The following is a 71,688-nucleotide window of genomic DNA, read 5'->3' as shown; positions in this document are numbered from 1 at the left end:
TATTATTATTTGTCAATATCTCAGCAGTTGGATCAGAGCCTATCAAGCTTATAGGTCGAAAAGATGACCATTCATTTGGTGGTTTATTAGGTTTTAAAATTAACGTTATTGATGCAAGTCTCAGGGATGGAGGCAAAATATCTTTAGTGTATGATTCGTCTTACATTGCCAATAGAGGGGCCAAAAGTTTGTCTCCAAATTTTTTGTAAAATTCAATGGGGAAGCCATCTGGTCCTGGAGCCTTACCACTGCATGTTTTGGATCGCCTCAAAGATTTCTTTTGTAGTTAAATCACATTCCAGTTCCTGTTGTTGATTTTTTGATAATGTTTGGAATTTCAACTTATTTAAAAATGAGTTTTGATTTTGCCAATTATTTAAACATTCAGAAGTATATAGTAGCTCATAAAAGCTCCTAAATGTGTTATTAATCTCTGCTGGATTTGTACTGATGTCACCTCCAGATGTTTTGATGCTGTTGGTGGCTCTGTCCGATTGTAGTTTCCTAATTCGCCACGCCAATAGTTTTCCACATTTTTCCCCTTGATCATAATAAGATTGTTTTAGCCACATTAAATGTTTCGCAACTTTGTCCGTGGACAATTTATTGTATTTTACTCTTAGAATTTGTGCCAGATTATTGTGCCTCATGAGTGAAAATCTGTCAGCCCCTGTATTTGCCTCCCTGTCTGTCAGCAAACTCCGCCAGTCTGCTCATCTGCCTTCCTGTTCTCCTCCCCTCCATTCATCCCCTCTGCCACATAACATTAAAACCCAGTTCGCCACTCCATTTTGTGTCCGCGCTTGGATTCTGCAAACCTCCTCCGGTTTCACAACAGAATAATCTGGCCATTAATGGATCCAGCGGACACCGACCCGATTTCCTCCTTGGCTCCCTGTCATCCACCTGCTATTCCTCCCTCTCATACGGACTTATTACGCCACGCGCAAATGATCCAAAATCTGGATTCAACGCCATCCTCGCTCAACTGTCTCAGCTCACCCAGCAATTCTCCCTCCAAGCTGTCGGCGCAGCGCAACCCGCGACGCAAGTCGCGGCAGCCCCGCCCTCCTCTGCTTCTCCAGCGAACCCCATGGAGGCGGTTCGGAAAAAACATTTCCCAGATCCCAAACCATACGCCGGGGACCTGGGTAAGTGCAGGGGTTTCTTTCTTCAATGTGTGTTGATTTTTGAACAAAAAACCCTCACTTATGCCAGTGACAGAGCCAAAGTGTCATACATCATCGGTCTCCTCGACGGGAAGACGTTGCAGTAGGCGGAGTCCTCATTTGATCGACACGGCTTTAGTCAACTCTCCTATGCTGCTTTTGTGGAAGAACTGAGACGTGTATTTGACCACCCAGTGAGAGGAAGTGACCCCATCAGGCAAATTATGACCATCAGACAAGAAGCCAGGAGCGTAGCTGAGTACTCTGTGGACTTCCAGACTGTGGCTGCAGAACTAGGCTGAAATGGATAGGCCCTACAGGCGATGTTCCTCAACGGCCTTAATGGGCAGTTAAAAGATGAGCTGGCAACTAGAGATCCTCTCACAACTCTGAACGAGTTAATCTCCCTAGCCATTAGGTTGGACAGCCGGCTGAGAGATCGAGCAAGAGAACGAGGACCCAGTCTCCGGTCCATGCCCTCTCCAAATCCTCCATCTCCACTCCCATTTATTCAAAGTGCTAGCCCTCCGCCTGAGGAGCCCATGCAACTGGGTCGAGCTCGCCTCTCTGCAGAGGAACGTCAGCGACGGATCTCCACCGGTGCATGCCTCTACTGTGGGACCTCTGGACATGTCATTGCCACCTGTCCTATCCGGCCAAAAGACGGAGGCCGTCAGTAGCAGTGGGAGTATTGACGGCCACAACACCTTCTGCTAACATTCCCCACTCTAGAACCATTCTCACAGCTACGTTGTGTGTTGGTCGGTGCTCTTTTCCAGTCCAGGCGTTAGTGGACTCAGGAGCAGAGGCAAATTTCCTCAACCACACAATGGCATCCCAGGTTGGTCTTTCACTAGAGACTCTCCCTTCTCCCATTGTTACCTGGGCTTTGGATGGACGGGTCCTGTACCGGATTACTGAACGCTCTGCCCCAGTCAAGCTCTCCATCTCCGGTAACCACCATGAACAGCTCCAGTTTCTGATTGTCACCTCCCCCGATTCTCCAGTTATCCTTGGGCATCCGTGGTTGTCTCTGCATAACCCCCACATTGACTGGACGTCTGGAAGCATTCTGAATTGGGGCCGTTCCTGCCATTCCTCTTGCCTCCGCTCTGCTGTTCCCCCAGGACCTCCAACTTCTCCCCCTCCTGCTCCACCTGATCTGTCAGCAATTCCAGAGGTGTACCATGACCTCAGTGAGGTTTTCAGAAAGGACTTGGCTCTCTCACTTCCGCCGCATCGCCCATATGATTGTGCAATCAATCTTCTGCCTGGTGCTCTCTTGCCTACCAGCCGTCTTTATAATCTGCAGAGACCCGAGACTGAAGCCATGGAGGGCTACCTAACCGATTCTTTAGCTGCTGGGATTATTAGACCTTCTTCCTCACCCGTGGGGGCTGGTTTCTTCCTCGTTTTCAAGAAGGATGGCTCTCTTCGCCCCTGTGTGGACTACCGAGGGTTGAATAATATCACAGTCAAAAATAAATATCCTCTACCCCTAATGGAGTCTGCTTTTAACACCCTTCAGGAGGCTACAGTGTTTTCCAAACTAGATCTGGGAAACGCCTACCATCTTGTAAGAATGAGGGAGGGGGATGAGTGGAAGACGGCCTTCAACACCCCATTGTTGCATTTTGAATATTTGGTTATGCCATTTGGCCTTTGCAATGCCCCTGCAGTCTTCCAAGCCCTTGTCAACGAGGTTGTACGGGATTTTCTTAACCGGTTTGTGTTGGTTTATTTGGATGACATCCTCATTATCTCCCCCACTGTTACAGAGCATATACAACACGTCCGGCAGGTGCTACAACGACTTCTGGAGAACAGATTATTTGTCAAAGCAGAGAAATGTGAGTTCCACAATGGTTCCATTTCCTTCCTTGGTTATATTATTGAGCGTGTTAGAGCCATTTTAAACATTCGAAGGCGTTGGTACTGATATGTAGGTCAACTTTGGAGCCCAGCTGTTCTATTGGCTGAAGAGGTATAACGTAGGTGAGTAGGTTGGTTTTGGGCATTAGCAAAGCTGGAGAGCTAGAGAGCGCACTAGTTTTTGACCGTACTAAAAGTTCCCCTGTTTATATGTTTTTGTAGTTACATTTTTGTAACAAGCTTTTTTGGGAATTAAACATTCAAAACGAAAATATTGGACTGTGGAAGTTCATTAACGAAAGACGCATCAACTATAAGTTCTGACTCTACAGCTTAAGTGTGTATTTCAGAAATTAGACGGATCCACACTTACAGAGCACAAACAGATCAAAGCAGACCCAGAGAAAGTTAGAGCGGTAATGGAATGGCCAACACCTACCTCTGTGAAGCAGCTCCAGCGTTTCCTGGGGTTGCAAACTTTTACCGCCGTTTCATCCGCAATTACAGTCGCACCCGACTAACCTCTCCTTCTGTTCCGTTCCAGTGGTCGGAGGAAGTGGCCACGACCTTCAACACCCTAAAGGAACGCTTCACCTCAGCCCCAGTACTCAGGCACCCTGACCCCAATCTCCAATTCATCGTGGAGGTGGACGCCTCAGACACAGGGATTGGTGCTGTGCTGTCACAGCGATCTCCGTAAACTCAGAAGTTACACCCTTGTGCTTTCTTTTCTCGGAGATTAAGCTCAGCTGAGCGTAACTACCATTTGGGAGACAGGGAGCTGTTGGCAGTGAAGCAGGCACTAGAACACTTGAGACATTGGCTGGAGGGAACCAAGTTGCCTTTTGTCATCTGGACCGACCATAAAAACCTGGTGTATTTGCACTCAGCCAAACAACTAAATCCCTGTCAGAGGCGCTGGTCTCTGTTCTTCACCCGTTTCAATTTCATCCTGTCCTATAGACCTGGCTCTAAGAATCGGAAACCTGACTCTCTTTCCCGGCAGTTCGCTCCTGATGAGATGCCCTCTCCTGAGCCCATCCTCCCTTCTTCCTGTGTTCTGGCTGCAGTCTCATGGGAGGTGGAATCCAAAGTGCGGGAGGCCCAACAACATCACCCGGACCCAGGTACAGGTCCTCCTAATCGCCTTTTTGTAGCTGATGCTGTCCGATCACAGGTCATCCAGTGGGGGCATTGCTCACGCCGGACCTGCCATCCTGGTGGAGCTCGTACTGTTTCCCTGTTAAAACTTCCATTCTGGTGGCCAACCATGACTTAGGACGTGCAGGAGTACGTTGCTGCATGTCCAACCTGTGCACGCAACAAAGCTTCACACCAACCCCCTGCTGGTCTGCTTTGTCCCCTGCCTGTGCCTTCCCGGCCCTGGTCCCATGTGGCTCTGGATATTGTTACTGGTCTACCCTCTTTTCGAGGTAACATCACTATCCTCACGGTAGTAGACCGTTTTTCCAAAGCAGTCCACTACATTGCTCTTCCTCAGCTCCCTTCTGCCACTGAGACTGCCAAGCTCCTCGTCCAACATGTTTTTCGCCTCCATGGGCTTCCCACAGACATAGTGTCTGACAGAGGGCCACAGTTTACCTCTCAAGTCTGGAAGGCTTTCTGCCGCTCCATTGGTGCCACTGTAAGTTTGTCTTCAGGTTTTCATCCCCAAACCAATGGCCAGGCTGAGAGGGCAAACCAAGATCTCGAGACGGCTTTGCGGTGTGTGGCAGAAGCAAACCCCTCGTCATGGAGTGACCATCTAGACTGGGTGGAGTATTCCCACAATTCACCAGTCAGTTCTGCAACCAGTCTGTCCCCTTTTGAATGCTCCCTAGGGTTCCAGCCACCACTGTTTCCTGCCCAAGAGGAGGAAGTTGCAGTTCCGTCTGTTCAGGCTAACATCCGGAGGTGTCGTCGGGTTTGGAGCATGGCCCGTCGTGCCCTGCTTCGTGCTAAGGATCGCAGCTGTCGCATAGCTGATGCTAAGAGGTCCTCTGCTCCAACCTACCATCCTGGCCAGAAGGTTTGGCTCTCTTCAATCAACATCCCTCTGCGTACGGAGTCCAGGAAGTTATCTCCTCGCTATCTTGGCCCGTTTGAGGTCCTGGCGGTGATTAATCTTTCTGCAGTTAAGTTGAAGCTGCCTCCGTTTTAGAAGGTCCATCCAGTTTTCCATGTGTCCCATTATCAAACCGGTCTGTTCGAGTGAGCTGGTCCCTCCGGCCGTCCCCCCTCCTCCCGCCCGGTTGGTGGCGGGTCGCCCTGCCTACTCTGTCCGGCACCTGCTGGATGTGCGTCGGCGTGGTCGGGGGCTCCAGTTTCTAGTCACTGGGAGGGTTACGGCCCTGAGGAACATGCCTGGGTGCCCCGCTCCTTTATTCTGGACGCCTCTGTCATCCGGGATCTGCGCCGTCGTCGTCCTGAGCGGTTTCAGTCGTCCGGTGGCTCCCGTTGAGGGGGGGGGGGTACTGTTGTGGTTCCGTGGGCGTCCCTCCGCAGTAACTACTCCTCACCTGCTCCTTATCATCTCGTCACCTGCAGCTCATATCAGAGATTATTTATTCAGAGAAGGAGCCGTCGGCAAACGCCAGATTATTGTGCCTCATGAGTGAAAATCTGCCAGCCCGTGTATTTGCCTCCCTGTCTGTCAGCAAACTCCGCCAGTCTGCTCATCTGCCTTCCTGCCTGTCTGCTCACCTGCCTGCCTGTTCTCCTCCCCTCCATTCATCCCCTCTACCACATAATATTAAAACCCAGTTCGCCACTCCATTTTTGTGTCTGCGCTTGGATTCTGCAAAGCTCCTCCGGTTTCACAACAACAGTAGCTTTGTTTTTAGTCTGGCTTTTTTGTAATTCCAAATGAATTGATTAAACAAATTATTAATGCATTGAAAAAAGGTGTCTGGTATAGGAAGTGGTAAAGCCTGAAAAAGATATAAAAACTTAGGTAAAACAAGCATTTTGATTATATTTATAATCCACGGGCAATCAGTGATATGGGCATTTGAGTCCATCTGTTCAACATCTCACGCACTTTGTCCACCAAGGGATCATAGTTTAAAGAAATCAAATGTGTCAAATCAGGGCAAATTTTAATCCCTAAATATGTAAATCCTTCATTTGCCATTGCAAATGGTGAATCCAGAGTTGGGTTCGTTCTTTCATTTTTATCTAGAAGCATTAATGCGGATTTAGCATTGTTTATTTTATACCCTGATATAATTCCGAATGATTCAATTAGATTAATTAATTGGGGAATGGAATCTTTCAGGTTTGTCAAAAATAGAATTATGTCATCGGCATATAAGGCTATACGATGTTCGGTTTCACAGATTTTTACACCTGTAATTTTGTTATGAGACCTTATGGCCATAGCCAGAGGCTCAATAGCCAAAACAAACAGTAGAGGTGACAGTGGACATCCTTGTCTAGTTGAGGAGTAAATGGTTTGGAGATATTATTATTTGTCAATATCTCAGCAGTTGGATCAGAGCCTATCAAGCTTATAGGTCGAAAAGATGACCATTCATTTGGTGGTTTATTAGGTTTTAAAAAATTAACGTTATTGATGCAAGTCTCAGGGATGGAGGCAAAATATCTTTAGTGTATGATTCGTCTTACATTGCCAATAGAGGGGCCAAAAGTTTGTCTCCAAATTTTTTGTAAAATTCAATGGGGAAGCCATCTGGTCCTGGAGCCTTACCACTGCATGTTTTGGATCGCCTCAAAGATTTCTTTTGTAGTTAAATCACATTCCAGTTCCTGTTGTTGATTTTTTGATAATGTTTGGAATTTCAACTTATTTAAAAATGAGTTTTGATTTTGCCAATTATTTAAACATTCAGAAGTATATAGTAGCTCATAAAAGCTCCTAAATGTGTTATTAATCTCTGCTGGATTTGTACTGATGTCACCTCCAGATGTTTTGATGCTGTTGGTGGCTCTGTCCGATTGTAGTTTCCTAATTCGCCACGCCAATAGTTTTCCACATTTTTCCCCTTGATCATAATAAGATTGTTTTAGCCACATTAAATGTTTCGCAACTTTGTCCGTGGACAATTTATTGTATTTTACTCTTAGAATTTGTATTTCTTTGGCCTTATCTTGACTATAATTACAGTATAATTCTTGTTCCAGCAATCTAATTTGTCGCTCAACTGTTTCCATTTCTATTTGTTGTCTTTTTTTTTTGGATTTTGTGAAGCTGATAATTTCTCCTCGAATGTATGCTTTAAACGCCTCCCATCGAGTACATGCGTCAGTTTGGTCACGGTTAAATTCAAAGTAAGTATTTATGCATTTTTCCATGAATAGGGTAAATTGTGTGTCCTGTAACAGCTCAACAGGAAATTTCCATCGATTACAGTTATAAATTAAAGAATCTACATGGAGTTCCATTGATACAGCAGCATGATCACTTATGACAATGCTATCATACCAGGACTTATTAATCGCTGTCATAAGTCCACAAGATATCAGAAAATAGTCGATTCGAGAGTGTGTGCCATGGGTACTAGAAAAACAGGAGAATTCAGTTGTATCTGGATGTTGTTTTCTCCATATCTCAACCAAATCCAAGTCCCTACATGTTTGCAAAAGTATTTTTCTGGTCTGTACATGGGTTGAATCAAGTTTAGTGGAGCGATCCTTTGCTGGTTCTAACATACAGTTAAAATCCCCACCAATAATATACATACCTTCCAAAGCAGATAGAGTAAGGAAAAAATGTTGAAAAATGCTGGATTGTCAATATTTGGGCCATAGATGCTAACTAGATTTAATCTATGTGTTGTTATGCTACCTTGGACAATAGCATATCGTCCATATTTGTCATAAATTACATTCATAATTTGAAAGGGCAGTGACTTATGGATAAGAATAGCCACTCCTCTAGCATAATTAGTATATGGTGCACAAAAAATCTTTCCAGGCCAATATTTTTTTAATCTGTCAACTTCTGCTGCTCTCAAGTGTATCTCCTGTAAGGATTGATTCTATTGAAAACTTGTTTAGTTTTGGTCATTTCTCTTAACCCCCTAACATTCCAGATGGTGATTTTTATTTTAGACATAGTTAAGTTTAAGTTTTACGGACAGGAAAAGAAAAAACATTTTCCGAATCTCTGCTAATATACAAACTTTAAGGAACACTGCTGATGTAATACAAAAAAAAAAATGAACGGAAAAAAATGAGAGGAAAACAGAAAACAAAACACACACACATTGCCAGGCGTAGAACGCCGCCCCCTCCCCACTCTCCCCGCACTTCCCAGCATGAAGCGCTTTGAACTTGAATATTGTCCCCGTGTGACCCCAGTTTCCTCGGAGAACTTGTGTATCACTGATCCACATTAACATGAGGAGCAGTTAATCCACCCGAGTCTAAACGTCCGTCTCCCTCCATCATCAGCCATGCACGTTACGTTACAGTTAGTTAACTCTCCCGAACATGTATATTTTAAATGAGTCTTTGGCAGCACCTCGTTTCTGGCTCCGTTAACAATTCATTTCAATTCAATTCAATTTTATTTGTATAGTCCAAAATCACAACAACAGTCGTCTCGATGGACTTCGAAGTAAAACATGAACTCAAAAGGATCACGAATACAAAGAGTTCAATAGGAAAATACTAAAATGAACTAACAAACTGTCTAAGCTATACAGGCATCCCTGCCCTTAGACCCCCCTTCGCGGTAAGGAAAAACTCCTAAAAAAAACTGATTCCGGAAAAAACGAAGAAACCTCAGGGGTGCCCACATGAAGGAGGGATCCTCCCCCAGGATGGACAAGCGATTTACCAGAACTCTTAGAGAAAATTATCATTAGTTCATAACAATTATCATCAGTTACCTGCGACCGCCGTGTAGAGCGCTTTTTATTTCTTTTGCTGGAGTTCACCGTGAAACTCTTCGGCCTCTCACGGAGATGAAAAGAGGTGGATCTTCCCGTGATGGACCACTCTCTTGCAGGGGTTCACGTGAAATCCACGGAATATTCCCATGTCAGTGAAAAGCTTTCTGGCCGTGTTGAACTCCCGCCGTTTGCGCATCGTTTCCGCGGAGAAATCCTGCACAAAGGCGAGGTTATTTCCATCATGCTGGATCTTCTTTTGTGATGAGAGACGGTAAACCATCTCCCAATCTTGAAACTTCCGAAATCGGATAAGGACAGCTCGGTGTCGGTTCGGTCCACCCGCCGCCAAGGTGCGGTGCGCCCTCTCCAGAACCAGCAACCTGTCCGGACCGAGTCCCAGCCATTTCGGTAGCATTTCCTGGATAAAATCGATTAGCGGCTGCGTTCCCTCGGAACCTTCTTTGAGACTAAACAAACGTAGATTCTTTCGCCTGCTACGGTTTTCTAGGTCGTCCGTCTTCATCTGCATGTCTGTCAGCTGTTTCGTGGCGGAGGCCAATCCCGCTGGCACCTTCTCGAGTTCCTCCTCCACCGCCGCCACTCTGTCTTCTGCTTCTTTTATGCGTTTAGTGTGCACCGAAACATCTCGCTTCACCTCAGCCACTTTCCCTTCCAAGGCCATTATAGCATTGGTAACTTCTCCAAGGATGCTGTTGATACCGTCCAGCTTGAGTCCAAACTCCGAGCGGAGTGACTTGAGCTCCGTTAACACATCTGCTCTGTTAGCCATTTTGCTGCTTTCGGCGTTCTTTGGCAATGCAGGTTTTTTTGCGGTCACGTGATCCTCGCGAGGAAACAGCTTTTTAACATAGTCCCTGATCTGGAAGAAACGGAAGAGATGTTGATTCGGGAGGTCATATTTCTTTGACAATTGTTCAAATGAGGAATAGACATTGTTTGTGTATAAGTCAGAGATTGATTTAATCCCATTCCTGTGCCATAGTTTAAATGACAGATCTGTTTGTTGGACGGATCGAATCTGCAGTTTTTGTAGACTGATGTGAGGACAGTAGAATTTATAAGGCTGAACTGTTTCCTGAATTGACTCCAGATTTTCAAAGAAGTGGACACCACTGGGCAGGTAACGCCGGGCCCAAAAGCCCGCAGAGGTCCAAGAGGACGGTTTGAGGAAGTGGGAACCGGCTCATAAGCCACTCGTCCTCGTTTGCCAGCAAGTCTCCTTGCTGTCTAAAGATGCGTTCACTCCGTATTCTTCCATTTGCCACATCTTCTAAGAGCGCCAGATCAGCCATTGTGCGTCATTCCGCATTGTGATGGGGCATTTTATTTCCCTCCATTTAATTACATCTGACAAGCTACAGATGTCGGTAATAATCGACGTGGAAATGGGAAATTGTTCTGCGTAAATGTAATTTCTTGTTGCTTTCTGAATGGTTGAGACATATGCCATACATTGTTTTATCAAAAATAAAACAAACTAAAGGCATATGCATGAATACCATAATTCTGTAGCTTATGAAGAAATGTTTTAATATGAAAATAACTTTCCCCAGTGGACAATTAATGCATCTGTCCGTCCGTCCGCACGCCCGCACCTATATCTGCTCCTCCAGACGGACACACTGACGAGAATATCAGTTTTGTACATTATTTCGTTCTGTTAACTATATTATTTATGAGGATGAATTGCACAACATGCCAATATTGCAGAACATATTTCATTTTTCTTTCTGCAAATAAGTGTTCATTTGAATTTCTGTTGTAATTTTCGTTTGATTTTTTTTTGTTTGTTTCACTGCTGATCGATCAAACGGGTGTTGGTGTAGCTGTTAATTGTCAGACTTGCTTTGTGAAGTCTTCATGTTATTTCTGAGAGGCAGTATTGTCATTTTCACTTTCACGTGTTTCTTCCATCTGCCGATGGTGTCGCCGTTTCTCATTTCACCCGTTTTTGTGCGTACGCCTGGGTCAGAGCGTGAAGGACCGCACATTTTCCCGTCAAGTTTGCTTTTTATAAATCTCAATTATTGCGTAGAGAGTGGCGTACGCCTTCTTTTGTGCGTACGCAACGTTTATAAATGAGGCCCCAGCTGCCTTACCACTTTGGAGTGAATTGATGGCCTCAGAGACTTCTGCCGTAGTGATGGGTTTACCTAAAATTTCAGCATCCTCATCAGTGACACGTGGAAAAGTAATTCTATAAAGCACAAGATCTGGAGAGTGTGGACACTCAGATGTATAAAGAGTAGAGTATAACTTCCCAAATGTCTCGTTTACACTAACTGGGTCTGTGATCGTCACACCCGCTGGAGATAATATTGCTGGAATAAGCCTAGAAGATGCCTCAGCCCTTGCCTGGTATGGAAGAAGCTTTCCCGCCTTGTCACCTGATTCGTAGAAACGTTGTCTGGATTTAAGTAGCAGCATTCTGACCTCCTTGGTAGAGATAAGATCAAGCTCTGTCTGTAGTGCGAGTCGTTTCTTATACAAGTCTGGATCAAAACTAGCAGCTAATAATTGGTCTGTGTCCTTGATGTCGTTCAAAAGTAAATTTGTACGTCATTAAGTTCAAAAAATAGAGTGAGTTGTGATTGTATAAACTCTTTATAGGATTCCTCTGCTAGGAGGACAGCATTGAACCTCCACTGGTTAAACAGGCGAGGCCAAGAGAGTATGGCCAGGTCAAGAGAAACCGGAGAATGGTCTGATATGGCAATACCGTGATAGTCGACAGAAACCAGATTAGACAGAAGTCGTACATCTAAAAGAAAAAAGTCAATACGAGAAAAGGTGCGATGAACATGAGAGAAGAATGAGAACGATTTTCCCCCTGGGAATTTATGCCTCCATGGGTCAGTAATACCGAACTGTTGAGAGAGAGTCGATAGCATTTTGGCTGCTCTAGTAGGAGGGGCAGAAGTGTTAGAAGATCGATCAAGCTGCGGATCCTGCACAAAATTAAAGTCACCACCCATGATTATATAGTGATTTTGGAGATCTGAAAAGGATGAAAAAATTTCGTCGTCCCAGTTAGGGCCGTAAACACAGATGAATAGAAAGGATGTTAGTTGAATCTTCCCAGAAACGATTACATATCTGCCATTCGGGTAAATAAATAATAAAAGGAAAATCCTTACGACAAATAATGGCTGCACCACGGGCCCTGGAATTAAATGTGGAGTGAAAGACTTCCCCCACCCAATGTTTTTTAAGTCGCACAACTTCCTTATTGAGCATGTGAGTTTCCTGGAGAAACTACATATCTCCCCTAAGGCGATTTAAATGGGTCATTACTCGCCCCAGTTTTGTAGCATTCCCCAGCGCCTTCACATTCCACGAAATAAGTCTGAATCTGTTATTCATGTTTAAAGAAGACATACCTCAAACATGATCTTTAAGTGCTGGGCGTGGACGTGGTAGGTCAGAAGAGCACGGCTGGTCTCTGTAAGGAAATTGAAGCTGCATTTTTTGACTCAAAATGAAAATGAAAAAGCAATCCACCAAAATTATTTTTCATTTTTGCATTTAATTTTTCGCATTAAGATCCAGGAATCCAGGTTTGAGCAGTCCAGGTCCAGCGGTTTGTGAACAGGACCCGGTTTTAGGTGATCTTAATGCGAAACATGCAGTGGAATGTTTCTTTAGTGCCCTCGCGAATCAGAAGCTGTGAATCGCAACCAAACTTCAGCGGCCGGACACACAGATCAATCAATCAATCAATCAATCAATCAATTTATTATTTGTATAGCACCTTTTAAGCAGAAGCAACCAAAGTGCTTAACATAAAATCACATAAAATCAGGGACAATATGATACAATAAAGAATCAATAAAAGCAATAAAACAATAAAACAGTAAAAAAATAAAAGAATAAAATTAACAAGCTGACCCACTAAATCCGCTCACCGGAGTTAAAAGCCTGGCTAAAAAGATGAGTTTTTAAAAGTGACTTAAAATCACTGACGGTGCTGGCTGACCTCACAGAGAAGGGGAGAGCATTCCAGAGTTTAGGACCTGCAACTGAAAAGGCTCTGTCTCCCCGAGTCACAAGCCGAGTCCTAGGAACCATTAAAAGCATTTGATCTTCAGATCTTAGGACTCGATATGGACGATACACATGTAACAGCTCAGAAAGATACAGAGGTGACAGACCATTCAAACATTTAAAAACCAAAAGTAAAATCTTAAAAGTGATCCTAAAGACACAGGCAGCCAGTGAAGAGAGCGTAAAAGTGGAGTAATATGCTCACAATGTCTGGTCCCTGTTAACAGGCAGGCCGCCGAATTCTGAACCAGCTGGAGACGGCGAGCAGAGACGGTCAATACCACTGTAGAGAGTTACAGTAGTCCAGTCTGGAGAAGATCAAGGCATGAATCACTTGCTCCACAGCATGCGGAGGTAGATATGGCTCAAATTTAAAATGTCTGTCAAGGTTTACCCCAAGATTCCTAATAAAAGGAGCATCTGAGGGGTCCAGGGGGCCAACAGCCCTACAGCAGCCTGTCAGCAGGTCAGTTTTTCCAAAAACGAACACCTCTGTCTTGTTTTTGTTCAGACAGATGAAGTTCAGCTCCATCCAGGATTTGATTTCCGCCAAGCACTTCTGTAAATTGCCAAGACCCTCCGCTCCTCCAGACTTTAAGGGAACATAGATCTGGATGTCATCGGCGTAGCAGTGGAAGGAAACATTATGTTTCCTAAAAATGGACCCCAGTGGCAGCAGATAGAGCGAGAATAAAAGAGGGCCTAAAACTGAGCCCTGGGGTACACCATGCTTGAGTGGAGCTTCTGGAGAAGAGTACTGTCCAACTTGGACAGAGAAACTCCTGCCACATAAATACGACTTGAACCAACAGAGTGCTCCAGTCTGGATAATAAAACACTGTGATCCACTGTGTCCAAAGCAGCAGAGAGATCTAAAAGTATTAAAACAGTGGAGGCCCCAGAATCCACAGCTAAAAGGTCATTACACACCCTGAGGAGAGCGGTTTCAGTGCTGTGACAGGATTTAAAACCAGACTGAAACTTCTCAGAGATATCATGTTTTGTTAGATGGTCCTGTAATTGAAAATAAACCACCTTCTCTAGAATTTTTGAAAGAAAAGACAACTTCAGGAGTCTGGGGGGAACACAGTCACCTGGGCAGGAGGAAGGCCTCAGGTGCTGAACTATCTCAGAAATCTCAGAGGAAGTGACAGACTCAAAGTGAAAGCAGTGACTTCATCGCCCCGCCCCCCCTCTGGAAAGGCTTTTCCTAAATGAATATTGAGACAAGATTCGCAGGGTGGATGTGAAAATGCAAATGCAATCCCCTCTTTGCATTTTAAGTATAAAATAAAAAAGCATTTCAAATATTGCATTTTCATTTTAATTTTGAGTGATTTGATGCAGCCACATTTTGAAAATGAAAAAGTATTTCTGTTAATCCATTTTAATTGTCAAATGAATTTTGCTACACATTTACCAGAAAACTTTTTGAAAATGAAATGTCAAATACCATTTTCATTATCATTTTAATCAAGTGACAGAATAAGCTGTGTTGAGGAAGGAAATGAAAAAGCATTTTGAAATATTACTCTTTCATTTTCATTTTGAGTCAAAAAATTCAGCTTCATTTTGAAAATGTGAAAACATTTCTGGATTTGACTTTTATTTTTAATTACGCTACAGAGTCGCTTCCATATTAAATATAGTAACCTGCTCTCTCCAGACGGACGTCTTCCCCTCTGCCTGTAGGATGGCGGTGGTGACGCCCCTTCTGAAGAAGGGTCATTTAGACCCAAAACTCTGGATAACTGGATAAAAATGTTAGGAAAACATCAGTCTGGTTTTAGGACAGAACAGAGACGGCTTTTTAAAGATCGTTAACGATCTTAGATTAAACTATGACTCTTAGAAACTTTCTGTTCTGGTGCTGCTGGATCTTAGTGTTGCTTTTGATCCAGTAGATCAACAGATTTTCTTAGACAGACTGAGGAGTCTAGTGGATCTCTCTGGAAATGTTCTGAAGTGCTTTTATTCTTACTTTACTGACCGACACTTTTATGTTAGTATGGATAAATGCTCTTTAGTTGTTGTGGGGTTCCCCAAGGCTCTATTTTAGGTCCAACACTTTTTAACTTCTATACGTTTCCTCTTGGGGAGGTCATCAGGAGACACGGCGTTGACTTTCACAGCTATGCTGATGATACACAGCTTTACATGGCTGTGTCTCCTGATGACCTTTAACCTGTTAACATTGTTTCAAAGAGTATTTTTGACGTAAAGTCGTGGATGGCAGAAAACCTCCTACAGCTCAACCAGGAATAAACTGAAGTTTTAATCATCGGTCCTGAAGACAAGAGAGAGATGATTTGAACACATCTTCAGAACTTGAAACCTTCTCAGTGTGTGAGAAACCTGGACGTTCTTTTTGACTCTGAGCTGAGATTCATGCCTCACATCAGGAACGTTGTGAAAACAGGATTTTATCATCTTATAAACATTGCCATAGTCCGCCCGTTCCTCTCTCTGGCAGAGGTGCTGATGTTTTCAAGGGCGACTGTGGGGCAGCGGTAGGGCAGTCGACCCATGATCGTAAGATTGCAGGTTCGATTCCCCCTCCTTGCACGTCCATGTCTTGAAGTGTCCTTGGGCAAGACACTGAACCCCACCTTGCCTCTGGTGGGAGGTTGGTGTCAGTGTTCAGCAGCGGAGCCGCCACCAGTGTGTGACTGTAAAGCGCTTTGGGCCTTGAAGGTAGAAAAGCGCTTTATAAGTATTTATAAGTATATATAAATATACGCCATTTACCATTTATTTTAGTCCTTTAGATATTTTAAATCCCTGCTCTCTGGTTTATCTTTGTCATGGTAGGGAGAACACGTCAATGTAAGGGGGGGGGGGGGGGGGGTCATCTAAGATAGCACAAGGGTTAAACCTACAACTATTACAGAATTATTACTGTTCTTTAGAGTCCCAGGAGCCTCAGTTCAGGCCTCACAAGAAGAGCAAACCCATTTTAGTTTGAGGCATAAAACTTTATTTACAACTGGTTAAAAGACAATAAATAATGTGGAGAAATACAAAGAAATAAATATTTGATGAAAGGATTTAAAAAGCTTCTCTGACTTTAACCAATTAATATTAAATAACAGTTTGTTCCAACAACAAACAATAAATAGGAATGTTAAATAATAATGCAGGAACATCAAAAATATCTTCAAGTTTAGGTTCATACTGTGACCTTTTTCACATTTCTAGATTCCCATTGGTAACCAGATGTTCACGTTTGGTTTAGCATGAGAGAGAAATGCAACTTTCCCAACAAAACGGAGCTGAAACCTCCACGGTCAATTACAACATGAAGACCAGAAGACCAAGCAGGAGGTTGAAAACACACATTTGGACAGAAAGTCCAGAACTGCTGGTTGTTGACACCGTGGTTGATTGGGTTGTTCCAGCTCCAGTGGCACCGCTAGTTGCTGGGGCAACTGGTGCAGGGACGGCGGAGGTTGCTGAGGCTACTGGTGAAGGTTTGGTAGAAGCAGCTGTTGTTATTTCAACGGTAGTGAATGTTGATGTAGCAACTGTTGTGGCTTGAGGGAGAGTCGGGCTCGGTAATGCAACTGTTGTGGTTTCAGAGTTAGTGGAAGTTGATGTTGCAGAGATGTTGGAGGTCATTGTGGCAGCAGTTGATGGTGTGGCGGTTGATGTGGCAACTGTTGTTGCTTCAGAGATAGCGGAAGTTGATGCAGCAACTGTTGTTACTTCAGAGACCGCAGAAGTTGATGCAGCAATTTTTGTTGCTTCAGAGACCGCGGAAGTTGATGCAGCAATTTTTGTTGCTTCAGAGACCACGGAAGTTGATGCAGCAATTGTTGTTGCTTCGGACATAGCGGAAGTTGATTCAGCAACTGTTGTGGCTTTAGAGATAGCGGAAGTTGATGCAGCAACTGTTGTTACTTCAGAGACCGCAGAAGTTGATGCAGCAATTTTTGTTGCTTCAGAGACCGCTGAAGTTGATGCAGCAATTTTTGTTGCTTCAGAGACTGCGGAAGTTGATGCAGCAATTGTTGTTGCTTCAGAGATCGCGGAAGTTGATGCTGCAGCGGTTGATGTTGCCGAGATGGTGGAGGTCATTGCGGCAGCAGTTGATGGTGCGGGGGTTGATGTGGCAACTGTTGTGGCTTCAGAGTAAGTGGAAGTTGATGTAGCAACGGTTGTTGCTTCAGAAACAGTGGAGGTTGATGCAGCAACGGTTGTGGCTTCAGAGATAGGAGAAGTTGATGCAGCAACCGTTGTTGCTTCGGAGACAGCGAAACTTGATGCTGGAACTGTTGTGGCTTCAGAGACAGCGGAAGTTGATGCAGCAACTGTTGTTGCTTCGGAGACGGCGACAGTTGATGCAGCAATGGTTGTAGCTTCAGAGACAGTGGAAGTTGATCCAGCAACTGTTGTTGCTTCGGAGACAGCAAAAGTTGAGGCAGCAACTGTTGTGGCTTCAGAGACTGCGGAAGTTGATGCAGCAATGGTTGTGGCTTCAGCGGTAGCGGAAGTTGATGCAGCAACTGTTGTGGCTTCAGAGGTAGCGGAAGTTGATGCTGCAATGGTTGTGGCTTCAGAGGTAGCTGAAGTTGATGCAGCAACTGTTGTGGCTTCAGAGACAGCAGAAGTTGATGCAGAAACTGTTGTGGCTTCAGAGACAGCAGAAGTTGATGCTGCAATGGTTGTGGCTTCGGAGATAGCGGAAGTTGATGCAGCAACTGTTGTTGCTTCAGAGACAGCGGAAGTTGATGCAGCAACTGTTGTGGCTTCAGAGGTAGCGGAAGTTGATGCTGCAATGGTTGTGGCTTCAGAGGTAGCTGAAGTTGATGCAGCAACTGTTGTGGCTTCAGAGACAGCAGAAGTTGATGCAGCAACTGTTGTTGCTTCAGAGACAGCGGAAGTTGATGCAGAAACTGTTGTGGCTTCAGAGACAGCGGACGTTGATGCAGCAACTGTTGTTGGGTCAGAGCTTGTCAAGGTGGATGTAGCAACTGTTGTAACTTCATAGTTAGTGGAAGTTGATTTGCCACCTTTTGTTGCTTCAGAGATAGCGGAAGTTGACACAGCAACTGTTGTGGGGTCAGAGATGGTGGGCGGTGATACTGCCAGTGTTGTGGCTTCAGCGGTAGCGGAAGTTGATGCAGCAACTGTTGTGGCTTCAGAGGTAGCGGAAGTTGATGCTGCAATGGTTGTGGCTTCAGAGGTAGCTGAAGTTGATGCAGCAACTGTTGTGGCTTCAGAGAGAGCAGAAGTTGATGCAGAAACTGTTGTGGCTTCAGAGACAGCAGAAGTTGATGCTGCAATTGTTGTGGCATCAGAGACAGCGGAAGTTGATGCAGCAATGGTTGTGGCTTCGGAGATAGCGGAAGTTGATGCAGCAACTGTTGTTGCTTCAGAGACAGCGGAAGTTGATGCTGCATTGGTTGTGGCTTCAGAGGTAGCGGAAGTTGATGCAGCAACTGTTGTGCCATCAGAGAAAGCGGAAGTTGATGCAGCAACTATTGTTGCTTCAGAGACAGCAGAAGTTGATGCAGCAACTGTTGTTGCTTCAGAGACAGCGGAAGTTGATGCAGAAACTGTTGTGGCTTCAGAGACAGCGGACGTTGATGCAGCAACTGTTGTTGGGTCAGAGCTTGTCAAGGTGGATGTAGCAACTGTTGTAACTTCATAGTTAGTAGAAGTTGATTTGCCACCTTTTGTTGCTTCAGAGATAGCGGAAGTTGACACAGCAACTGTTGTGGGGTCAGAGATGGTGGGCGGTGATACTGCCAGTGTTGTGGCTTCAGAGATAGCGGAAGTTGATGCTGCAACTGTTGTGGCTCCAGAGATTGCGGAAGTTGATAATGCAGCAGTTGATGTTGCAGAGATGATGGAGGTTATTGCGGCAGCAGTCGATGGTGCGGCGGTTGATGCGGCAACTGTTGAGTTTTCTTTAGTTGTGGAGGTTGAGGCAGCAACTGTTGAGATTTCAGGTGTTGTGGAGGTGGATGCTGCAACTGTTGTAGTTTCTAATGTTGTCGAGGTTGATGCTGCAACTGTTGTAGCTTCTGGTGTTGTGAAAGTTGATGCAGCAACTGTTGACGTTTCAGAGCTGTTGAGGGTAGATGCTGCAACTGTTGAGACATTTTGTGTTGTGGAGGTTGATGGTGCAACTGCTGTGGTTTCCGGTGCTGTGGAGGTTGATGGTCCAACTGTTGGGGTTTCATAGATTGTGGAAGTTGATGCTGCAATTGTTGAGGTTTCTAGTGTTGTGGAAGATGATGGTGCAACTGTTGTAGTTTCTGGTGTTGTGGAGGTTGATGCTGCAACTGTTGAGGTTTGAGAGCTGGTGGAGGTTGATGCTGCAACTGTTGAGGTTTCAGTGGTTGTGGAGGTTGATGTTGCAACTGTTGAGGTTTCTGAGATTGCAAAGGTTGATGGTAAAACTGTTGTAGTTTCTGGTGTTGTGGAGGTTAATGCTGCAACTGTTGAGGTTTGAGAGCTGGTGGAGGTTGATGCTGCAACTGTTGTGGTTTCTTGTGTTGTGGAAGTTGATGGTGCAAATGTTGTAGTTTCTGGTGTTGTGGAGGTCGATGGTGCAACTGTTGAGGTTTCCGGTGCTGTGGAGGTTGATGGTGCAACTGTTGTGGTTTCTGGTGTTGTGGAGGTTGATGCCGCAACTGTTGAGGTTTCAGAGATTGCAGAGGTTGATGGTGCAACTGTTGTAGTTTCTGGTGTTGTGGAGGTTGATGGTGCAATTGTTGTGGTTTGAGAGCTTATGGAGGTTGATGCTGCAACTGTTGTGGTTTCAGAACTTGTGGAGGTTGATGAAGTTGCAGGTGCCGTAGCAGCAGTTGTGGTTGCTTGAGTAGTAGAAGTCGTTGGTTGAGCAGTTGTGGTTATGCTGGTTGCAGCGCTGCAAACTGGTCCAGCGGTGATGTCACCAACATTCTCCATGAAAGGCAGCTTCCCCAGGCCGGTTGCAGCTGCACATGTGTTTGGAGACACGCAGCCCAGAGCTGGATATGATGTGGAGCCGTTAGTCACTGTAGATCAACACAAGGAGGTTTAGTTCAGAATGTTGCAAACATGAACAATAAGGAAGCTGATCAAATCAAGTTCTTGCTAACACGTTTTGGAATCTCTGACTCATGAGTTCTCCTCAAACACAGAGGCTGATGATTATTCCAAAGCAGAAGAAGATTCTTGAGGTCAGACTCCTAAGTTGCCATGAAAACTCACAGGTTGCTTGGAAGCAGCTGGTCTGGTCTCCTGAACACTGGACTGTAGAGCTGCACTGAGAGGTGGGCGGGTCACAGCCGGGACACGTCAGGCCGTTAGCAGACGGAGGGGTAGGAACTGAAACCCAGTAAGAGATTTATTATCAACCAGACAAATGTGTAGAAGCTTCAGAGGAACATCCACATGTTTGGAAATCGGAGGTTTGCAGTAAAAAGCTGAGTGTCCGTACAAGCCAGGGTCTGGGAGTTGCAGTTGTCCGAGTTGCAGCACTGAGCCGATGCAATGGCACTGGAATAACCCAAGTTGACGGAAAAGGTTGCCGCTCCAGCCATGGGACAAAGAGAAGGAATAGCACAGTTCTTGTAGACTCGTGTTCCTGAAGCTCCAGGTGAAGAGGCTGCAGTCAAAGGACAGTTGGAGTTACTGATGGAAACCCCCCAGAACTTTCCAGAACAACATTCAGGCTTTCACTGTACGGTCATGAGAGGAGAAGAGCATACCTGTGATGGAAGCGGTTACACACAAGGTCCCTGAGCCGCAATTCTTACTAAATGTGGTTGAACATGCTGCGTCTGCACAGGCGTCACACTGAAGAGCAGCAGCTGCAGAGACAAAAAGATTTCAGTCCAGTCATGAATATGGATCCACTTTTCTGCAGGGATCCTTTCTGATCCGGTTGTTGTGTGTAATCATGACAATGAGCGATCCATTTGGAGTCAAGGACAAAAACGTTCAAGTTTCAAAGCTTTAGAATGGAGAGTTTCCTGTTGAACTTGAAACTTCTCATCTTTCAAATATTCTATTTGATCATTTCTAAGCGTTCTTTATCCCAGAGAAATCTATTTACCCTCACATTTCAAATGTTGGACTTCCTAAAGAGTTTTCTGCAGTTGAATCTTTGAATTGAACACAAACGAAGGGAAAACCTGGAAAGAGCTGCTCAGACGTCCCAGACGCTTCAAAGATCCCAAAGTGGGAGAGAAACAGGTGAATGTTGGTTACCTGAGCTGCAGAGCGCATAGATGAGAGTCAGAGAGAAGATCAGCTTCATCTTGATGCACAGGTGACTTCTGCCGGTTTGATGCTGCTGCTGAGCAGCTGCTCTGCTTTTATGCTGCTCAGGTGACCTCAGCTCTGGGTGTGTTGCTGTGCTACAGCGTCAAACCCGTGTTACCTCCTTTGTGAGCATCACAACAAGCAGGCACACCCTTCTGAACCGTCAACATCTATTTGTGGAATATTTAGCTCAGAGAACGGGGGAACGCCCCATGAATCACAGTCAATGGAGAGAAAGAACAAAAGCATTTCTATTGATTAGTAGCTTCAGGTAAACGGCGTGGGTGCGTTACGGGTCTGAAGATGACGTTCAAACACTAAAGTCCATTTCCTTCCTCATATCTGAGCATCACTTTGCTTATCTGGGTTTTGGTAACGGTAAAGGAAAATGTCAAGTCCTTTCTAAGGAACAGTTTCTTTTCCATTGCAGTCATGTTTTCATGCTGTGTTCATTGTGTGGGGGGGTCACAGGGTCAGTGGAGGGGGTCAACGGTTTGAATCTTGGTGGTTCCTTTTTTCCAGTTCGTTTTGAACTGTAAAGCTCTGAGAGCTGCTGAAAGCGTGGAAAGATGTTTGCATGAATAAAGGTGGACTTCTATGGAGGTTCTGTCAGTATTTCAGGAAAACGACGTCCTTATTGGTTCTACATGTGAGCAGCACATATTTGCTCCTGTTTCCAGGTGTTTCTTGTTGCTGCTGTGGTTTGTTGTGTGCAAACCTGGATGAGGAAAAAGGGAGAAACGTTCCGCTGAATGAGAAGCAGAGATGCTTTCCTGCGTCGGTGCGTCTTTTGACGCTACAGAAAGTGATTGACGTGGAGTGGAATGCTTCAAATTACGGGGCAACGCTGCGGCCTGTGTCACAGTCCTGCTGTTCTCCTGAGTCCACGTCAGGAATCTGGTCCGTTCACTTCTCTGCTGCAGGGCGGGGCGCGGCACGCTGTCCTCCCATCATGCAGCAGCTGGCCCTGAGCCAGTGAGAATTAATTAAACATGGTATTTTACCCCAGGCTGTATTATTTCTTTGTTAACAGTTCCTTGTTGAGCATAGCTACAGAAACACAGATCCACCCCATTACTATCAGTGATCACGCATCGGTATCCCTGACTCTTAAAAACAAAACTTCCCCACCTTCATTAAGGAGCTGGAGGTTCAATACATCGTTGCTCAGAGACCCTAACTTTATCGACTTCTTTGCTAAAGAATGGTCCTCATATCTTCAAAATAATGACCACCTAGGTATTTCCTCGTGCCTTTTATGGGATGCCGGGAAAGCAGTTATGAGAGGCAAAATAATCGCCTTCTGATCCCTCAAAAAAAGAAAAGAAAACTCTAAACTAGTGGATTTAGAGCAAAAAAATCAGAATTTTGGAGGAAACGTACAGCAACTCTCCGCATGAACAAACTCTACAACAAAGAAGGAAAGTAAGAATTGAATTAAATGAAATAACTCCTCAAAGAACACAGTTTTTATTACAGAGACTACGCTTGGAGAGGTTTGATCACAGTAATAAATCTGGGAAATATTTGGCAAGTCAACTCAAAATAAACAAAGAAAAGACAACTATTTCATCAGTCATAGACCTAACAGGAAACGCAACACATGATCCAGCTGCAATAAATTCAGTTTTTAAAAACTTTTACCAATCCCTCTACTCATCCCAAATTGATCCTTCTGACAAAGACATCAATAGTTTTCTCAATAGCATAGATTTGCCTAGACCAACAGAGGAACAAATCACAGCCCTGGAGTCCCCTTTTACTAAAGAAGAGCTACATAAAGCATTAACCAACATGCCTAGTAAAAAAGCCCCAGGACCAGACGGCTTCCCAGCAGAATTTTATAAAGAGTTTTGGCAAATTTTAGCTCTCATTTTTCTCAGAATGACAATAGAAATTAAGGACAACAATTCTCTACCTCCAAATATGAACTCTGCTAATATTATCTTACTTCTAAAACCTGGAAAAGATCCCACATCACCATCCAGCTATCGACCCATATCACTGATTAATGCAGATCTTAAAATAATCTGCAAAGCTTTGGCGGGAAGGCTAGAGAAGGTAGTTCCCTCTCTAATACATCCTGACCAAACAGGTTTTATAAAGGGTAGACATTCATCAACCAACATGCGCAGATTAATCAACCTCATAGATTATACAACTATCAACAACCGAGAAGCAACCATTTTGTCACTGGATGCAGAAAAGGCATTTGATCGGGTCAACTGGAAATTTTTAATAGCCACCCTGAACAAATTTGGCTTTGGAAAATCATTTATTAACTGGATTAAAATATTATATGCCTCTCCTAATGCTCGTATCAGAACAAATGATCAAACATCTCCAAGCTTTAATTTACAAAGAGGAACCAGACAAGGCTGTCCACTATCTCCGTCTTTATTTGCACTATTTATTGAACTTCTAGCTGCTGCTATTAGGCAAAGTCGAGACATTGAAGGCATTCAAACCAGAAATCTAGAAAACACAAAATAAGTCTTTATGCAGATGATGTTTTACTATTTACTCCAAATTCACAATCTTCCATCTGCCAAATCATCTCCCTAATTAATAGATTTTCCTCAGTTTCAGAATACTCCATAAACTGGTCTAAAAGCACAATTTTACCAATTAATTGCAATTATCTAAATCCGTCATCTATTAAAATACAAACAGGCAACATAAAGTACTTAGGTATAAATATCTCCTCTAGGCTTTCTGATCTATTCAAGCTAAACCACACCCAACTACTTAAAACAACCGAGGCTGATCTCACTAGATGGAAAACTCTACCCATTTCTCTAATGGGGAGAGTTGAAATAATAAAAATGACGATTCTTCCCAAAATTAACTACCTGTTTTCAATGATTCCTTCCAAACCTCCAACTACTTGGTTCAAATCATTAGACTCATTTATTTCCCAATTCCTCTGGGAAGGTAAACCACCAAGGATCAGTTTAAAAAGTATTAAAAAACCTAAAGATAGAGGAGGACTAGGCCTTCAAGACTTCTAGGACTACTACTCTGCAAACAGACTGTGCTATGTCCAAAAATAGCTGAATCCTGGTGTGTTAGATGAATCTTGGCTAGACATAGAACAAAATCTCTGTGATAACCTAGATATTTCTAATTTACCTTTCTTCAGTTCTAAAATTAAACAACACAAATGCTTCAGAAGTTTAAACATCAGCTCATCTCTAACAGCCTGGTGGGATTTTCTTAAAAAAAACAACCTCACATTATTTCCATGTAAACTTACCCCCATTTGGAACAACTCTGACATTTTGATTAACAAAAACATGATTCACTTTGCTTCATGAAAGAACAAAGGAATCCAGCAGTTCCAGCATATAATTCAGAATAGAACATTTATGTCCCTCTCAACGTTATCCTCATCCTATGGAATTAATAAAAACAAATTTCTAGAATATCAGCAGCTTAAATCAGCTATAAGCACTAAATACTGCCTGACCCAAATAGACCTAGACCTTCCCCTTACAGTAACACATTTCATGGACCTTAAAAATCCCAAACTCACCTCCAAAATTTACAAGTTGATATCTAACATAGATGAAACAATTTACTTACCCATGACAAAATGGGAGTCTGAGCTATCATTGAATACTAGTGATCAATTTTGGCTACAGATCTGTTTGAATGCCTTTAATATGACCAAAAGTCCTAATCTGCAACTTATTCAGCACAAGATTTTCCACAGAATTCACTACACCGGACAGAGGTTATTTAAAATGGGTCTCAATCAGTCTGCTATATGCACACAGGGCACAGGTAACAACATAGATGACTATCTGCATGCCCTGTGCTTCTGTCATTCAATCATTCTGGCGTAAGGTTTGTGAGGATTTATCAATCTGGTTTAATCATAAGATTCCTTCATGCCCCAAATTCTGCTTATTAGGTGACCTGAATTACATCAACATGGAATCTAACAAGGCTTATATGGTTCTCACCGCTGTATGTATAGCAAAGAAAACTATCCTCCTAAACTGGAAATCTAAAAATAATCTTAGCATCAACCACTACAGAAACCTCATGTCAGAGCATATTAGTTTAGAGATAATGTCCTCCACCAAAAACCTGTCGGCTTCAGACTCTCCCTGGCTCCAGCTGGTTAGTCACATCACCTAGTAAGGGTGGGATGGTGATTGGTTGAGCCGGATCCTAGCTGGTTCGGTGGGCTTGGGTGGGTTTGGGGGGGGGGGGTCCTGCCGGGCCTGCTGTTCTCCTGGCCTAGGGGCTCTGGTTGCTTGGGTGGGGGGTGGGGGGGTGCACTTGGCAGGGGTTCCTGGGTTGGTGCCTTCTGGGCGCAGGGTAGGCAGTGTGGCTGACCAGGAAAGACAGCCAGGGGCCGTGCTGGGTGGCTGGTTGCCGTGGCGGGGGCTGGGGGGGGCTTGGGGTTCTAGGGCCTGGGGTCGGCTGCCCATGGCCGGCGTTTCGCCCGCGGCCGGTTGTATTGGTGCTTGGCCTGGCCCCCCGGGGGCGGCGATGCATCCTTGGCAGGGGTTAAAGGGTCCCTTTGTTTTTTTTTTCTTTTTCCAATTTAATAATAATGACAATAATTATTTATTTATTCATTAATTTATTTATATATATATATATATATATATATATATATATATATATATATATATATATATATATATATATATACACATATATATAAACGCCCCTCTCACCCTCCGCGGGTGGTTTCTCCTCCAAGCTCAGGTCCTGTACCAGAGGCCTGGGAGCTTGAGGGTCCTGCGCAGTATCTTAGCTGTTCCTAGCACTGCGCTTTTCTGGACTGAGAGGTCTGAGGTCTTTCCAGGTATCTGTTGTAGCCCCTCCTCCAGCTTGGGGGTTATTGCCCCGAGTGCTCCAATTACCACAGGCACCACTGTCAACTTCACTTTCCAGGCTTTCTCCAGTTCTTCTCTGAGTCCCTGGTATTTCACCAGTTTCTCATGTTCCTTCTTCCTCATGTTCCCATCGCTATGTACTGCCACATCCACCACAACGGCTTTCCTCTGTTCTTTATCCACCACTACAATGTCTGGTTGGTTCGCCATTACCATCCTATCAGTCTGGATCTGGAAGTCCCACAGGATCTTTGCCCTCTCGTTCTATACCACCTTCGGAGGTGTTTCCCATTTTGATCTTGGGGTTTCCAGTTCATATTCTGCACACATGTCCCTGTATATTATTCCAGCCACTTGATTGTGGCGCTCCATGTATGCTTTACCTGCCAGCATCTTACACCCTGCAGTTATGTGCTGGATTGTTTCAGGCGCCTCTTTGCACAGCCTACACCTTGGGTCTTGTCTGGTGTGGTAGATCTACACCTTGGGTCTTGTCTGGTGTGGTAGATCTAAGCCTCTATTGCTCTGGTGCTCAGGGCTTGTTCCTGAGCTGCCAGGATGAGCGCTTCAGTGCTGTCCTGTAGGCCAGCCCTTTCTAGCCATTGGTAGGACTTCTTGATATCAGCCACTTCCGTTATGGTCCGGTGGTACATCCTATGCAGGGGTTTGTCCTCCAGCACTGTATCATCTGTTCTCCATTGCCTGAGACATTCACTGAGCACACTGTCAGTTGGGGCCTTGAGCTTGATGTACTCATGGATCTTGGATGTTTCATCCTGGATAGTGGCTTCCACGCTCACTAGTCCTCGGCCTCCTTCCTTGCGGCTAGCATACAGTCTCAGGGTGCTGGATTTGGGATGGAACCCTCCATGCATGGTGAAGAGCTTTCGTGTTTTAACATCCGTGGTCTGTATCTCTTCCTTTGGCCATCTTATTATTCCTGCAGGGTATCTGATAACTGGCAGTGCGTAGCTGTTTATTGCCCGGGTCTTATTTTTGCCATTGAGCTGGCCTCTCAGGACTTGCCTTACTCGTTGGAGGAATTTAGCTGTTGCAGCTTTCCTTGTTGCCTGCTCCAGGTTGCCATTTGCCTGTGGAATTCCAAGGTACTGCTTTTGTTCCTTCTGGGAGTCAGACCCCTCCTGTGTGGACTACCTTGCCTCTCTTTGTCACCATCCGGCTACATTTCTCGAGCCCGAATGACATCCCAATGTCAGTACTGTAGATCCTGGTGGTGTGGATCAGGGAGTCAATGTCACGCGCGCTCTTTGCATATAGCTTGATGTCATCCATGTAGAGGAGGTGACTGATGTTGGCCCCATTTCTGAGTCGGTATCCATAGCCAGTCTTGGTGATTATTTGGCTGAGGGGGTTCAGGCCTATGCAGAACAGCAGTGGGGACAGAGCATCGCCTTGGTATATCCCACATTTGATGGACACTTGTGCAAGTGGCTTCCCATTAGCTTCAAGGGTGGTTTTCCACAGCTTCATTGATTTTCCTATGAAGGCTCTTAGAGTCCTGTTGATGTTGTACAGCTCCAAGCATTCAGTGATCCATGTGTGTGGCATTGAGTCATAGGCCTTCTTGTAATCAATCCAGGCTGTGCACAGGTTGGTGTGTCGTGACCTGCAGTCTTGAGCGACTGTTCTGTCCACCAGGAGTTGGTGTTTGGCTCCTCTGGAGTCTCTACCAATGCCCTTCTGTGTGTTACTTATGAATTGATCCTTGTGCCTATTTATCTTGGTTGCAATGATGCCTGACATGAACTTCCATGTTGTGGAGATACAGGTTATTGGCCGGTAGTTGGATGGGACTGCACCCTTTGAGGGATCCTTCTGGATCAGGATCGTTCACCCTTCCATTAGCCATTCGGGGTGAGTCCCATCTCTTAGCAGCTGGTTCATTTGTGCTGCCAGGCGCTCGTGGAGTGTCGTAAGCTTCTTTATTTAGCCAGTAGGCATGTATCATGTCAGGGCCCGGTGCTGTCCAGTTCTTCATACCTGAGACTCTTTCTTGGATGTCTGCCACTGTGATGGTTACTGGATTGTGTTCAGGGAGGTTGCTATGTTCTTCTCTCAGAGAGACCAGCCACTGGGCATTGCTGTTATGTGCTGTCTCTTTCTCCCATATACTTTTCCAGTACTGTTCAGTTTCTGGCCTTGGTGGGTCTGCTCGGCTGTCACTGCCACTGCCACTGATCGTACACTTTTGCAGGTTGAGTTGCGAACAGCCTGCTTATTCGTCTGGCTTCATTGTCTCTTGTGTACCTCTTTAGGTGGCTGCTCATGGCTAGTAGCCTTTGTTTGGCAGATTCCAGTGCTTCAGGTATGGGCATCTGGCTGTATCTTTTAGGTACTTGCTTTCTCATTGTACCTCTTTTAGCCTCTGTCAGCTTACTCACATCCTTCCGAGTTGCCTTGATTTTGGCCTCTAACCGTTGCTTCCATGGTGGGTACTGTTTTCTTCCATGGTTGCTCTTATACATCCAAGAAAGAGTCCTCAGGTATGAAGAACTGGACAGCACTGGGTCCTGACATGATACATGCCTACTGGCTAAAGAAGCTTACCGCACTACACGAGCGCCTGGCAGCACAAATGAACCAGCTGCTAAGAGATGGGACTCACCCCGAATGGCTAACGGAAGGGCTAACGATCCTGATCCAGAAGGATCCCTCAAAGGGTGCAGTCCCATCCAACTACCGGCCAATCATTGGACTGCACCCTTTGAGGGATCCTCAAAGGGTCCTGTCTTTCTGATGTCCAATGTCTCTCCACAACATGGAAGCTCATGTCAGGCATCATTGCAACCAAGATAAATAGGCACATGGATCAATTCATGAGTGACTGTGACATGGTCCCTCCAGGAAAGGATGCAGAGGAGCCAAGGTGAGGAGGTTCTTTCTTTATTCAAGATGCTGAGCTTTTCAATAGCTCTACGCAGGGCCACACATCACATGACACCTCCGTCTCACTCCTCCATTTCACTACCTGTGGTGCTCCCTTTTAAACGTGAAGCCACGTCCATTTGGCGTTGCTCTCCATTAGCTTCCGGGTGGCACCACAGGTAGTCATTTTAAACATAAAATACATAAATGAACAAATAATAAAACACAGTGTGGCCCCTCTCGTCATCTGATGGTGCCACACCGTCACAGTAACACACAGAAGGGCATTGGTAGAGACTCCAGAGGAGCCAAACACCAACTCCTGGTGGACAGAACAGTTGCTCAAGACTGCAAGTCACGACACACCAACCTGTGCACAGCCTGGATTGATTACAAGAAGGTCTATGACTCAAGGCCACACACATGGATCAATGAATGCTTGGAGCTGTACTACATCAACAGGACTCAAAGGCCGCCTTTACACTGCATTGTTCAAGTGACCCAATTCCGATTTTTTTCCTCTCATTTGGCACAGATCGGATGTGACTGTGGAACGTGTAAGCAGGACAAAAGCGCGTGGATTCCGTTTTTCTCAGATCGGATACAGGCCTCTCTCATATGTGGAAAAAAATCGGAAACGAATCGGATCCGTGCATTTGAGTGTGCCATGTAAGCAGACAAATCGGATATTCCCCAGTAAATGCGAGTCGTACCTCAGTGACGTCAATACAGGACACCACCAACTGAGATCACATGGCTTATTAAGGTGCTTTTTGTGCGCTGATTTTACTGTCAGTGTGTTCTTTCAGCCTCAGGCTTCAGACCGTAGTTGGAAACCGCTGTTATGTCCAGTCCTGACGCAAACGGTAACTAATAAAGCGGGACACCGTTGCTATGGAACAGGCCAGAAGCCGTTTATTTCTTTGGGGGGTGTGTATGATGGTGACCGTGTGTGTGTGTGTGTGTGCGCGCGCGTGCTTGCGTGTGTAAGGAGAGGAGAGCGGGTGTGAGCGCGGAGCGGGGGAGTGTCGGAGAACCGTAAATTAAAAATAAGGTGTCTCCCCCAAAAGTTTTGGAGTCTTTCTTAACCCACTCTGCAGCTGAGGGTTCAGAACGGGAAAGTGAACCTCGAGGAAATCTCCCGTGTGTTTCTGACCACGGTCGGAAAAGAGAAGTCATCGCGCAGGAAAGGTTCAACACTTGGATCAAACTGTTAGTACAGCACGTCTGCAAACACTTCCTCATTCAAAATCCACAGAGAGCCGAGCAGCCATCCTTTTTTTCCTCTCCCGTGCATCCCCTCAGGAGCGCCCAAGCCAACGCCTCCTTCCGTCGCCGCCTTGCCTCCATGACAACCGCAATCACAAAAGTCCGAAAGAGGTCCGCGGAAGGTGGAAATACTGCTACGTAGTCCTCAGAACGTCTATGTTTGATAGTTTCAGCATTGTATAGTGTAAATGCAAAAATCAGATACGGGTCACTTTTAAAAGATGACGTAAGCGGGTCGTCAAAAAAATCGGATATAGTTAGAAAATCGGATATGGGCATCAAGACCTGCAGTGTAAATGCGGCCTAAGAGCCTTCATAGGAAACTCCATGAAGCTGTGGAAAACCACCCTAGAAGCCAATGGGAAGCCACTTGCACAAGTGTCCATCAAATGTGGGGTATACCAAGGTGATGCTCTGTCCCCACTGCTGTTCTGCATAGGCCTGAACCCCCTCAGCCAAATAATCACCAAGACTGGCTATGGATACCGACTCAGAAATGGGGCCAACATCAGTCACCTCCTCTACATGGATGACATCAAGCTATATGCAAAGAGCGAGCGTGACATTGACTCCCTGATCCACACCACCAGGATCTACAGTACTGACATTGGGATGTCATTCGGGCTCGAGAAATGTAGCCGGATGGTGACAAAGAGAGGCAAGGTAGTCCACACAGGAGGGGTCTGACTCCCAGAAGGAACAAAAGCAGTACCTTGGAATTCCACAGGCAAATGGCAACCTGGAGCAGGCAACAAGGAAAGCTGCAACAGCTAAATTCCTCCAAAGAGTAAGGCAAGTCCTGAGAAGCCAGCTAAATGGCAAAAATAAGACCCGGGCAATAAACAGCTGCGCACTGCCAGTTATCAGATACCCTGCAGGAATAATAAGATGGCCAAAGGAAGAGATACAGACCACGGATGTTAAAACACGAAAGCTTCTCACCATGCATGGAGGGTTCCATCCCAAATCCAGCACCCTGAGACTGTATGCTAGCCGCAAGGAAGGAGGCCGAGGACTAGTGAGCGTAGAAGCCACTATCCAGGATGATATATATATAATTTGGGTCCTCTTTTTATTTTTATTTTTTGGGGGGGGGCCATGGGGGGTCGGTGTGCTAGTCCTTAGGGAGGTCAGGGCATGAATGGTGGGGCTGGACCTCCTGCCCCTCCGTTTTGGCACCAGGCCCCTTCCTTGCTGGCTGTTTCTCAGCGCTGGAGGCTCTGGGTGGGTTATACTGGCGGGGCTCACTGGGGGTGTCTCTCTGGGGTCGCATCGGCGCCCGCCCTCCATTCCACTTTTACTGGCATATTAGACACCCTGATTCATCTAGGGCCTTGTCGGGATGGTCTGGTGGAGGGGGACACGGTGAAACATCCGTGCTAATATTTCACTGGTCCCCCCCACAATTTTAACTTCCACTTTAGACACACACACTGCATGTTAGCAGCACACACACAGAGGGACCCGGAGTGGTGGGGCTCTGCGGCTTGGCAGCGGTGGGGCCCCCCAACACTGGAGAACTCCTATTTTACCTGCAGCACACACACAGCACACCCACACCACCATACATGGGTGGGGTCGGGGAGGGGCGGCCAGTCTTCTCCCGCCTGGTCCTCTCAGGGCCGCCAGACTTGTGGGGATCCTTGTGGGGGCCGGAGGGGGTAACTGTGTGGTGACTGGGGGTGGGGGGCAACCAGAAGATTGTGGGTATGTGTGCGAGAGTGCATGGGTGGAGCAGACCTGGGGGCTGGCTTGCTGGGATCCTCTGGGACTCTCCCTCCCCATCACAGAGTGGGGAGGGCATTAGGGGGGGTATGGGAGGAGGGGTCGGTTAAAATGGCGGGTGAGGAGGGTTGTAGAGGGTAGGGTTATGGGAGGGGGGGGGGGCTGTGGATGCGCTGTGATCTCTGGGTTGCTTGGGTCGGGTACCGGGGCTGGCTGGCGGAGACGGGGCGCCGGCTGGGTGGTGGGGGGTCTCCCCCCTCCCTGGGCTGCTCGGGTCCCGGGGGCGCTCCTGGCCTGGGGATGTCTCCCCCCCTCTCCTAGTCTGGCTGGTTAGGTTGATGTGAAGAATAGTTAGAAACTGCCTTTAACTTTTATTACACTAATGGTTTAAACTTAATTCACTGAGCATGTATTGTCATCTCAAAATTATATTACATTTGAAGAAAGCACAGCCAAGCTATTGTTCTAACAGTTTATTCTCATACTCCCTTTTTCTGTGCATGTTTTCTGCTGAGCAGGCCTCAGACTTATCTTCACTTTAGCCTTGGAGCTCCTCTCCACCAGTAACCTGTGGGCGTGTTTTTCACACGAGGTCCATCGGACGATCTTCTGAATATGCAAATGCAGGGTTTTTATACCAAATCCCATCCCTGAGCTTGTTGGTTCGGACTTTGAATGTACCATGTTCATGTCTGTCCCCTTCGTGTTTGGACGAAGTAAAACCTCCACAAAAGCTAAGTTTTGTCTCTGAGTCATTATTCATTATTTCTGTGTGTAAGAAACTGACGGGGTAACGAACTAAAATTTAATACAGTCCTTTCTAGATAATCCAGTTTCTTCACATTTGGGAAGGATTTGCCTAACCACATTGTTCACTCTGGCAGCGTGCACGTATCTCCGGCCCCACATGCACACTGCTCCCTGTCTGCTTCACACCCCCCTCCTAACCCACAGTGCACTGATGGACAGATGTCTTCAGAATTTCACCTTTGATGTAATATTTGTCATCTCAGCAGATCTGGTATAATTTTTACAGCTTAAAATAATAACTCCTTCAAATCAGTGCTTGTCTCCCCCACTTTCTCACCTCTCTTCCTTTTACTCTCTTCCACCCCCCCTCACGTTCTTCCCCTCTCCCCCCGACACACTAAATGTAACAAATAAATAAAAAATAATAAAGTAACAAAAAGTTTACACTCTGGTTTTTAGAAGTTCTATAACCTCTTTTTGTGATAGTAAATCCTGTTCAACACAAACGGCCTTCAGCTCTGATCTGTTTGCTCAGCTGTTGGACAGAACAAGTTAAAAAAAACACGTTATGGAACGAAAGTCGACATCGATCCAAGAATGTACAGAGATTATAAAGCAGCTTGTTTTTATTATGCACCTTTTTTGTTTTAGAAATGGAATTTGAATGTTTTTATGGAAAGAAAAGCATGCACCCACACACACAGACACACACACAAACCCACACCCACACACACACACGCACACACCCACACAGACACACATACGCACACAAACCCACACCCAGACACACACACACACACAGACACACACACACACACACGCACCCCCCCACACACACCCACATGCACTTGCACACACACACACACACACACCCACGCACACACGCACCCCCCCACATACACACACGCACGCACCCCCCCCCACCACACACACACCCACGCGCACATATTAAAATTTCAGAGGAAAATAAAATAAGATATTTTATTATGGATAAAAACGTTATTTAGAAATAAGTTTTAGATACTTGAAATAATGTTTTATTTTCATTTGCTGAAAAAAAATTGTGTTAAAATTTAAATATTTTAGATGAAAAAGTAGGTCAAATGAAATAAGAAACATTAAAATAGTTAATAAAAGTTACAGTAATTTGGGGAAAACTGCCACGCTTAATGTGATGTAGACTTCCTCAGAACTTGAGGTCTTTCGGGGATCTGCTGTAGCCACTCCTCCTGCTGGGGGGTCACTGCCCCGAGTGCTCCAACTACCCTGGGCCATCACTTTACATGCTTTTTTCAGTCCTTTATTACTGCAGTTTTCTGCAGCATTTTGTTGTTTTCCTTCAGGTTTTCTTGATCATTGTATTGGTGTGGAGTCTCATGGTGGTCTAAACATCACTTCTATCGTCACTTTGCTGCGTTAAATCAGAAAATGTTTAGGAACGTTTCAGAAGCACTGTTTAATTGAAAGGATGAAACTTTAACGTATGAAAGCTGCGTGCTTTATTCCATATTTATCACAAAATATAATATCTTTTGTCCCTTTTCCTTTAATGAATTAAAAGAAAAGCATTTGTAAATCAAGCTCTCATTACATTGTTGCACTGAACCAGCAAGCATGTGGCAAGCCTTTCAAAAATATGTACAAACGCATTCTCTGCTATCAATCATCCTAAAAATAGAAATGCTTCCAGCTTTTTCAATGCATAGGATAAAAAACAACAGGAGCTCAGCAGCATTTGAAAAACGTACCTAATGGAAACATTTGCTAACTATAAAATCCAGTTTGTTAACAGGAAATGAGCAGGAATGCTTCAATGCTTCAGGTGTAAAGCAGGAATGAAACAGTAATATTAGGCCATAAAAGAATCAAAGTAAACTAAAAAAGACAGAATTGCACAGATCTCTGGGGAAAGAGTTTTTACAGCATCAGTGTTAGGAAAGAGTCCAACTTCATTCAGTTCCTGAGGTGCAACAATCCAACCAGGAAACAGAAAAATGTTCCTTTTAATAAATCACTGGCCTAGAGATAAAAACACTAGAACATCCTCTTCATAGTTTAAAGTGAAGCGTGAAGATCAGATGCATCCAGTGCATCTTTCACAACGCAGTGCTTTCTGAAATAAACAGTCATTCAACACATTGCACAATTCACATTAGCTTTCCTTTTGGAGAGCAAAGCTTTCATTACAGCCCCGATCGTCTCTGGGGTGGGGAGAAAGGGCTCCACCTAGTGGTGTGAGGCTGAATTCATCACAGGATTCTTGATTGATGGATTCTTTGAGTCGCAGCTTTTGAATTAGGGCTGGGAATCAATGGGTACCTCAGGATACGATACGATTTGCGATACATTGCTCACGATAATGTACCTAGTGGTGTGAGGCTGAATTCATCCCAGGATCAGTGAGCACCTTGTTCGAACAAGAGCAAACTCATAAAGGTGTGAGGCCTGCCAATCCTAAAAGCTGTAGTGCAATCAAAGCTCCTCCTCTCTTTCACATCATTACCAAGGTCTGCAGCATCTACAGCGTCTGCAGGATCTGCAGCGTCTGCAGGATCTGCAGCGTCTGCAGGTCTTTGGTTCATGATTGTGTTCATTTTTGCTTCTACACACTAAAGTAACAAACATTAATTTAAAAAAAGTTATAAAAATAAATACAAGGGATCATTTGAAGCTGAAGTGCAGCTTGAGAGCGCTCCCTTTGCACGCTGGCTTGCTTTTTTGTTGCTTAGACTAGAAAAAAGGGGCGGAGTTTTCAGTAACCCCTCTTTTTAGGTGAAATATTCTCGTAGATTGAGAGCGCTGCTGTGTTCTGGTAGATTAGATCCACATTGTTCCCCGTTCTGGATCGGATGAAGTCCAAGGCGCACTGGTTCAAGAAGACGTACTGATCCTGCAGTTGCATCAAACACAAGAGTCAGAGAGCTGCGATAAGCCCCACCTCCACAGACACACACAGCATCATCATTTCAGAGCAGAGGTGTGATCTTCCCACCTCTGTCTGCACCATCAGGGGCCGGTGCATTCGCAGGTTATGGACGATGCCAAAAATGTCCACAATGTTTTCCCTTTCGATCTGGAAGATGAGCCGGTCGATGGCGATGAAGGTGCCGGTGCGGCCCACGCCAGCGCTGAGAGCAGAAGAGGGAGGAGACCAGAGGTGAGACACGAAACCCTCATGAGACCCTCCTGAAATGTGACGGGCTCCGCCATCAGACCTGCAGTGGACCACGGTGGGGGAGTGCTGGGAGTACTGGTCCATGTGCTCCCGGACCAGATGTCTGAAGCTGATGAGGAGCTCCGTGGTCTCTGGAACGCCGTGATCCGGCCAAGCGGTGAAGTGGAAGTGACGGACGGCGCGCATCTCTGCGGTTTTCACCTGCGAACAGCGGCAGATCCACCAGCCGATGAGCCCCAAACAAAAATATCATGTCTGCGCACACGGACTGGTACACAAGCACTACTTAGCTTTACACCTTTTCAGTCAGAGCAGTTATGAACAGTCTTAACATCGTTAGCTGGAATGTGCGTGGACTTGGCTCTGAGCCAAAGAGACTGAAAGTGTTAAATCACCTGGATGGTCTAAAAGCAGATATAGCTCTACTGCAGGAGACCCATTTATCAAATTCTTTGGATCACCTTATGTGCTGCTTACAATTTCCAGTTATATACTCTGCCAGTTACAACTCCAAACAACGAGGAGTTGCTGTTTTAATTAATAAAAATCTTAATTTTACTCATAAGGATACAGTTACTGACCCAGAAGGCAGATTTGTAATCATTAATATATCCATTCAGAATAAGGACTTTTGTATAGTGAGTATTTATGGTCCTAATGTTGACGACTCTTCCTTCTTTCACAGATTCTTCACCTCACTCTCAGTTCACTCTGACTCCACAATCATTATAGGAGGAGACTTCAACCTTGTTTTGGACCCTGAACTTGACAGACTCAGCACAGCAGCAAATCAGCGTACATGGCGATCTGCAAGTATTCTAAAGCAGTACATGAATGATCTGGGTCTCTGCGACGCGTGGCGCTCATGTCACCCAAACACTAAAGGGTTCACCTTTTTTTCTCCAGTTCACTATTCACACTCCCGTTTAGACTATTTATTAATCAGTAACTCTCTTTTAAAAAATATTCAAAGCTCCAATATCCATCCAATTATTATCAGTGATCATGCACCAGTCTCTGTAAACATTTCTAGGGAAAAATCCACACCCTCTGGTACAACCTGGAGGTTTAATACGTCTCTGTTAAAGGACCAGGAATTTCTTGAATTCTTTAAAAAAGAGTGGGCAACCTTCTTAGACTTCAACAATACTCCAGACATCCCACCGTGCGTTCTTTGGGAAACAGCAAAGGCAGTCATGAGAGGGAAAATCATTTCTTATTCAACGCACAAAAAACGCAAAGAGAAAGCAGATTTATTAGAATTAGAAAATAAAATCAAAACCCTGGAGACTGCTTATGCTGCTTCTGCACAGGAACACATTCTGAGAGATCTGAAAAATTTAAAGCTGCAGTTAAATGACATCATTAATAAACAAACACAATTTCAAATACAAAGGCTACGACTTGAAAGATTTGAAAACTCTAATAAATCTGGCAAATTTCTGGCTAATCAGCTTAAAATTAACAGAGAAAAATCATCAATCACCTCTATTACGGACCAAACAGGAAATATCACTCATGACCCGGTCAAAATTAATAACGCATTTGAAAACTTTTATAAAAACCTGTACACACCGCAGATCAATCCGTCAGAGCAAAGTATTGACTCATTTCTTAATAATGTAAACCTACCCAGGCTAAATGAGGATCAAATCACAAACTTAGATTCTCCGCTCTTGCCGTCTGAACTTCATGAAGCTCTGTTACTTATGCCCAATGGTAAAGCACCAGGGCCTGACGGCTTTCCTGCTGAGTTTTATAAAGAATTCTGGGAACAACTGGCACCAACATTTTATAAAACTGTCACATCTATTAATGAGAGCCAATCAATGCCACCTAACATGAACTCAGCCAACATAATTCTTCTTCTAAAACCAGACAAAGATCCCACTAGTCCTTCAAGCTATCGCCCTATTTCTCTAATCAATGCAGATGTAAAAATTATCTGCAAAGCACTAGCACAGAGAATAGAAAAAATCACTCCTCACATAATTCACTTCGACCAGACTGGATTCATCAAAGGCAGACACTCGGATGATAATGTCCGTAGACTAGTTAATATAATAGACTTTGCCACCATTAAAAACCAGGAAATGACGGTACTATCGCTGGATGCTGAAAAAGCCTTTGACAGAGTTAATTGGAAGTTCCTTATTGCTGCCCTCCAGAAGTTTGGTTTTGGAGAAGCATTCATCAATTGGATCAAAATATTATATCACAACCCCAATGCATCAGTTAGAACTAATAAACAGACCTCAAACAGGTTTTTTCTTGGACCCCTGGGTTTTTCTTGGAAAAACCCAGGTTTTTCTGGGCCCCCCCCACCCTGCCGGATGGGCTGCCCATCTGCACCTGGGGCTGGGATCGGCCCTTCCCTGGCTCTGGGACGGGACGGGACAACCCTCTCGGGGCCCCCGGTCGCTCTGGGTGTCACCCGCTTCGGCTGCGGGGTCTGGGGTGGGGTGGGGTGGGGGGCTTGTCGGCCCTGTCCTGTGGGGGGGCGTTCTGGGGGGGAGGGGGGGGCCATTATTAGTACGGGTCGGGGGGGCTAGCGGGTCGGGGTCTCCGCTGAGGCAATCAGTGGTTGCCTCGGCCGGTTGGCCTCCTCGGTCCCGTCGAGGCCTGACCAGAGCTCTTCTAGGGCCGGCGTCTGGGGGTGGGGGCCTGGGCTTGCTCCGGGGGGGGGCGACGCTTTCTGGCTCCTCTCTCTCTGTGTGGGGTGGGTGGTGCCGGGCCTGGGGTGTCGGCGCCTCCGGGGGTGGGCCCCTGGGCTGGGTGGCCCTGGCCCCTTTGCTGGGGGTGGGCTGGGGGACGGCTGTTTGACCACCGGGGGACAGTCTACCAGCTGTCCCCAACTTACCCCCTTCCTCATATAACCTCATATTAGGGTGAGGGGGTGGGGGGTCTAGCCTGCGATGCGCCTTGGGGGGGGGCTACTTGGGAGTGGCACCCCTCCTATGGTTGCCGTATGGAGTGGGCCCCCCCTCTTTCGGTTTTATTTGCACCTTAGACATGTAGGGTCCTTGGTAGGTGGGGTGCTTGGACATCACTGCAAGCAAGCAGCAGATGTCCTCCTGGCACCCTACCAGCCAATTTTAACCGCACCTTAGACATTTAGGGCCCCTTGGAGTGGAGGGTGAGGGGACATCACTGTGAGTAATCAGGAGATGTCCCCTTAGTGCCCTACTCGCCAATTTTAACTGCACCCCCCTTAGTACACACACCCCTCCCCCTTCAATATATACATTCAAACATAAACACACACACATGCACACAAACACCCTCTCAAACACCCATACACGCACACACATTTTACAAGGAAGGTGGGACCTGGGTCCATCTGTCCCCTACCCCTTCCCTGGTGGGGGGTGCGGGCCCCTTGGCTATGGCGGCCGTGTCCCTTGGTTGCCGGCTCCCTGGGCCCGGCGGTGCTCTCTCCGCACGGTGGGGGGGTTCATATTACACCTGAGCCGGGGGTGTTCGTGTCCCTGGGGGGTGGGTCCTGGTCCTTGCCCCTGGGCGCTGGGCCCCGCCAAACTTCCAACATGGCCGAGCCTGGTCGGGCCATATTTATAACATCCCTTGTGGGCCGCCCTTTTTTCCCCGGGGTTCCCCCCTCCTGGGCGGGGGCGGCGGGCCCCTGCCTTGCTCCTACCTGGACCAACCGTGGGCCGGGTGGGTGGCTGCCTGGAGTGCGGAGCGGGTCTCCCTTGGGGGGTCCTGGCTCGTACCCGGGGTCGGGGCGGGGGGATGCCCGGAACTCCTGGGTGGTGGTGGGGTGCTCGTCTGGGGCTGTGGGCGTCCCTCTCCGGTGGGGCCCTGCGTTGGGCTCTTCCGGCGCGGCGGGGGGCTGCTTTCCTGGCTGGGCTGGGGCGGCGCTCTCTTTCCCTCTGCGCCTCCCTGCTCTCTGGCTCTGGGGGCCTCGCGGCGGTCCGGCTGGCCCTGGCCTGGGTGGCGGTCTTGGTCGCCCGGGGGGCGGTTGTTCCCTGCCTGTTCCCGTGTGGCGTTGGGGGAATTCCGGCTGCCGCTGCTGCTGCGGCGGGGGTATGGGTGTGGGGGTGGCTGGGCGCTCCTCCTCCTTCTTTTCACATTCCACCATCCATTTTAGAAGAACATAAACACTCACCTGAGCACAGGTGTTAGCTCACCTTTGCACTAATAGTTTGCATGATTGAATGAATGAAAGATTTCACACTAGTTGGTTTAAAGGCATAGGTATGCGTTCGTGAACACTATCTGTTTTGTGTGCATGTTGACATGTGGACATTTTTGCGGCTAGCAGGTGTGTTGATAATATTTGAGTGTGTGTGAACAGGCCCCGCCCTTTTTGTACTACATTTGAACCGTACCGTAACGATAAACAACCAGTAAACCTGTCTGCTCTATGCTGCTTCATGGTCTTACCCCCCTTCCCCTCCTATTATCACCCTCCTACCCCCCCCCCCCCCCCCCCTGACATCCCTCCCTCTTCTTCCCCTCTTTCCTTTTCCGTCCGGTCCAACACCAAAGATTTTCAAACATGATTGAAATTAATAAATTTTGGCCTCAATTACAAAAGGGGTTTATTCAGACATACCTTTGGTTTGTCTGAAGATGAATAACCCCTCTTGTTAAAATAAAATATGTCCAACACAAGAGGCCCTCAGCTCTCATCTGTTTGCCTAGCTGTTGGACAGGACAAGTTAAGAAAAAAAAAAAAAAAAAAAAAAAAAAAAAATCATGTCTAGGCGGCGTCCTCATACGAGAACCGTCCGTGGTGTCTGGCGCTTTCTCTACGTACTTCTTAGTAACAGTAGAGGCGGGGCCTAGGGCAAGTTTTTCAGAGCTACCCCCCCCCCCCCTCTTGTGGCCAGTCTAGGTACTTGCATGACATCAAGGAAGGGGACCCAACTTACCCCCTTCCTCATATAACCTCATATTAGGGTGAGGGGGTGGGGGGTTTAACCTGCGATGCGCCTTGGGGGGGGAGCTACTTGGCAGTGGTCCCCCTCCAATGGTTGCCGTATGGAATGGGCCCCCCCTCTTTCGGTTTTATTTGCACCTTAGACATGTAGGGCCCTTGGTAGGGGGGGTGCTTGGACATCACTGCCAGCAAGCAGCAAATGTCCTCCTAGCACCCTACCCGCCAATTTTAATCGCACCTTTAGGGCCCCTTGGTGGGGAGGGTGAGGGGACATCACTGTGAGTAATCAGGAGATGTCCCCTCAGTGCCCTACCAGCCAATTTTAACTGCACCCCCCTTAGTACACACACCCCTCCCCCCTCAAAAAATACATTCCAACGTACACACATACACACACACATTTTGCAAGGAAGGTGGGACCTAGGACCATCTGTCCCATCTGTTCCATTACACCTGAGCCGGGGGTCTTCGTGTCCCTGGGGGATGGGTTCTAGTCCTTGCCCCTGAGTGCTGGGCCACGCCAAATTTCCAACTGTGGCCGAGCCTGGTCGGGCCATGTTTATAACACCCCTTGTGGGCCCCCCTTTTCCCCGGGCTGCTCCCCTCCTGGGCGGGGGAGGCTGGCCCCTGCCTTGCTCCTCCCTGGACCAACCGTGGGCCGGGTGGGTGGCTGCCTGGAGTGCGGGGCGGGTCTCCCTTGGGGGGTCCTGGCTTGTACCTGGAGTTGGGGTGGGGGGATGCCCAGAACTCCTGGGTGGTGATGGGGTGCTCGTCTGGGGCTGTGGGCACCCTTCTCGGGTGGGGCCCTGCGTTGGGCTCTCCCGGCGCAGGGGGGGGGGCTGCTCTCCTGGTTGGGCTTGTGCGGCTCTCTGGCTCTGGGGGCCTCGCGGCGGTCCTGCTGGCCCTGGCCTGGGTGGCGGTCTTGGTCGCCCGGGGGGCGGTTGTCCCCTGCCTGCTGCCGTGTGGCGTTGGGGGGATTCCGGCTGCCGCTGCTGCTGCGGCGGGGGTCTGGGTGTGGGGATAGCTGGGCACTCTCCCTCCTTCTTTTCACATTCCACCATCCATTTTAGAAGAACATGAACACTCACCTGATCACAGGTGTTAGCTCACCTTTGCACTAATAGTTTGCGTGATTGAATGAAAGATTTCACACTAGTTGGTTTAAAGGCATAGGTATGAGTTCGTGAACACTATCTGTTTTGTGTACATGTTGACGTGGACATTTTTGCAGCTAGCAGGTGTGTTTATAACATTTGAGTGTGTGTGGACAGGCCCCGCCCTTTTTGTACTACATTTGAACCTTACCGTAATGATAAACAACCAGTAAACTTGTTGCTTTATGCTGCTTCATTGTCTTACCCCCCCTCCCCTCCTATTATCACCCTCCTACCCCCCCCCCCTCTCTCTTCTTCCCTTCTTTCCTTTTCCGTCCGGTCCAACACCAAAGATTTTCAATCATGGTTGACATTAATAAAGTTTGGCCTCAATTCCAAAAGGGGTTTATTCAGACATACCTTTGGTTTGTCTGAAGATGAATAACCCTTCTTGTTAAAGTAAAATATGTCCAACACAAGAGGCCCTCAGCTCTCATCTGTCTGCCCAGCTGTTGGACAGGACAAGTTAAAAAAAAAAAGGAAGGGGACCAGAGAAAACTGCACTGGAGTTGGTTGTGTGTGTGAAGTGGGGGGTGGGGAACTTGAACACAGAAGCAAAACATCTAGTTATCTTGTAATCGAGGGGGGGGGGGGGGGGGCAGTGATACGTTGTCACCACTTCCAAAATCCAATGAAATGAATGAAATCTTTATTCAGCGAATCGTCTGAATATAAAGGTAACCTAAAGCCCCGCCCACAAAGAGCCGAGGTTTTTCTGCCACACCCCCCACCATCTGAAGGGTTTTTCTCCTGCTGCCCCTAAAATATGTCCAGCAAAGAATCAAACGAAAACGCACCACTGATGACATCACAGCCAGCGTGTGCTGCCCTCCAACACTCGGAGAAAGCATCAGTGGGAGGAGCTAATGGGAATGTAATGTCATGCAGGTGTTTTTTTTAAAGCTTACGTTTTTAATGTTAAAGTCCTTGATAGTCCAGTCGTCCAGGATTATGTCAGAGGTGGTTTTCACAATGATGTCGCCGCAGGATTTGACACCTGAAGCCCAGTACTGCTCACATTTCACCTGAGGGAGAAAGGTCGTCATGACATCATCCGTTTGTTATTCTAATCCTAACGCAGTCATTCCAATAAAAAGCATGTAGCTGATGTGCTGCTGGTTTGATAACAGGACAGAGGTGTGCAGGGCAGTGGGGAGCGGAAACCTGTTGGAATCCTTGAAGCTCTTTTGGAGAGTTGAATGGTTTTAAATGAGTGTGGGGGGCTTATGTCCTGAAACTCACGCGTCCCTGCTCGTTGCAGCGCGTCAGCATGACCATGGTCCGCACGTTCTTCTCCCAGATCATCCTCCAGAAGTCGTTGACCGTCCCGGGCAAAGGACCCTGAGCTGCGATGAACTCCTTCTTGGACTGGTAGCCCTGCTCATCACACGACATGTCAGACGGCCAACGAAGACGAAGGTTTGCTGAATCAAACGATGCTGGAGAGAGGGCATGCGTACGCACCGGCATGTAGTTGGCATTGATGTAATCGTCGCACGGATCTCCATGGATGATGGAAAGTTTGACTCTGGAGGAATCATCTGAAGTGCAAACAGGAGCGTGAGAAGAAGCGCCGCGCGGCAGAAACGAGCTCCGATTGGTGACTCACAGGGAAGAACATTGTTGTAGCGGTTCTTGGGTTTGTTAGACGGATTCAGCGCGTGGACTTTAGCCTGACTCGTTCCAACCACCTTCAGGTCCTGAAGAGCATAACAGAAGTTCCAGACGTGAGCAGAAATACCAGCAGCAACTTCATAAACACACCAGGACTTTGATTTGGAATTCCCTTTTTTCCATTCTCTGGATAAAATCCTGTTTGGAAACCTGAACTTAAGGCAAACTGACCAGATTTGAGCCCCGAGCTCGTGTTTTACCTCAAACTCCTCAGCGAAGCCGCAGTTGGAGTCGGCTTTCTGCTTCTGATAGTACGCCTCAAAGTCCTCCACTCTCACTGCTGCACTTCTACTCAGAGGATGTTGGGAAGAACTTCAGAGCATTCTGGACCTTCATAGAAACGTGATGTGGAGGATTCATACTTACACTTTGGCTCTGAAAAACAACAGAGAAGCCGTGTTAAAAAAACGCAGCGCCTCATTGATGCGTGCAGGGCGCTGGAACGAGTCAAATACCTCATTGAATGAATCTGGATCTGTGGCGTTTCTTTAACTGACGACCTTCTGTGAAGCACAGGAGGCAACTTTAGGGGCGGGGCTTAATTTAACACCTTTTTTGTTACAGGTTTCACAAACCTTTTCCTGTAGATATTGTAGCCAATGAGGATGAGGAGGAGCAATCCCAAGATTCCAAGCGCTGCTCCAACAGCTATAGCCACCAAAACTGAGTCTAGGAAGCACAAAAGGTTTCAGCCTCAAAGACAAACTCCTGTTTGAAATGACAAACGTTGGTGTGAAGGCGCACCTGAGTTTTTTGGAAGTACGATCGAAGGATAAAAATTTGTGATCGTGACAATAGAGTTGACGACGTCCACACGGCTGGCATTCAGCTGAAGACTCGTGAAAAGTGCGATGGCGTATCTGCAGGGTGAGAGGTCATGTGTGAAGAACGGCGAGCTGGAGACACGTTTTCATCTCCAACGCTATAGCTTCTGCTAAAACTGTCAGTGTTTGACCTTCAGTAGACGCAGAGGTTAAGTCGCGTAAAAAATGTCCTGTAAGGTGCTTCAAACCATTCTGGGTTTTATATCATATCACAGGGATTCTCTGTACCGAACTCTTTGCCATCAAACATCCAACTGATGGCGTTGCAGGAGTGCGTACCGATAGGTTTGACCTTCTTCCAGTTCACCGTTGACATAGTTTTCCCACTTGGCCGACGTCCCTACGTCGATGATCAGGCTGCTGGCGGAGCGCGTCCCGGTGACGGGAGTTTGGACGGCAGTCAGGTACGCCTCCAAAGAGCCACTTTTCCAGTCGTTGTACGTTTTTGTCAGAAACGCTTTATGACAAGCGTTTCCCTCTGAGAAACAGCAGCAGAAACAAAAGGTGGGGCCGAGCGGCATCACAGACACAGGGACAAACGTCTGCAAGGACCAAACCTGCGATGCTTTGGGTCAGCAGAACCCCGACGTGAGTGATCGGTCCGGAAGATTTGTTTAACAGATCCCCGGAAACCACAATGGTGAACTTGTGGTAGTCGGTAGCAGACACATTAGCCATGGATGCGTAGTTTGGGGGAATGACAGGTTCTTTGGGAAAACAGCACAGAAAATGGAATCAAATCCTTTTCATCAGGAAAGTCGGATGGATGGACGTCTTTGAGCATCGTCTTCCAGAAACGAGGACTGTTGTTTCTACTCACAGATCACGACAACTTTATGACAAAAACTTTTGTTTGGATAATTATTTTAGAAAAAATGCAAAACTCCTGCAGCTCTGTAGGATAATGTGAATCATAAAATGCTTCAGGGGGAAAATATCAGAACTAAATAAAACACGGTGTTTCCTCATTTATCGCAGGAGTTGCGCTCTAAAAAACCCGCCGTGGTGAAATCCGCAAAGTAGTTTTCCGGATGTTTAAGGCAGTAAAACTCCTCACTACAGTTTCTACTCTTTCTTCAGACATTTTCACTCTTTCTCTTGTTTAAACTCAAAGTTCAAACCTTCATAGGAAAATACGCCCAGGATTATAGAATGAAAACAAAAATCATTGAGGTTGAATTGACAAACTGAACACATTCTGAACAGGAGACACGCCACAGAAGAGATTGATTGACAAGGTCACCAGCCAATCAGGACGCAGAAGACATTGCACTGTTAAAAGTGAACTGAAATGAATTCGCAAAACTAAAAGATGAACCACGATACAGCGGAACAACGCTGTCTGTGGCATTTTGAAGAATCTAAACTTTTTCTTACACAGAACGCATTACAGAATGTTGGTTCTATCCAGAAGAGCCCCCCCACAAGCTAACTGACAGGAGACTCAACAGCCAATCAGAGTGAGAAAGTTCCAAAGTTTGGTGAGAACTGATGGAACCAGGTTAGAAACCTAACATCAGTGTCTATTTTGGCCAAAAATAGTGGAAAAACACAGATGAAACCAAATCCATTTAGCAGGAACCTCTGATGAATCCAGGAGTCCATCTACTGTTTATTATGATGCAATACCAGTATTTCTGTCACGGAAGATAACATTTCAAAGACAAAACGATTTGAAGATTTGAATGCTTGATAAGCAGAAAAATCCGGTATGTATCTGCTTTTCGGTGGGAGTACATTCCTGGATGAAGGATGGAGATTTCAAAAAGGTTCTGCTAAACTGATCAGCAAAGAAAGATTTGTGGGAGTGAAGGATTGAACTCTGACCTGTGATGCCCGTGATGCAGTCCCTGACAACAGAGGGACTATACTGTCCTGAGCTCTGGGTCCACACATCCACGCGATACTCAGTGTAGTATTTTAGGTTGGAAACGGTGTAGTTACACCATTCCTCTGAACTGCAGCTGTTTGAAGGCACAGTGTAGTTTTGATTGTCTACTTGGATGATAACGGCGGTGCTCAGGCCAGCGGCTTTTTTCCAGGACAGCCAGATCTCGGCGTTGGTCCGGTTTGGTCCGACACACATCAAATTCGTCACACGGCTCACGCCTGAAACAACCGGAGCAAACGCCAAAAAGGTGTTTATTTTATGGAGATGAGACTCACAAATCTGAGGAAAACATGGAGGCATAAATCCTACTTGTCCATGTCTGGGTGGTAATTGGGGCGGCCTGCGTCCCATCAGCAGTCTCTGTTGTCACACTGAGGATGTACAGAGTGCCTGGCACCAGGGCGGGGATGTTGATATTCTCCAACTTGCTGATGGTATATTGCTCTGATGTCCCTGTTCTCCAGGAGACATTGTAGTAGTATGTTTGCTTGTATTCAAGGGGCCGGTCCCAGCTGACTGTGATGCTCGTTTCCTGTGGAGAAGCCTGAAGACTCTGCACCACATGTGGTCCTGATGGGTCCAGACAGACATGCAGGTTATGCTGCAGGCAGATAAATGCATGCTGAAAGTGTCGACGCAAAGTAAAAGCCTCACTTGTGCTGACCCCGGTCCTGAAAACACTTCCACTCTCCAGACCCATGGGCCCCACAGTTTTCACAGAGATGTTGTACGGAGTCCCGGACAGTAGAGGTGTAAAAGTAAAACTGGTGTTGTGAGAAGGGACTACAGTGATATTTCCTGTCGGGTAAATCAGAAGTTTGTAGTCAAATCCAGACGACATGAGAGGAGCTTCTCCCCATTCCACCTGAATGGAGCTGGTGGTCTGGTTCAGGATCTTAATGGGCCCAGGGGGGTTGGGGACTAAAACAGACACAAAGCACAACAATGAATTCAACAAGCTCACTGATAATTCAAAACGGCATTCTGAACGCGCCACAGCGGCTAATACCAGATCCATGTTTCAACAAAATAAATAAAAATCAGAAAATGTCTGCCAAGTGCAGCCAAACTCTGCTACAAACCAAATTGACTTCTACTTCCGTCCCACTCTGATCATCTTCTGATCTGTTTCCAACGCGTTCCTGGTGGTCTTTTAATGATGATGATGCCGTTTTTAGCCAAAATCTAATAACCTGTGATGTTTTTTAGGACATAGTTTCTGCAGAACGGCAGACTTTATAATTAATTCACCTCTGAGTTGTTAGTGCAGAGTAAACCTGTGTTCATTTCCCATTATCCATCTGTCTACAGTCTCTCCCACTAGTTTACGGCCCTCCCCCCATCCCCAATCTAACATTAGCGCTGCAACAAAAAGGGCAGCAATTTCATATCCATTTAGATCCAGATTCCAGGAAAACAAAGACCTTCATGGATCTATTTGTCTGCAGGTGAATGCATCAAAATGGGGGCGGAGCAGGGAGCTTGTGGCTCCGCCCAGCATATTTTCAACGTCTTTACTACAATCTTTTTCAAACAGCATATTTTCGTCTGCTCCTGATTCACAACAATTGGAATTTAAGATTAATTTTCTTTACAAATGTCCTCCATCATCAGAAAAATGCTACAGGAACACGTTAAAAACACCATTTTCATCAAAGTGGGTCTTTAACGCCCTTCATAGTAATTCATACCACCTTAAACCACGAATGCCCACTGCATACAATCACCCAAATACCTGATCTGGTATTTTACTGTGATAAAATGTAAATCCTGCCCTGACATCGCTTCTCTTTTGCTTTTCACTAAGAAGCAGGTTTTCAGATTTTTTTTGTCCAGTTTGTTCGTAACAGATATAAGAAACCCAAACTTAAAGGTCAACACCTTCCTGTAAATCAAGAATATAAACCTTAAGTCTGACTTAACCTGCAGCTTTAGTTCTGGCAGAAGTTGGATCGAAATGAAAATGATCAGTGTTTCCATGAGCGCTTGGATAAAGGGCTGTACTTACAGGTTGCATTGGTAACGTAGTCCGAGTCCTCACAAAAGGGTCCAGTGCATGTGGTCAACCGGGCGGTGTAGAGCGTTCCCGCTTTCAGACCCTCAAAGCTGAATGAGGTGGTGTTGGAGTTCAGCTTCTTTGTGTCGTTATACCCAGAACCTGTGCTGTTCAGAGTCAGCCTGTACATCTCCACATTTCCAGAAGGAAAAGTCCAAGTCACTAAAATCGACGAGTTGGAGCCGTCGCTCTGGACCGAACTGGGCTTTGCCTTTTCAGGTTCTGGTGGTGTTCAGGAGAGCATCAGTGAAAGGAAGTTCTGCCTTAAGAAATGAAACCAAGACAAAGGAAGAAGACTTACTAGTGTACTGATGTGTGCAGATCTCCTTCCCCTCAGTGGAGTCCGGTAAGATGACAGTGACACAGAAGGAGTAGTTGGTTCCCGGGATGAGGGCGGAGATTACAGCGCTTTCATTCTGAACAGTGATATTTGTGATACCACCGGCCCAGATGGTCTTCACAATGTACATGTAGTAACTTTTGTACTGACTGGGTTGTGTCCAGTTGAGGGAAATAGAAGTTGTATTTAAGGTTAGTGCCCCTAAACCAGAAACAGCAAACGGCCCTAGAACAACAAAGAAGACCTGTTATGAACAGACAACATCATGCAGACATCCCCCAAAGCTGACACGTACGCGTGGAGTATGACACCATGCTGGGCTCTGAGCGCGTGCCGTCTGGTACTGCCGTTGTGACATTGAAGGTATATGTGGTTCCAGACTGAAGACCGTAGACCGTTGCGTAAGTGGTGCTGTTATTTGAGCTAAAGATCTCTGAATAGGAAGAATTGAAGGCTTGCACGTTGTAAGAATAGTAGGGTTTGCTCTCCAGCTGGTCCCATCGGAGGTCGACAGAGTCTGTGGTGATTTGAGTCCGCGTCAGATTGGAAATGCTGTACGGCTCTGGAAGAAGACACACATGGAGGAATGAAGGTCTTTAATGTCAGAGATTGTAGGACGACAAAAAAGTGATAAATTCTTCACGTCAGTGTTACGGAGAGATATGGAATATTTTTTCACCCATAGTTCAAAGTAGTAGCTTGTAATTAATACATGCCTTTTGCAATGTAGTCCATTAATTAATTTAGTTATAGTATTTTATTTTGATAGTTTATCCTAAAATGACAACCTTGACCCAGCACAGGTGTGTGTGTACAGACTGATGGACAGCTTCTTCTTAAGTACTTAAAAACACAAGAAATATGTCACTTAACTAAAGACCTAAAAGTTGAGGACTAATTCAAAAACTATGAAAAAAAAGGCAATTAAGACATTTATTTCATCACACTTTTCTACCTTTCAGGCCCAGAGCTGTACAGCCACAGTCCCAAGTATAAAATAAAAGTAGGCTACACGAAATCTGTCTGTTGGAATGTTGGACGTGGGGGCCAGCAGGCTCTTCCTACTTTTATTGGAGCATCTGATTGGTCAGTTTATAACTTGATTAACTTGAAATACAGAAAAAATATCATAAAAAAAGGATTACCGAGTAGATGATAAAAAAAGGCATAAGATCCAGAATGTTCCTTCTGAAAAATAGAATAACAGCTGTTTTTTTTCTCTATAGGATTTTGGCTTCTAGGAGCCACTTCCTGTTTGGAACGTTAGGAGGGAGGGGCCACTCTGAACTCTTCTGTTGTTTGTTTCCTGGTTAGTTAAACTACTTTCCTTTGATATGTTCAGGCTAAATAACACACTGAACTGGTATTTCAGATTGCAGATTCTCTGGTAGTTTTTCCAACAAACACGATCCTTTAAACCTAAAAAACTGTGTTGTGATGTTTCCTGAAGATCTTTGGTCTAGTCTGGAGGTTTTCTGTTTCCTGCTCTTATTCCAGTTTTTAGCATTAACTACATTTCAAACTAAAACTGAAAAACTGAAAAAGACTAGGGAAGCGGTTAACCAAAACCTCTGAAACCCTTGATGAAGACTGCAGAACGAGTTTGAAGCACTTTGAGAGGTAAAAGATGCTCCTGCGAGGTCTTCTTTAGCTACACATAAACGCTGAGCGACAGGCTTCTGCCAGGCGTTAAAACAGAAAAAGACTCGGTACTCTAACGATAACGTCTCCCCATGAAGGTGTCAGGATTCACACAACACCAGAACCTAAGCTGAAACATCACACGGTGTGGTCAGAGTTCACTCACTGGAGTATTTATTTGCGTTTAGCACAGTGCTCTGGTACCCCAACACCCCAACTGTGATGACTGAGATGAAATAAAGGCTTCCAGACTGTAGCCCCTCCAGCAGGAACCAGCTCCTCTGGATAGTGATGTTGTTATTGGTGTTATTGCCCCTCACAGTGAAGTTGTACTGATCTTGGCTCATGTTGTTTGGGGGGGACCAGGTAAAGTTGATGGAACGAACCGTCTGACTGACCACCGTGATGGGGCCAGGAGGGGTGGGGACTGGAGAGGAACGAACACAGAGATGGTTAAAGTGCAGGTGGTGTTGGAATACCCTCCTGTCAAAAGACCTAACTCACAGGTGGCGTTGGAAACGGTGCTGGAGTTGCTCTGAACCGGCCCACTTATGGTGACCAGCTGTACTTGGTAAAGCACTCCAGGGTCCAAACCCTCAAACAGCTCATAAGTGCTGCTGTTTGGCGCCGTTTTATTTGACACCAACACGTTGTTCTTAAACAGGCGGATGGAGTACGAGGACACCTGCCCTCTCGGCGCGGTCCACGTCACATTCAGGCTGGTAGTGGTTCCTGTCGCTGTAAGGTGGGGAACCTTTTCAGGAACTAGAAGAAAAATAGAGATCGTAATGACAAACATGAAGTCTCACAAAAAAATACAATAAAAAACAACATCAATAAAAGATCAATGCACATGAAAAGCTTTAGAAGGATTTGAAAAAATACTCAACAGAAACACATTTGTATGAGTGACTGGGAGGTAAAATTCAAGTCGAAGAAACTTTATGAGACATACTTGTTTGGGAGCTGATGGTTTCCTTCTCAGAAAAGACTTTGTCTACGACAACAGACACAAAAAAGTTGTACAAGGTTCCAGGACTCAGTTCAGTGAAGTTGTATGTCTCTTGCTCCACTGTTCTATTCTGAACCAACACGGCGCCCTGGTAAGCCTCCACCAGGTATTTGTAGGAACTTTTAAAATCACTTTGCCGCTGCCACGTCAGCTGGATAGACGTTGTCTCAGAAACATTTCTGAGTCCAGTCACTGCTTTGGGCTCTGAAGTCAACACAGAAATAAGGGAGCATGAAAATGCTTGTATTATTATTGCATGAAGATGTTGATAACGTTTTGGCACTCGTACTTGTGTGAAAGGACGTCTGCACTGCAGGAGATTCACTCCCTGCTGCAGCTATTGTGGTGACATTGGTGAAGTACTGTGATCCTGGCTCCAGGTTTTCTATGATGATGCTGGTGCTGTTGACCTTTTTGAAACTAACAACTGCATTTGTGAGATTGTATGTTTGAACCAAGTACTGATAGTACCCATGGAAATCTTGTGGCTCCGTCCAATTGACCATTACTGAAGTCGTAGACAAAAGTCTCACTTCAACCTTCAACACCGGGTTGGGCACTGGACAAAAGAAGACATTCAAACGTTAAACGAGGAGCTTTGTAAATCTTAGGAACCTGTTGTGTGTTGGGACGACCGAAGGCACTTTTACGTACAGGTGTAGGAGGAGTTCTGGATGGCTGTGCTGCTGAGGTTTTGGGGTCCAACAGTTGCTACAGTTATGTTGTAGAGTGTTCCAGATTTGAGCATTTGCAGCTCTTTGCTGTTGCCTTCAGCCCTGACTGTTGTTGTATCATTGTATGTGATGAGAAAACTGATGTCAGGAGCTCCTTTCAAGAGGTCAGGGATGGTCCAGTTCAATATGAGTGAGGAGTTGGTCCGGTCAGCAATGATGAGGGAGACCGGAGGGACAGGAACTAAAGGAGGAACAGACTCACATTAAACTGCTGACAAAGCATGTTTTCATTTGTGGTGAAAAAACCTTTGATTCATTTAAGTTTTTTGATAAAAATCAGAGAAATAGAAGATATCACACTGACATTTTCTTTGAAACAAAACAAAAGTACTTTATTGATCCAGAGGGAAATTACTTTTTTTTTTGTAAAACCTATATCCGGACAGACAACTGAAATACACATGTACAGCACAAAGACTGCAGTGCAGCCCAACATACAGTGGGACAGAAAAATATTCAGTGAGCCACCAACTTTGTAAGGTCTCCCACTTGAAAAGATGAGCGGGGTCTGTAATTTTCATCATAGGTAAACCTCAAAGTTGTCTGATTTTTATAGAATTTATTTGTAAAGTATGGTGGAAAATAAGTATTTGGTCAATAACAAATGTTCAACTCAATCCTTTGTTGACAATGACAGCAGTAAACGTTTTCTGTCAGTCTTCTCAAGGTTTTCACAAACTATTGCTGGTATTTTGGCCCATTCCTCCATGCAGATCTCCTCTAGAGCAGTGATGTTTTGGCTCTGTTGCTGGGCAACACAGACTTTCAACTCCCTCCAAAGATTTTCTATGGGGTTGAGATCTGAAGACTGGCTAGGCCACTCCAGGACAATGCTTCTTATAAAGCCCCTCCTTTGTTACCCGGGCAACAGTGTTTGGGATGGTTGTCCTGTTGAAAGATCCAGCCACGTTTAATCTTCAGTGCTGATGGAAGGAGGTTTTCACTCAAAATCTGACCATTCATGGCCCCATTCATTCTTTCCTTTACACCCATCAGTCGTCCTGGTCCCTTTGCTGAAAAACAGCCCCACAGCATGATGCGTCCACCCCCATGCTTTACAGTAGCTATGGTGTTCTTTGGATGCAGCTCAGCATTCTTTCTTCTCCAAACACGACGAGTAGAGTTCTTACTAAGAAGTTCTATTTTTGGTTTCATCTGACCATAGGACATTCTCCCAATCCTCTTCTGGATCCTCCAAATGTTCTCTAGCAGACTGCAGACGGGCCTGCACCTGTACCAGCTTTAGCAGGGGGACACGTCTGGCCCTGCAGGGTTTGAGTCCCTGGTGGTGTAGTGTGTTACTGATGGTAGCCTTTGTTACTTTGGTCCCCGTTCTCTGCAGGTCATTCACTAGTTCCCCCGTGGGATTCTGGGATTTTTGCTCACCGTTCTTGTGATCATTCTGACCCCACGGGGTGAGATCTTGGGGGGAGCCCCAGATGGAGGGAGATTCTCAGTGGTCTCATATGTCTTCCATTTCCTAATAATTGTCCCCACAGGTGATTTCTCCACTCCAAGCTGCTCACCTGTTGCAGATTCAGTCTCCCAGCCTGGTGCAGGTCAACAATCTGGTTTCTGGTGTCCTCAGACAGCTCTTTGGTCTCCATAGTGGAGTTTAGAGTGTTACTGTCTGAGGTTGTGGACAGGTGTCTTTCTATAGATGACCAGTTCAAACAGGTGACATTAATACAGGGAAGGAGTGGAGGACAGAGGATCCTCTACAGAAGAAGTTACAGGACTGTGAGAGACAGAAATTCTGCTTGTTTGTAGATGACCAAATACTTATTTTCCAACACAATTTACAAATTAGTTCTTTAAAAATCAGACACTATGATCTTCAATTTTTTTTTCATCTTGTCTGTCATAGTTGAGGTTTCATCTATGATATAGATTACGGGCTTCTCTCATGTTTTTAAGTGACAGAACTTTAATAGTTGGTGGCTGAATGAATATGTTTTTGCCCCACTGTAATTAGGTGCTCCTTCCTAAACAAATTGGTCACAATAAGAAGATTTTATAGGAGATTTAAATGCATCAAATTGTGTGGAACTTTCATTTGATTTCTAATCCTTCTACAATTTAAATATTTTCCCCAGAAACAACAAATAACTTTGTTTATTTGTTTATGATGACTATTGTGTATTATAGTGTATTCTCACAACAACCAAAGTCAAGGTGAAAGCACGGTCCTGGGTTTATTATCATATGGGCTTGCCTAAAGTTTTGGAGACTAAACAGCATCTTCAGTCATATTCAGTGGTTGCATGAACTGTTCAAATGTCTAAAAACATTACAAAAGTATTAGTTTAAAATTAGGACTATTGAAAGTTTCTATAAACCATTCAGGAGGAGACATTTATAGTTGACACACCAGCCTCTGAAGGCGGGAGCTGTCCTTTTATGATGAATAATTATAGTCATCATGAAATATTTGCCATAACTGTTTGTCTGCATCATTCCAGTTCATTTATTCATAGCCTTTCATCTGGAATTTAGGAAGGGGAATCAGGTTGGTGTGATTGGATTTTTCTGCCTCTTTCTGCTGCATTAAAAAAGGAATAATGTTTGAATGTGTAATGTGTTCTTCACACATGAACAGCAAAAGCCAAAATCACGTTAAGCAATAAATGTAATTTCAATAAAAGAGTCCAACATCTCCCATAACAAAAACAAAGAAAGGTTGGAAAGTCACTGCTAAAGCTTTCCTTGAACTGAGCATCTGAGGTGGTTGTTCTCGCTCTCAGGGATTATTGGCGTGGAGATGAGCGTCTCATAAAAGAACATTTGAACTCACCAGTGGCAAATGAAGAATTATCAGACGGGCTCCTGAAGTCTCCAACAACAGAAGTCACGACGATGTAATAGAGTCTCCCAGGATTTAAACCCATGAAATATGCTCTCAGAGCAGGTGCTGTGATGGAATAGGCGTAACTTAGCGCTGCGTTTGAAATGTTCACCTCAAAATATTCCACTTCTCCTCTCTCCAATCTCCAACTGATGTTTAGGCTCTGAGTATCTCTGGCTGTAACGGAAATATTCTGAGGTTTTTCTGGCCCTGTTTGGTTAAAAAGAGAAGATGAAGATTTGAATGTTTCCCTAGAAAAGTTGTGGCTGCAGAAATTTGAAGTTAAAAAAATAATGTAAAGTTTATTTCTGCAAAAGCTTAGCAAAAAACAGCAAATAAAAATAATTATGTCTTTAAATGTCTTTCAATTGCTAGATTTCAAATATTTTGAAAGGTTTTCTGAAACTGTGAACCCACTTGTGAAGGTTTTATTAAAAACTTGATTCCCCTCATTTCCAGCCACAGCCGTCACGGAAATGTTGTACAGAACTCCAGGAGTTAAGTTTGTAATGTTGAAGGACAAGTTGTTTGTTTTATTGGAGGAGATTTCTTTTGTTGAATTCCACCTGACGATGTACGAGTCGGCGCTGCCCTCCGGTTTATCCCACGATAGTGACACAGATGTGGTTGTAACAGAAAAAATTCTGAGATTTTTAACCACATCAGGCTCTAAAAACAGAAAGAAAAAATATATATGTGATGAATGACAAATACAATGAAAGTGCTTTTTACAGTCCAACTTTGATGTCACATTTCCATATTTGTGAGAGGTGCTGTCCATAAGGGCTTGACTTACTTGTGACAATAATGCTGGTGTAAGGTTCTCCTAGAGTGTGATTGTCTTTAGCGACAGCAGTGATATTAATGGTGTAGGAGGAGCCGGGAATCAGATCCGACAGCGTAGCAAAGGACTTATTCACAAAGATGCTCGAAGAATTCTGACATCCACCTCGACACCATTCCACTTTGTAAGTGAACACCTGACCCAGAGGGGCCGTCCAGTTCAAGGAGATTGAGGTTGTGTTGAAAAATGAAATCAGATTCTGAATTATTCCTGGATCTACAAAACAGGAACAACAATTATGAAAAAAACAAAAAAACAAAATGATCTGAAAATGAAGTCTCTGTTGCTCCTATACGTGACTAAAATGTTTCCTTTGACACCAGAATGCGAAGGTGAAAAACTTAAGAACTAACCTTAAAATAACTGGAAATTATTCACTTATACTGATGATTTGCTTTAGCGTGATTCATTTTCAAAAATAAAAAAAGAGAGAACTGATGAAAATTTTCGAGCAAATACAACAACTTTTGTGATGGGCAGTGAGTCCATTTCTTTCCAACTACGACAGAAAACTTACAATTTTCACCAATTAAGTCATTAATAACCCTGCAGACAGCCTCACTTTCTATTTCGGGTTGGTAATCTGCAACCACACCTTTTGACAATACCTATTGTTAGTTGGGTAGTGGGTAAAATTAGGTGGTTGGTTCATTTTATCGCAAAACGTAAATCACCAAAAAAAAGTTAAATACTTAGGTTATTATATTAATAAAAACAAATGGTCAATCAGATAAAAATAGAAAACTGATTTCTAATTCTGATTAATTGTGAGGACATATTGAGCAAGCATCTTTTTCTTAGATGTGATTTTCTTTATTTTCATTTGTGTCACTGTGTTTTAAAATACAGCCAGGTTAATTGTAGCAGACATCTCTCTGCAAGGTTAAAGTGGTTTCCATGTTAACTTACTTGTATATATGACAGTAGAAACACTCTCTCCCTCGGTTTGATTGTCTGCTGCCACAGCTGTGACATTTATGCCATACCTGACTCCAGCAGTTAGGTTAGATATAGTCGTGGTCTTTTCAAACACACTTGTATTAAGAGTAGATGATCCATTTGTCCATTGTACTCTATAGAAGGAACTGTTTCCTAATGGTTCGGTCCAGTTCAGAGATATAGAGGAAGTGGTGATCTCAGTAACAGAGAGGTTTCTGACTTTATCTGGTTCTGGAAGGAAGAGGAGTCATAAAGATTAAAACTATCCTATACACTAAAATGGTCTGTTTCTCTTCAACGTCACAAAAAAAAAACAAGTCTGGCCTGTTTTAGATAATACAGCATACTTATGTCATATTTCTGTCCATGACTGATAATAATGACATTTTCAAAGCTTGATTGGTTTAGACCAATTGCCAATCGTAAGCCTTTGTTTTACACAAACGAGTCAAAGCAGATGAAGAAAAAACTAACTGGAATTATTCCTACCATAGTTTTCCATGTTAACTTACTTGTATATTTGACAGTAGAAACACTCTCTCCCTCGGTTTGATCATCTGCTGCCACAGCTGTGACCGTTATGTCATAATTTTCACCAGCAGTTAGGTTAGATATAGTCGTGGTCTTATCAAACACACTTTTATTTAGAGTAGATGATCCATTTGTCCATTGTACTCTATAGAAGGAACTGTTTCCTACTGGTTCGGTCCAGTTCAGAGATATAGAGGAAGTGGTGATCTCAGTAACAGAGAGGTTTCTGACTTTATCTGGTTCTGGAAGGAAGAGGAGTCATAAAGATTAAAACTATCCTATACACTAAAATGGTCTGTTTCTCTTCAACGTCACAAAAAACAACCAAGTCTGGTTCCTAATGTCATATTTCTGTCCATGACTGATAATACTGAAATTTCAAAGCTTGATTGGTTTAGACCAATTGCCAATCGTAAACCTTTGTTTTACACAAACGAGTCAAAGCAGATGAAGAAAAAACTAGCTGGAATTATTCCTACCATAGTTTTACCTTTAAACACTAGCCGGTAGAACAACTACCTTCCCTTTATCCAAATATATCCAACTATCAATCAACCTATCCAACTGTCCGTCCATTAATAAATCCATCTATCCATCTCAATATGCTGTATATAGTGTAAATAAAATCATATTCCTCCAAAACAAGTATGAAAAGCCAATTCCCATAGTTTCCTTGACCTTTCACACATTTCTTTTAGGTTTCATAGGTGTAGAGACCATTCATGTCATTTTCATGACAATGTAACCATTTTTAGCAGATAAAATTAGCATTTTTTTTGCAAATTTTTTTAAAACTAGGCATGTATTTGAAGTATTTTGGCAGTTAAATTGCAATAATAGTTCATTGGGTTCAAGTAGAGGACAAGTTTCGACAGTTTTCCACATAGGTTAAAGACTAATTTGGGGTATTTTGTAGCAGACATCTCTCAGGAAGGTTAAAGTGGTTTCCATGTTAACTTACTTGTATATTTGACAGTAGAAACACTCTCTCCCTCGGTTTGATTGTCTGCTGCCACAGCTGTGACATTTATCCCATACCTGACACCAGCAGTTAGGTTAGATATAGTCGTGGTCTTTTCAAACACACTTGTATTAAGAGTAGATGATGCATTTTTCCATTGTACTCTATAGAAGGAACTGTTTCCTACTGGTTCGGTCCAGTTCAGAGATATAGAGGAAGTGGTGATCTCAGTAACAGAGAGGTTTCTGACTTTATCTGGTTCTGGAAGGAAGAGGAGTCATAAAGATTAAAACTATCCTATACACTAAAATGGTCTGTTCTCTTCAACGTCACAAAAAAACCTCCAAGTCTGGTTCCTAATGTCATATTTCTGTCCATGACTGATAATACTGAAATTTCAAAGCTTGATTGGTTTAGACCAATTGCCAATCGTAAGCCTTTGTTGCACACAAACGAGTCAAAGCAGATGAAGAAAAAACTAGCCGGAATTATTCCTACCATAGTTTTACCTTTAAACACTAGCCGGTAGAACAACTACCTTCCCTTTATCCAAATATATCCAACTATCAATCAACCTATCCAACTGTCCGTCCATTAATCAATCCATCTATCCATCTCAGTATGCTGTATATACTGTAAATAAAATCATATTCCTCCAAAACAAGTATTGAAAGCCAATTCCCATTGTTTCCTTGACCTTTCACACATTTCTTTTAGGTTTCATAGGTGTAGAGACCATTCATGTCATTTTCATGACAATGTAACCATTTTTAGCAGATAAAATTAGCATTTTGTTTTGCAAGTTTTTTTAAAACTAGGCATGTATTTGAAGTATTTTGGCAGTTAAATTGCAATAATAGTTCATTGGGTTCAAGTAGAGGACAAGTTTCGACAGTTTTCCACATAGGTTAAAGACTAATTTGGGGTATTTTGTAGCAGACATCTCTCAGGAAGGTTAAAGTGGTTTCCATGTTAACTTACTTGTATATATGACAGTAGAAACACTCTCTCCCTCGGTTTGATTGTCTGCTGCCACAGCTGTGACATTTATCCCATACCTGACACCAGCAGTTAGGTTAGATATAGTCGTGGTCTTTTCAAACACACTTGTATTAAGAGTAGATGATCCATTTTTCCATTGTACTCTATAGAAGGAACTGTTTCCTAATGGTTCGGTCCAGTTCAGAGATATAGAGGAAGTGGTGATCTCAGTAACAGAGAGGTTTCTGACTTTATCTGGTTCTGGAAGGAAGAGGAGTCATAAAGATTAAAACTATCCTATACACTAAAATGGTCTGTTTCTCTTCAACGTCACAAAAAACAACCAAGTCTGGTTCCTAATGTCATATTTCTGTCCATGACTGATAATACTGAAATTTCAAAGCTTGATTGGTTTACACCAATTGCCAATCGTAAACCTTTGTTTTACACAAACGAGTCAAAGCAGATGAAGAAAAAACTAGCTGGAATTATTCCTACCATAGTTTTACCTTTAAACACTAGCCGGTAGAACAACTACCTTCCCTTTATCCAAATATATCCAACTATCAATCAACCTATCCAACTGTCCGTCCATTAATAAATCCATCTATCCATCTCAGTATGCTGTATATAGTGTATATAAAATCATATTCCTCCAAAACGAGTATTTTAAGCAAATGTCCATAGTTTCCTTGACCTTTCACACATTTCTTTTAGGTTTCATAGGTGTAAAGACCATTCATGTCATTTTCATGACAATGTAACCATTTTTAGCAGATAAAATGAGCATTTTTTTTGCAAGTTTTTTTAAAACTAGGCATGTATTTGAAGTATTTTGGCAGTTAAATTGCAATAATAGTTCACTGGGTTCAAGTAGAGGACAAATTTCGACAGTTTTCTACATAGGTTAAAGACTAGTTTGGGGTATTTTGTAGCAGACATCTCTCAGGAAGGTTAAAGTGGTTTCCATGTTAACTTACTTGTATATATGACAGTAGAAACACTCTCTCCCTCGGTTTGATTGTCTGCTGCCACAGCTGTGACATTTATCCCATACCTGACACCAGCAGTTAGGTTAGATATAGTCATGGTCTTTTCAAACACACTTGTATTAAGAGTAGATGATCCATTTTTCCATTGTACTCTATAGAAGGAACTGTTTCCTAATGGTTCGGTCCAGTTCAGAGATATAGAGGAAGTGGTGATCTCAGTAACAGAGAGGTTTCTGACTTTATCTGGTTCTGGAAGGAAGAGGAGTCATAAAGATTAAAACTATCCTATACACTAAAATGGTCTGTTCTCTTCAACGTCACAAAAAAACCTCCAAGTCTGGTTCCTAATGTCATATTTCTGTCCATGACTGATAATACTGAAATTTTCAAAGCTTGATTGGTTTAGACCAATTGCCAATCGTAAGCCTTTGTTGCACACAAACGAGTCAAAGCAGATGAAGAAAAAACTAGCCGGAATTATTCCTACCATAGTTTTACCTTTAAACACTAGCCGGTAGAACAACTACCTTCCCTTTATCCAAATATATCCAACTATCAATCAACCTATCCAACTGTCCGTCCATTAATCAATCCATCTATCCATCTCAGTATGCTGTATATACTGTAAATAAAATCATATTCCTCCAAAACAAGTATTGAAAGCCAATTCCCATTGTTTCCTTGACCTTTCACACATTTCTTTTAGGTTTCATAGGTGTAGAGACCATTCATGTCATTTTCATGACAATGTAACCATTTTTAGCAGATAAAATTAGCATTTTGTTTTGCAAGTTTTTTTTAAAACTAGGCATGTATTTGAAGTATTTTGGCAGTTAAATTGCAATAATAGTTCATTGGGTTCAAGTAGAGGACAAGTTTCGACAGTTTTCCACATAGGTTAAAGACTAATTTGGGGTATTTTGTAGCAGACATCTCTCAGGAAGGTTAAAGTGGTTTCCATGTTAACTTACTTGTATATATGACAGTAGAAACACTCTCTCCCTCGGTTTGATTGTCTGCTGCCACAGCTGTGACATTTATCCCATACCTGACACCAGCAGTTAGGTTAGATATAGTCGTGGTCTTTTCAAACACACTTGTATTAAGAGTAGATGATCCATTTTTCCATTGTACTCTATAGAAGGAACTGTTTCCTAATGGTTCGGTCCAGTTCAGAGATATAGAGGAAATGGTGATCTCAGTAACAGAGAGGTTTCTGACTTTATCTGGTTCTGGAAGGAAGAGGAGTCATAAAGATTAAAACTATCCTATACACTAAAATGGTCTGTTTCTCTTCAACGTCACAAAAAAAAACAAGTCTGGCCTGTTTTAGATAATACAGCATACTTATGTCATATTTCTGTCCATGACTGATAATAATGACATTTTCAAAGCTTGATTGGTTTAGACCAATTGCCAATCGTAAGCCTTTGTTTTACACAAACAAGTCAAAGCAGATGAAGAAAAAACTAACTGGAATTATTCCTACCATAGTTTTCCATGTTAACTTACTTGTATATTTGACAGTAGAAACACTCTCTCCCTCGGTTTGATCATCTGCTGCCACAGCTGTGACCGTTATGTCATAATTTTCACCAGCAGTTAGGTTAGATATAGTCGTGGTCTTATCAAACACACTTTTATTTAGAGTAGATGATCCATTTGTCCATTGTACTCTATAGAAGGAACTGTTTCCTAATGGTTCGGTCCAGTTCAGAGATATAGAGGAAGTGGTGATCTCAGTAACAGAGAGGTTTCTGACTTTATCTGGTTCTGGAAGGAAGAGGAGTCATAAAGATTAAAACTATCCTATACACTAAAATGGTCTGTTTCTCTTCAACGTCACAAAAAACAACCAAGTCTGGTTCCTAATGTCATATTTCTGTCCATGACTGATAATACTGAAATTTCAAAGCTTGATTGGTTTAGACCAATTGCCAATCGTAAACCTTTGTCTTACACAAACGAGTCAAAGCAGATGAAGAAAAAACTAGCTGGAATTATTCCTACCATAGTTTTACCTTTAAACACTAGCCGGTAGAACAACTACCTTCCCTTTATCCAAATATATCCAACTATCAATCAACCTATCCAACTGTCCGTCCATTAATCAATCCATCTATCCATCTCAGTATGCTGTATATACTGTAAATAAAATCATATTCCTCCAAAACAAGTATTGAAAGCCAATTCCCATTGTTTCCTTGACCTTTCACACATTTCTTTTAGGTTTCATAGGTGTAGAGACCATTCATGTCATTTTCATGACAATGTAACCATTTTTAGCAGATAAAATGAGCATTTTTTTTGCAAGTTTTTTTAAAACTAGGCATGTATTTGAAGTATTTTGGCAGTTAAATTGCAATAATAGTTCACTGGGTTCAAGTAGAGGACAAATTTCGACAGTTTTCTACATAGGTTAAAGACTAGTTTGGGGTATTTTGTAGCAGACATCTCTCAGGAAGGTTAAAGTGGTTTCCATGTTAACTTACTTGTATATATGACAGCAGAAACACTCTCTCCCTCGGTTTGATTGTCTGCTGCCACAGCTGTGACATTTATCCCATACCTGACACCAGCAGTTAGGTTAGATATAGTCGTGGTCTTTTCAAACACACTTGTATTAAGAGTAGATGATCCATTTTTCCATTGTACTCTATAGAAGGAACTGTTTCCTAATGGTTCGGTCCAGTTCAGAGATATAGAGGAAGTGGTGATCTCAGTAACAGAGAGGTTTCTGACTTTATCTGGTTCTGGAAGGAAGAGGAGTCATAAAGATTAAAACTATCCTATACACTAAAATGGTCTGTTCTCTTCAACGTCACAAAAAAACCTCCAAGTCTGGTTCCTAATGTCATATTTCTGTCCATGACTGATAATACTGAAATTTTCAAAGCTTGATTGGTTTAGACCAATTGCCAATCGTAAGCCTTTGTTGCACACAAACGAGTCAAAGCAGATGAAGAAAAAACTAGCCGGAATTATTCCTACCATAGTTTTACCTTTAAACACTAGCCGGTAGAACAACTACCTTCCCTTTATCCAAATATATCCAACTATCAATCAACCTATCCAACTGTCCGTCCATTAATCAATCCATCTATCCATCTCAGTATGCTGTATATACTGTAAATAAAATCATATTCCTCCAAAACAAGTATTGAAAGCCAATTCCCATTGTTTCCTTGACCTTTCACACATTTCTTTTAGGTTTCATAGGTGTAGAGACCATTCATGTCATTTTCATGACAATGTAACCATTTTTAGCAGATAAAATTAGCATTTTGTTTTGCAAGTTTTTTTTAAAACTAGGCATGTATTTGAAGTATTTTGGCAGTTAAATTGCAATAATAGTTCATTGGGTTCAAGTAGAGGACAAATTTCGACAGTTTTCCACATAGGTTAAAGACTAATTTGGGGTATTTTGTAGCAGACATCTCTCAGGAAGGTTAAAGTGGTTTCCATGTTAACTTACTTGTATATTTGACAGTAGAAACACTCTCTCCCTCGGTTTGATTGTCTGCTGCCACAGCTGTGACATTTATGTCATACCTGACACCAGCAGTTAGGTTAGATATAGTCGTGGTCTTTTCAAACACACTTGTATTAAGAGTAGATGATGCATTTTTCCATTGTACTCTATAGAAGGAACTGTTTCCTACTGGTTCGGTCCAGTTCAGAGATATAGAGGAAGTGGTGATCTCAGTAACAGAGAGGTTTCTGACTTTATCTGGTTCTGGAAGGAAGAGGAGTCATAAAGATTAAAACTATCCTATACACTAAAATGGTCTGTTTCTCTTCAACGTCACAAAAAACAACCAAGTCAGATTCCTAATGTCATATTTCTGTCCATGACTGATAATACTGAAATTTCAAAGCTTGATTGGTTTAGACCAATTGCCAATCGTAAGCCTTTGTTTTACACACACGAGTCAAAGTAGATGAAGAAAAAACTAGCCTGAATTATTCCTACCATAGTTTTACCTTTAAACACTAGCCGGTAGAACAACTACCTTCCCTTCATCCAAATATATCCAACTATCAATCAACCTATCCAACTGTCCGTCCATTAATCAATCCATCTATCCATCTCAATATGCTGTATATACTGTAAGCAATATCATATTCCTCCAAAACGAGTATTTTAAGCAAATGTCCATTGTTTCCTTGACCTTTCACACATTTCTTTTAGGTTTCATAGGTGTAGAGACCATTCATGTCATTTTCATGACAATGTAACCATTTTTAGCAGATAAAATTAGCATTTTGTTTTGCAAGTTTTTTTAAAACTAGGCATGTATTTGAAGTATTTTGGCAGTTAAATTGCAATAATAGTTCATTGGGTTCAAGTAGAGGACAAATTTCGACAGTTTTCCACATAGGTTAAAGACTAATTTGGGGTATTTTGTAGCAGACATCTCTCAGGAAGGTTAAAGTGGTTTCCATGTTAACTTACTTGTATATTTGACAGTAGAAACACTCTCTCCCTCGGTTTGATCATCTGCTGCCACAGCTGTGACCTTTATGTCATAACTTTCACCAGCAGTTAGGTTAGATATAGTCGTGGTCTTATATAACACACTTTTATTTAGAGTACATGATCCATTTGTCCATTGTACCCTATAGAAGGAACTGTTTCCTAATGGTTCGGTCCAGTTCAGAGATATAGAGGAAGTGGTGATCTCAGTAACAGAGAGGTTTCTGACTTTATCTGGTTCTGGAAGGAAGAGGAGTCATAAAGATTATAACTATCCTATACACTAAAATGGTCTGTTCTCTTCAACGTCACAAAAAAACCTCCAAGTCTGGTTCCTAATGTCATATTTCTGTCCATGACTGATAATACTGAAATTTCAAAGCTTGATTGGTTTAGACCAGAGGTGGGCACTGAGGGCCGCATTCCTGCATGTTTTCCAGCATACCCTGCTCTGGCATGTTCTAATTGGCTGGACACACCTGAACCAGGTAATCAGCCATGAGTAGGGCAAGACTATCTGGAAATCATGCAGACACACCGGCCCTCGAGGCCTGGAATTGCCCACCCCTGGTTTAGACCAATTGCCAATCGTAAGCCTTTGTTTTATACAAACGAGTCAAAGCAGATGAAGAAAAAACTAGCCGGAATTATTCCTACCATAGTTTTACCTTTAAACACTAGCCGGTAGAACAACTACCTTCCCTTTATCCAAATATATCCAACTATCAATCAACCTATCCAACTGTCCGTCCATTAATCAATCCATCTATCCATCTCAATATGCTGTGTATACTGTAAATAAAATCATATTCCTCCAAAACAAGTATGAAAAGCCAATTCCCATAGTTTCCTTGACCTTTCACACATTTCTTTTAGGTTTCATAGGTGTAAAGACCATTCATGAAATTTTCATGACAATGTAACCATTTTTAGCAGATAAAATTAGCATTTTTTTGCAAGTTTTTTTAAAACTAGGCATGTATTTGAAGTATTTTGGCAGTTAAATTGCAATAATAGTTCACTGGGTTCAAGTAGAGGACAAATTTCGACAGTTTTCTACATAGGTTAAAGACTAATTTGGGGTATTTTGTAGCAGACATCTCTCAGGAAGGTTAACGTGGTTTCCATGTTAACTTACTTGTATATTTGACAGTAGAAACACTCTCTCCCTCGGTTTGATCATCTGCTGCCACAGCTGTGACCTTTATGTCATAATTTTCACCAGCAGTTAGGTTAGATATAGTCGTGGTCTTATCAAACACACTTTTATTTAGAGTAGATGATCCATTTGTCCATTGTACTCTATAGAAGGAACTGTTTCCTAATGGTTCGGTCCAGTTCAGGGATATAGAGGAAGTGGTGATCTCAGTAACAGAGAGGTTTCTGACTTTATCTGGTTCTGGAAGGAAGAGGAGTCATAAAGATTAAAACTATCCTATACACTAAAATGGTCTGTTTCTCTTCAACGTCACAAAAAACCTCCAAGTCTGGTTCCTAATGTCATATTTCTGTCCATGACTGATAATACTGAAATTTCAAAGCTTGATTGGTTTAGACCAATTGCCAATCGTAAGCCTTTGTTGCACACAAACGAGTCAAAGCAGATGAAGAAAAAACTAGCCGGAATTATTCCTACCATAGTTTTACCTTTAAACACTAGCCGGTAGAACAACTACCTTCCCTTCATCCAAATATATCCAACTATCAATCAACCTATCCAACTGTCCGTCCATTAATCAATCCATCTATCCATCTCAATATGCTGTATATACTGTAAGCAATATCATATTCCTCCAAAACGAGTATTTTAAGCAAATGTCCATTGTTTCCTTGACCTTTCACACATTTCTTTTAGGTTTCATAGGTGTAGAGACCATTCATGTCATTTTCATGACAATGTAACCATTTTTAGCAGATAAAATTAGCATTTTGTTTTGCAAGTTTTTTTAAAACTAGTCATGTATTTGAAGTATTTTGGCAGTTAAATTGCAATAATAGTTCATTGGGTTCAAGTAGAGGACAAGTTTCGACAGTTTTCCACATAGGTTAAAGACTAATTTGGGGTATTTTGTAGCAGACATCTCTCAGGAAGGTTAAAGTGGTTTCCATGTTAACTTACTTGTATATTTGACAGTAGAAACACTCTCTCCCTCGGTTTGATTATCTGCTGCCACAGCTGTGACTGTTATGTCATAACTTTCACCAGCAGTTAGGTTAGATATAGTCGTGGTCTTATCAAACACACTTTTATTTAGAGTAGATGATCCATTTTTCCATTGTACTCTATAGAAGGAACTGTTTCCTAATGGTTCGGTCCAGTTCAGAGATATAGAGGAAGTGGTGATCTCAGTAACAGAGAGGTTTCTGACTTTATCTGGTTCTGGAAGGAAGAGGAGTCATAAAGATTAAACTATCCTATACACTAAAATGGTCTGTTTCTCTTCAACGTCACAAAAAAAAAACAAGTCTGGTTCCTAATGTCATATTTCTGTCCATGACTGATAATACTGAAATTTCAAAGCTTGATTGGTTTAGACCAATTGCCAATCGTAAGCCTTTGTTGCACACAAACGAGTCAAAGCAGATGAAGAAAAAACTAGCCGGAATTATTCCTACCATAGTTTAGCCTTTAAACACTAGCCGGTAGAACAACTACCTTCCCTTTATCCAAATATATCCAACTATCAATCAACCTATCCAACTGTCCGTCCATTAATCAATCCATCTATCCATCTCAGTATGCTGTATATACTATAAATAAAATCATATTCCTCCAAAACAAGTATTGAAAGCCAATTCCCATTGTTTCCTTGACCTTTCACACATTTCTTTTAGGTTTCATAGGTGTAAAGACCATTCATGTCATTTTCATGACAATGTAACCATTTTTAGCAGATAAAATTAGCATTTAGTTTTTGCAAGTTTTTTTAAAACTAGGCATGTATTTGAAGTATTTTGGCAGTTAAATTGCAATAATAGTTCATTGGGTTCAAGTAGAGGACAAATTTCGACAGTTTTCTACATAGGTTAAAGACTAATTTGGGGTATTTTGTAGCAGACATCTCTCAGGAAGGTTAAAGTGGTTTCCATGTTAACTTACTTGTATATTTGACAGTAGAAACACTCTCTCCCTCGGTTTGATCATCTGCTGCCACAGCTGTGACCTTTATGTCATAACTTTCACCAGCAGTTAGGTTAGATATAGTCGTGGTCTTATCAAACACACTTTTATTTAGAGTAGATGATCCATTTGTCCATTGTACTCTATAGAAGGAACTGTTTCCTAATGGTTCGGTCCAGTTCAGGGATATAGAGGAAGTGGTGATCTCAGTAACAGAGAGGTTTCTGACTTTATCTGGTTCTGGAAGGAAGAGGAGTCATAAAGATTAAAACTATCCTATACACTAAAATGGTCTGTTTCTCTTCAACGTCACAAAAAACAACCAAGTCAGATTCCTACTGTCATATTTCTGTCCATGACTGATAATACTGAAATTTCAAAGCTTGATTGGTTTAGACCAATTGCCAATCGTAAGCCTTTGTTGCACACAAACGAGTCAAAGTAGATGAAGAAAAAACTAGCCTGAATTATTCCTACCATAGTTTTACCTTTAAACACTAGCCGGTAGAACAACTACCTTCCCTTCATCCAAATATATCCAACTATCAATCAACCTATCCAACTGTCCGTCCATTAATCAATCCATCTATCCATCTCAATATGCTGTATATACTGTAAGCAATATCATATTCCTCCAAAACGAGTATTTTAAGCAAATGTCCATTGTTTCCTTGACCTTTCACACATTTCTTTTAGGTTTCATAGGTGTAGAGACCATTCATGTCATTTTCATGACAATGTAACCATTTTTAGCAGATAAAATTAGCATTTTGTTTTGCAAGTTTTTTTAAAACTAGTCATGTATTTGAAGTATTTTGGCAGTTAAATTGCAATAATAGTTCATTGGGTTCAAGTAGAGGACAAGTTTCGACAGTTTTCCACATAGGTTAAAGACTAATTTGGGGTATTTTGTAGCAGACATCTCTCAGGAAGGTTAAAGTGGTTTCCATGTTAACTTACTTGTATATTTGACAGTAGAAACACTCTCTCCCTCCGTTTGATCATCTGCTGCCACAGCTGTGACCTTTATGTCATACCTTTCACCAGCAGTTAGGTTAGATATAGTCGTGGTCTTATCAAACACACTTTTATTTAGAGTAGATGATCCATTTGTCCATTGTACTCTATAGAAGGAACTGTTTCCTAATGGTTCGGTCCAGTTCAGGGATATAGAGGAAGTGGTGATCTCAGTAACAGAGAGGTTTCTGACTTTATCTGGTTCTGGAAGGAAGAAGAGTCATAAAGATTAAAACTATCCTATACACTAAAATGGTCTGTTTCTCTTCAACGTCACAAAAAAACCTCCAAGTCTGGTTCCTAATGTCATATTTCTGTCCATGACTGATAATACTGAAATTTTCAAAGCTTGATTGGTTTAGACCAATTGCCAATCGTAAGCCTTTGTTGCACACAAACGAGTCAAAGCAGATGAAGAAAAAACTAGCCGGAATTATTCCTACCATAGTTTTACCTTTAAACACTAGCCGGTAGAACAACTACCTTCCCTTTATCCAAATATATCCAACTATCAATCAACCTATCCAACTGTCCGTCCATTAATCAATCCATCTATCCATCTCAATATGCTGTATATACTGTAAGTAATATCATATTCCTACAAAACAAATATTAAGACAATTTCCATTGTTTTCTTGACCTTTCACACATTTCTTTTAGGTTTCATAGGTGTAGAGACCATTCATGTCATTTTCATGACAATGTAACCATTTTTAGCAGATAAAATTAGCATTTTGTTTTACAAGTTTTTTTAAAACTAGGCATGTATTTGAAGTATTTTGGCAGTTAAATTGCAATAATAGTTCATTGGGTTCAAGTAGAGGACAAGTTTCGACAGTTTTCCACATAGGTTAAAGACTAATTTGGGGTATTTTGTAGCAGACATCTCTCAGGAAGGTTAAAGTGGTTTCCATGTTAACTTACTTGTATATTTGACAGTAGAAACACTCTCTCCCTCGGTTTGATCATCTGCTGCCACAGCTGTGACCGTTATGTCATAACTTTCACCAGCAGTTAGGTTAGATATAGTCGTGGTCTTATCAAACACACTTTTATTTAGAGTAGATGATCCATTTGTCCATTGTACTCTATAGAAGGAACTGTTTCCTAATGGTTCGGTCCAGTTCAGAGATATAGAGGAAGTGGTGATCTCAGTAACAGAGAGGTTTCTGACTTTATCTGGTTCTGGAAGGAAGAGAAGTCATAAAGATTAAAACTATCCTATACACTAAAATGGTCTGTCTCTCTTCAACGTCACAAAAAACAACCAAGTCTGGTTCCTAATGTCATATTTCTGTCCATGACTGATAATACTGAAATTTTCAAAGCTTGATTGGTTTAGACCAATTGCCAATCGTAAGCCTTTGTTGCACACAAACGAGTCAAAGCAGATGAAGAAAAAACTAGCCGGAATTATTCCTACCATAGTTTTACCTTTAAACACTAGCCGGTAGAACAACTACCATTCCCTTTATCCAAATATATCCAACTATCAATCAACCTATCCAACTGTCCGTCCATTAATCAATCCATCTATCCATCTCAATATGCTGTATATACTGTAAGCAATATCATATTCCTCCAAAACGAGTATTTTAAGCAAATGTCCATTGTTTCCTTGACCTTTCACACATTTCTTTTAGGTTTCATAGGTGTAGAGACCATTCATGTCATTTTCATGACAATGTAACCATTTTTAGCAGATAAAATTAGCATTTTGTTTTGCAAGTTTTTTTAAAACTAGGCATGTATTTGAAGTATTTTGGCAGTTAAATTGCAATAATAGTTCAATTGGGTTCAAGTAGAGGACAAGTTTCGACAGTTTTCCACATAGGTTAAAGACTAATTTGGGGTATTTTGTAGCAGACATCTCTCAGGAAGGTTAAAGTGGTTTCCATGTTAACTTACTTGTATATTTGACAGTAGAAACACTCTCCCCCTCGGTTTGATCATCTGCTGCCACAGCTGTGACCTTTATGTCATAACTTTCACCAGCAGTTAGGTTAGATATAGTCGTGGTCTTATCAAACACACTTTTATTTAGAGTAGATGATCCATTTGTCCATTGTACTCTATAGAAGGAACTGTTTCCTAATGGTTCGGTCCAGTTCAGAGATATAGAGGAAGTGGTGATCTCAGTAACAGAGAGGTTTCTGACTTTATCTGGTTCTGGAAGGAAGAGGAGTCATAAAGATTAAAACTATCCTATACACTAAAATGGTCTGTTTCTCTTCAACTTCACAAAAAAAAACCAAGTCTGGTTCCTAATGTCATATTTCTGTCCATGACTGATAATACTGAAATTTCAAAGCTTGATTGGTTTAGACCAATTGCCAATCGTAAGCCTTTGTTGCACACAAACGAGTGAAAGCAGATGAAGAAAAAACTAGCCGGAATTATTCCTACCATAGTTTTACCTTTAAACACTAGCCGGTAGAACAACTACCTTCCCTTTATCCAAATATATCCAACTATCAATCAACCTATCCAACTGTCCGTCCATTAATCAATCCATCTATCCATCTCAGTATGCTGTATATAGTGTAAATAAAATCATATTCCTCCAAAACGAGTATTTTAAGCTAATGTCCATAGTTTCCTTGACCTTTCACACATTTCTTTTAGGTTTCATAGGTGTAAAGACCATTCATGTCATTTTCATGACAATGTAACCATTTTTAGCAGATAAAATGAGCATTTTTTTTTGCAAGTTTTTTTAAAACTAGGCATGTATTTGAAGTATTTTGGCAGTTAAATTGCAATAATAGTTCACTGGGTTCAAGTAGAGGACAAATTTCGACAGTTTTCTACATAGGTTAAAGACTAGTTTGGGGTATTTTGTAGCAGACATCTCTCAGGAAGGTTAA

General features: G+C 43.5%; 2 protein-coding genes across 2 annotated transcripts; both read right to left on the bottom strand.

Moving 5' to 3' along the window:
• Window positions 1-15,918: 15,918 nt before the first annotated feature.
• LOC105358445 (uncharacterized) lies at window positions 15,919-21,346 on the bottom strand. The gene is made up of 5 exons (XM_023956169.2): window positions 21,170-21,346; window positions 20,668-20,769; window positions 20,397-20,564; window positions 20,168-20,284; window positions 15,919-19,971 (listed from the first exon to the last, which is right to left on the bottom strand). The coding sequence occupies exons 1-5, from the start codon at window positions 21,216-21,218 to the stop codon at window positions 16,256-16,258; spliced, it is 4,152 nt and encodes a 1,383-aa protein (XP_023811937.1). The 5' UTR covers window positions 21,219-21,346; the 3' UTR covers window positions 15,919-16,255.
• Window positions 21,347-34,184: 12,838 nt separating this feature from the next.
• Window positions 34,185-57,243, bottom strand: ptprjb.2 (protein tyrosine phosphatase receptor type Jb, tandem duplicate 2). The gene is made up of 30 exons (XM_078949221.1): window positions 57,231-57,243; window positions 56,712-56,972; window positions 55,755-56,018; window positions 55,376-55,627; window positions 54,908-55,168; window positions 52,034-52,294; window positions 51,669-51,938; window positions 51,323-51,583; window positions 50,872-51,132; window positions 50,534-50,794; window positions 49,022-49,288; window positions 48,688-48,951; window positions 48,339-48,608; window positions 46,985-47,251; window positions 46,640-46,900; window positions 46,267-46,548; window positions 44,997-45,146; window positions 44,719-44,917; window positions 44,360-44,475; window positions 44,191-44,284; window positions 44,071-44,118; window positions 43,982-43,990; window positions 43,816-43,903; window positions 43,551-43,641; window positions 43,406-43,482; window positions 43,184-43,318; window positions 42,850-42,966; window positions 35,925-36,085; window positions 35,702-35,837; window positions 34,185-35,599 (listed from the first exon to the last, which is right to left on the bottom strand). The coding sequence occupies exons 1-30, from the start codon at window positions 57,241-57,243 to the stop codon at window positions 35,462-35,464; spliced, it is 5,535 nt and encodes a 1,844-aa protein (XP_078805347.1). The 3' UTR covers window positions 34,185-35,461.
• Window positions 57,244-71,688: the final 14,445 nt, after the last annotated feature.

Source organism: Oryzias latipes, chromosome 6, assembly GCF_053564925.1.
Source record: "Oryzias latipes strain Hd-rR chromosome 6, Olatipes_Hd-rR_3.1".
NCBI classification, from domain to species: Eukaryota; Metazoa; Chordata; class Actinopteri; order Beloniformes; family Adrianichthyidae; genus Oryzias; species Oryzias latipes.
The sequence above is the reverse complement of the archived record's forward strand: the minus strand, read 5'-3'. Positions and strand labels throughout refer to the sequence as shown.

What these genes read in the sequence shown, in the direction of transcription:
- LOC105358445 (XM_023956169.2), bottom strand. Translation starts at nt 21,218, where the DNA reads ATGAAGCTGATCTTCTCTCTGACTCTCATCTATGCGCTCTGCAGCTCA. An exon ending in CAACTCCCAGACCCTGGCTT is followed by an intron (nt 20,285 to 20,396) that starts GTACGGACACTC and finishes ACTGGGTTTCAG; the next exon opens with TTCCTACCCCTCCGTCTGCT. An exon ending in CAGCTGCTTCCAAGCAACCT is followed by an intron (nt 19,972 to 20,167) that starts GTGAGTTTTCAT and finishes GTTGATCTACAG; the next exon opens with TGACTAACGGCTCCACATCA.
- ptprjb.2 (XM_078949221.1), bottom strand. An exon ending in CCAGAACTCCTCCTACACCT is followed by an intron (nt 51,939 to 52,033) that starts GTACGTAAAAGT and finishes TCTTTTGTCCAG; the next exon opens with TGCCCAACCCGGTGTTGAAG. An exon ending in CTACGTTACCAATGCAACCT is followed by an intron (nt 47,252 to 48,338) that starts GTAAGTACAGCC and finishes TGTCTGTTTTAG; the next exon opens with TCCCCAACCCCCCTGGGCCC.